This window comes from Rhinolophus hipposideros, assembly GCF_964194185.1.
Source record: "Rhinolophus hipposideros genome assembly, chromosome: 23".
NCBI classification, from domain to species: Eukaryota; Metazoa; Chordata; class Mammalia; order Chiroptera; family Rhinolophidae; genus Rhinolophus; species Rhinolophus hipposideros.
This window is the reverse complement of record NC_138069.1, coordinates 24,721,888-24,793,976: the sequence shown is the minus strand read 5'-3', so window position 1 is coordinate 24,793,976 and position 72,089 is coordinate 24,721,888.

The window sequence follows — 72,089 nt, the reverse complement described above, 5'->3', positions numbered from 1 at the left end:
GGGTGGAAATTGACACTTCAAGCAAATGGTACCCAGAAAAAATCAGGTGTAGCCATAATGATTTCCGATGAAACAGACTTCAGGGTGAAAAAGATAACAAGAGACAAAGATGGACACTTCATAATGGTAAAGGGGACTATACAACAAGAAGACATAACAGTCATCAATATTTATGCCCCCAATCAGGGAGCACCGAAATATACCAAGCAACTACTAACAGAACTAAAGGGAGAAATTGACCAAAACACAATTATACTAGGGGACTTAAATACATCATTGACAGCTATGGATAGATCATCCAAACAGAAGATAAATAACGAAATCGCAGCCCTAAATGACACATTAGATGAATTGGACATAATTGACATATATAGAGCACTTCATCCTAAAACATCAGACTATACATTCTTTTCTAGTGTACATGGAACATTCTCAAGGATAGACCATATATTGGGACACAAAATCAGCCTCAGCAAATTTAAGAAGATTGAAATCATACCAAGCATATTCTCTGATCACAAAGCTTTGAAATTGGATATCAACTGCAAAAAGAAAGCAGGAAAAAACACAAATACATGGAGATTAAACAACATACTTTTAAAGAACGACTGGGTCAAAGAAGAAATTAGAGGAGAGCTCAAAAGATACATAGAAACAAATGACAATGAAAATACATCTTACCAAAATTTTTGGGATGCCGCGAAAGCAGTGTTAAGAGGGAAATTTATATCATTACAGGCCTATCTCAAGAAACAAGAAAAATCCCAAATAAATAACCTCATGTTACACCTTAAAAAACTAGAAAAAGAAGAACAAGCGAAACGCAAGGTCAGCAGAAGAAAGGAAATAACAAAAATCAGAGCAGAACTAAATGAAATAGAGAACAAAAAGACAATAGAAAAAATTAATGTGACAAAAAGCTGGTTCTTTGAAAAGATTAACAAAATCGACAAACCCTTGGCTAGACTCACTAAGATAAAAAGAGAGAAGACACTAATTAACAAAATCAGAAATGAAAAAGGGGAAGTTATCACGGACACCACAGAAATACAAAGGATTATCCAAGAATACTATGAAGGACTATATGCCACCAAATTTAATAACTTAGAAGAAATGGACAAGTTCTTAGAAACATATAGCCTTCCAAAGCTGAATCATGAAGAACTGGAAAATCTTAACAGGCCGATCACCAGTAAGGAAATTGAATCAGTCATCAAAAACCTTCCCAAAATCAAAAGTCCTGGACCAGATGGCTTCACCAGTGAATTCTACCAAACCTTCAAAGAGGATCTAATACCAATCCTGCTCAAACTCTTCCAAAAAATTGAAGAAGAGTCAGTACTCCCTAACTCATTTTATGAGGCCAACATTACCCTGATACCAAAACCTGGTAAGGACAACACAAAAAAAGAAAACTACAGACCTATATCTCTGATGAATACAGATGCTAAAATCCTAAACAAAATTCTAGCAAATCGAATACAACAATGCATTAAAAAGATTATTCATCACGACCAAGTGGGGTTCATCCCCGGGGCACAAGGATGGTTCAACATTCGCAAATCCATCAATGTGATACATCACATAAACAAAATAAAGGACAAAAATCATATGATTCTATCAATTGATGCAGAAAAAGCATTTGATAAGATACAACATCCATTTATGATTAAAACACTTACTAAAATTGGTATAGAAGGAAAATACCTCAACATAATAAAGGCCATATACGACAAGCCCTCAGCTAACCTCATAATTAATGGTGAAAAGCTGAAGCCCTTTGCTCTACGTTCAGGAACACGACAAGGTTGTCCCCTATCACCTCTGCTTTTCAACATAGTGTTGGAAGTCCTCGCCAGAGCTATCAGGCAAGAGAAAGAAATAAAAGGCATCCAAATTGGGAATGAAGAAGTTAAATTGTCACTCTTTGCAGATGACATGATGCTATACATAGAAAACCCTAAAGACTCCACCAAAAAGCTATTAGAAACAATCAATGAATATAGTAAAGTTGCTGGCTACAAAATCAACGTACAAAAGTCCATTGCTTTCCTATATACCAACAATGAAATCTCAGAAAAAGAGATAGAAAAAACAATTCCTTTTGCAATTGCAGCAAAAAGAATAAAATACCTAGGAATAAACTTAACCAAGGATGTGAAGGATTTATATGCTGAAAACTATAAGACATTTTTGAAAGAAATTGAAGAAGACACAAAGAAATGAAAGACATTCCGTGCTCATGGATTGGAAGAATCAACATAGTTAAAATGGCCATATTACCCAAAGCCATATACAGATTTAATGCAATCCCCATTAAAATCCCAATGGCATTTTTTAAAGAAATAGAACAAAAAATCATCAGATTTGTTTGGAACCACAAAAGACCCCGAATAGCCAAAGCAATATTAAAAAAAAAGAACAATACTGGAGGTATCACACTCCCTGATTTTTCCCTGTACTACAGGGCTACAATAATCAAAACAGCTTGGTATTGGCGGAAAAACAGACACATAGGCCAATGGAATAGAATTGAGAACCCAGAAATAAAACCACATAAATATGGACAGATAATTTTTGACAAAGAAGCTAAAAACATACAATGGACGAAAGACAGCCTCTTCAATAAATGGTGCTGGCAGAATTGGATAGCTACGTGCAAAAGAATGAAACTGGACTGCTATCTGTCACCATGTACCAAAATTAATTCAAAATGGATCAAAGACTTAAGCATAAGACCTGACACAATAAACTGCATTGAAGAAAACATAGGTACTAAACTTATGGACCTTGGGTTCAAAGAGCATTTTATGAATTTGACTCCAAAGGCAATGGAAGTAAAAACTAAAATAAACAAATGGGATTATATGAAACTGAAAAGCTTCTGCACAGCAAAAGAAACTATTGACAAAATAATGAGGCAACCAACTGAATGGGAGAAGATTTTCGCAAACAGTTCCTCTGATAAGGGGCTAATATCCAAAATATACAAGGAACTCATGAAACTCAACAACAAAAAAACAAACAACCCAATTGAGAAATGGACAGAGGACCTGAAGAGACATTTCTCCAAAGAGGATATACAAATGGCAAATAGACATATGAAAAAATGCTCAACATCGCTAATCATCAGAGAAATGCAAATGAAAACCACAATGAGATATCACCTCACCCCAGTCAGAATGGCTTTCATCAACAAAACAAATAGTAACAAGTGTTGGAGAGGCTGTGGAGAAAAAGGAACTCTCATACACTGTTGGTGGGAATGCAGACTGGTGCAGCCGCTATGGAAGGCAGTGTGGAGGTTCCTCAAGAAATTACGAATAGAATTACCATATGACCCAGCAATCGCTCTCCTGGGTATCTACCCCAAAAATATAAAAGCATTTCTCTATAGAGACACGTGTACGCCAATGTTCATTGCAGCTTTGTTTACAGTGGCCAAGACATGGAAACAACCAAAATGTCCTTCGATAGATGAATGGATAAAGAAGTTGTGGTACATATACACAATGGAATACTATTCGGCGTTAAGGAAAGATGATATAGGAACATTTGTGACAACATGGATGGAGCTCGAGAGAATAATGCTAAGTGAAACAAGTCAGACAGAAAAAGCAGAGAACCCTATGATTTCACTGATATGTGGTATATAAACCAAAAAGAACAAGACAAACAAATGAGAAACAAAAACTCATAGACACAGACAATAATTTAGTGGTTACCAGAGGGTAAGGGGGTGGGGGGTGGGTGATGAGGGTAAAGGGGATCAAATATATGGTGATGGAAGGAGAACTGACTCTGGATGGTGAACACACAATGGGATTTATAGACGATGTAATACAGAATTGTACACCTGAAATCTATGTAAATTTACTAACAATTGTCACCCCAATAAAATTAATTAAAAAAAAAAAAAAAAAAAAGGCAACAAGCATTTTTAAGACCTCTGCTGAGATGTTTTCTACTTCACACTCTGTTTTAGCTGCCATCTAACTGCTAAGTGCCAAACTGTTGCAAACAGTCATCAAATAATGAGCATCCTTGGGAATCAGAAGTTTAGGGTGGAAGACGCTTCAGAAATAATCTGATCCAAAGACATCATTTTACAGATAGAGAAACCAGGGTTTAAAGGTTTAAGCATTTGTTCCCAATTTTCACAGCTAAATCATACAAAGAGAACTTCAGATTGTTAGCATGTATGAACAAAAGAGGTTTAAGGAAATTAAGAAAAAATATTTTATAGGGAAGAAGAGAAAAAAATCACGCGTGGGCAGAACTGTGCAGGACACTCGACGCACTTTGTGGTTTCCACCTCAGTAAAATGAACAACCACTGACTCCGCGTTTCCTCAGGTCAGCCCCGAGATCTAGCCTCACTGCTTTGGTTTTGTTTTTGTTTTGCCGGAAAGAGAACATGTTGCTAATGTTATCTGATCACAAGTCTTTCCCATGATTTTCTCAGACAGGTAATTTAAGAAATGGCTTCACTTAAAACGGAATTCTATTTCTCTGGCCTGGGGGTGGCCCTTCTCTCAGACAAATGGTTTTATTCCTTCTGGCTGTCTCAGAAAGCTGGTTCTTGCCTCCACCAGAGTCAGATGGCACCCAAGACAGCATTTTCAATAGACAAGTTGCTATTCTACCAAAACTATTTGCTGGAAAATTCCAGCAAAATTTTCTTATACAAATACTAGTGCTTAAATTTTGTTAAAATGACAGAAACCAGCCAGCAGTTTCTCTGAGCCTTCCTCACATTGGTATTATGTTTTATTGCATCAAAACTGCCTTCTGAGCACTCACAAAACTTTCACCGATATGTGGGTAATTTGGAGGGCAGCTTGCAGGAGGTGGGGGAGATGGGACAATTAGAGCAGTCCGACATTTGCCTCACTCCCCCCTTCTCTTTAAGCCTTACCCATAAGGCCTCCACCTCTGCCAGGCTATGAAAGAAAGACGTCTTTATTAGAAACATCATCCAGGAGGCTGCCAAGCTCTGTGTAAACAGGAAAGATTGCTCAGCAAACGAACGGGTCACCCAAGAGTCTGAGATAAATAGACACACGCTGAGATTTCAGTGACCCAGAAAGCCCTGAAAAACTATGGTTTTACATAGCAAAAAGAAAAAGATAATTTTCATCTCAAACAGCTGATGGGTATTTTTTTCCCCTTCCAAATGGACAAAATAATACCTTGAGGAAGAGTAGGAAATGGGACCCCTTTTAACTCCCCTAAGGAGAAATTCTTGGGAGAATTAAGAGCCAGTGAAAAGGATAAGCTGGAATGGGAGCTCTGCGGCAGCGAGATCTGTGCCAAACAAGAACAGTGTGTGACCAAGTCTATTTCCAGTGGCACTCATGCTCCCCCTGATGACGTCTCTGCTGCACCAGGCTGCGTGTTTTGTGAGGGGACACACTGTGCAGAGCTTGCCACAGTAACCCCAGCTCGTTCCAGGGGCCTGACCCATCATGAGTTCTCAGTGAGTTCTTGAAAAATGAGTTCACAAATCCTACCCCGATTTCCTATCCTTATCTCACCCCTACTGTGTTCTTACCTTTAGACTGTGATGCCACATGCTGGGGGCCCTCCATGTGTAATATGAGTTTCCCAATATATTAATCTAACTTTTGTTAAAGGTTGTATGCCAACACAGTGATAAAGGCTGTCTCTATTGTGTCATTCAATCCTCACAATATATTTGTGAGCTAGGTACTAGCATTTTTACCTACCATTTTACAGATGAGAAAACCGAGGCTCAGTGATGCTAAGGAACATGCCCAAGGTCACAACGTAGTTGGGACTCAAAACCAGTCCTGATTCTATAGCCTGTGCCTTAATTCCTACCCCTAAGGTCTCACTAGTCATTTGTACAGCAACCTGGATTTTCTCTAACACAGTGCCTTTTAAGCTGTACCATTCACACAGATCATCCTGTGAAAATGCAAATTCTGATTCAGAAGGTCTGAATTCAGGCCTGAGCCCCTGCATTTCAAAAAGCTTCCACGTGGTCTGCATTTCGGACTGTATTTTGGACATCCAGCCTGTCTAAGGAAATTTTTCTTTCTGATGTCCTCCATTTCTATTAAATAATACGGTTTGGGTGGTTTTTTGTTTTGTTTTGTTTTTACCTAAAAATGGATTGATTTCACTGTGTATTGGGGGCTAGGAGATATTTAGCAAAGGCTTTCTGGTATAATGCAAAGTCTTAGGGACTGTGCCTTGGATCTTCGAGAGAACACTGGTTCAGGGGTAGAGATCTGACATGATTTTAATTGCATTTTAGAAAGTGTTTCTGGCAGTTACACGTATGTAGGGAATTTGGGGGGGAGAGACAATCCTGGAAGTGGCTGTATCAGAGGGAAGGCTGCTGCAGTGGTCCAGACAAAAGATGATGGCAGCCTGGAGAGGCTCACACTGCCTCCTTGCTTCTATCACTAATCCACCACTAATGTGCAATAATTAGAATCAAAGGAGCTCAGAGAGAACTAGAAAACACATTTAACCTAATCATGTAATTTTACAGAGAAAGACTGAGGTTAAGAGAGAAATTCCCAACAATTTATCTATTGTAGTATTTTTTCAAAAGTATTGTAAGTGCTCATCATTGATGTCGACAGATTCTGCGATTTTAAGTGAAACGACGAACAAAACCATCTACCATAGGTTAGTTGATGCAAACAAGAGTTAAGTTCCTATGACATCTCATCACTGTTACAATAAAACGACATCGAATGAAAAGACATTATTCAAGGACTTTCTGTACTTTTTATAGGATGTTAACAGGTATTAGGAACAAAAAGGACAAAGGGATTCAGATGTGTTTAAGAAACACTTGATTAAATAGTTAAGCAGTTTTGTTTACTGCAGGATTGCTCAGAGCCTTAACAAGATAAAGTTCCCTGAGAATCTAGAGTGAGATAAACATGTTTCCAAAATGACTGGGGACTCGTCTTTCATGAAAAATACTTTGGGAAATTGGTGCCCAGTGTTCTTTCCCTGGATCACACTGCCTCTCATTACTTGGGCAAATTACCTGCATCTTCCTGGTACAGACACGCCTCACCTTCCACCTGTGTCAGAAAACCTCCTTAGAGCCAATATAGTCAGCCGGCTAACTCTTTCCCTTTAATTTCTCCTGTTGTTCAGGAAGTAAAAACTGTACCGTCTGAGCTCCTAGTGGGGAAAGTTATTTTCAAATCAAGGAAGGCAGAGTTATAAGATTGAGTGCAAGTCCTAGATTGGTTAAAATCTTTTTACATAGTCCTAAGAAAATAAAACCCAAGTAAGGCTTAATTTTTTTCGCATTTTTCAAATAGTGTGGCATAACGAGATTATCTCTTCTTATAGTTCTATGTCTGCATAGGCAAGGCCCTGGTTAACACCTCTGATCTCTCTTAGCGAGGTTAGAAACTATCTGACAGGTCAGTGACTTAGTGAAATTCAGTCTTGCCTGTTATATGCCCATGTCCTCCCGCGGGGTCTCTGTTCACTGCCTCAAGAGGTATGACACCCCCATACCTGTCAAAACACACCTTCTTATGTTTCCTCACATCCAGACATAGACTTAGGAGCAGTCCTCCTGAGAGCGCCGCTGTCTTTTCACAGATGACACCTTGTCAGAGCCACTGCCCCACGTCACTCCAAGATGAAATGGCCTAGCATAGGTTTCCCGATTTTCCGTCCAGCACTCTCTCCTAGGCACCACAACCTTTTGATGAGGTCACACAACTCCTCATTTCCAGGTGCCTTGGTAATCACCAAAGCTGCCACCCTTCAGAGAGTGACACAAATTTCTATCAGGTCCACACTCTGTCATCATGTGCCTTAGAGCTGACGCCCAAGCTGCCACAGCCAATCCACCCTACTTTGGTCATAGTGAAACAGCCTCAGGAAAAATCGTGGGCTCAGTCAGCCTTGCTCCAGCTGCAAGCGAAACCTGCCAGACCTCATTCTATCCCATCTTCCTGCCCACTTCCTTCTCCTGGCCCATTATGTCTCAGACAGGCTTCCCATGGGAACACTATGTCTCTTGTGGTTGGACGCTGTGTGCATATGGAAATATTATCTGCACAGTTTGTTATTCCAACTGTATTCTTATTCCCTTGACTAAAGGGGGATGGGTCTATACCCATATCAGGACAGGAAGACTTTTCCATATTGAATGTGTTTATGCATAAATGGATGCTGCTTGCCAATCCCTGAACAAGCCATACACTAACACTTCCATGTCATTGCTCAAGCCACTCCCTTTCTTCCCTTCACTTCCTATCGGCACCCCACCCACCTATGGAAGACTTGTATTTTCCAGGCTTTGATAACAAAATTCTGATTTTCCTTTGGGAGCCAACTCTTTCATGTGATTAAGTTCACGTGGGTTTGTGTGGGAATGACCCATCCACTGACTCTGGGATAGATACATAATCCAGCTTTGGCCAGTCAAAGCCTACAGTCACCTGACCACCATGACCGGCTCAGGGACATGCCAGTAACTCAAGGAGGCCAATAACAGTCAGCCCAGAACTTCTGCTAGAAATTATAAGATAGCACTTTGCACTGAGATTCTAGGGTGTCAGGATGTAAGCCTAGACTCACAGCAGTTTTCTCTGCCACAATTTGGGAGTGTCAGTGAAACCAACAGAAAGGAAAATACAATCCAGAGAAGAAGACATATTATTGATAATATTGTTTGTGTTTCTGAATCTAGCCATCTTGAAACTAGCCCTGTTCACTGGCTTTTCAGATCTGTGAGCCAATACATGGTGATGATGATGGTGGTGATGATGATGATGGTGGTGATGATGATGACGGTGATGATGATGACAGTGATGATGACGATGGTGGTGATGATGGTGATAATGATGATGGTGGTGATGATGGTGATGGTGGTGATGATGGTGATGGTGGTGATGATGGTGACGGTGATGATGATAATGGCTGCCTAAGTCGCCGGAAGCTGGTAGAATGGATGCTGTGGTATACCACCCTAATCCCCTCTAGGACTGAGGCACTCATTCCATCAGTGGCCATGAGTGCTGTCAGCTGAGGGTCTGGCAATCACCTTTAGCTGCAGAAACCATCTCATGCAAGGTTTTATTCCCTTTCTAGAAGCAGCTCACATCTGATGGCTGATCAATGCAGGCGTACACAGGCCCAGACGCCTTGTCTTAATTCCAAAAAATTCTGAAAGCCTATTCCATATCCAATTTTCTCAAACTGCCTAATCCTGCTTCCCTCAGTGCCTCCCAGGTGCTATCCCCAAGAACAGTCCCTAAAAACTCCCTGCATGCAAATCTTCATCTCAGAGTCTGTTTCCTGGAGAACTTTATCTAAGACAGTGGGGTTTCTGCCTTTGTAACCAAAGGAGTCCTAATTAATATACAATCCTACGAGGCGCAACCCAAATGCCACCACTTCCAAAAAATCTTCACCAACAGTTGTGCTTCTTCCTTAGCTCCCAGAACTTGTTACCGTGAACCTTCATTGAAAATTATCCATTCCTCCTCACATTACAGCTGATGGTCTGTGTGTCTGTCTGTCTCCTCCTGGAAAATTGTAAGCTCTCGGTCTTTTTTATGTCTGCCGGCACCCTGACCACTTTGCACATAACTTGCACTTATCATAAATTGACAAGAACCATGAAAAGCATCCTCTTGAAATTCCTCCCTGGGATCACTTTAGGCAGGTGGTGAAGACTGTATTAGTTATCCACTGCTGTGTAACAAAATATCCCAAAATTTAGCAGCGTACAACAACAAAACATGTATTATCTCACCAGTTTCTGCGGGTAGGGAATCTGGATCCACCTAGCTGGGCGGATCAGGCTCAGGGTCTCTTAAAGGACTGTAGTCAAGATATCAAACAGAGCTGCGACACATGAAGGTCTAAATGGAGCTGAAGGCCCTGCTTCTAAGATGGCCATGTGCAGGAAGCCTTAATTCCTTACACGAGGACCTCTGCACAGGGCTGCTTGAGTGTCCCCACAACATGGCAGGTGGCTTCCCCAAGAGTGAGGGATCCCAGAGACAAAGCAAGGAGAAAGCCACAACGGCCTAATGTCAGCAGTCTCGCAGTTAAGAGGAGCAGAACGAGGCCCCCTCTTTGGAAGAGAGGTGTCTCAAAAAGAAGTGTCGACATGTTTTCAAACCACCGCAAGGATACAGTTCAGTATATCGCATAGCTTCCTTTCTGAGCCTATAGGAGAATCCTCTCTAATCCCACTAGGAAAAATACTAACTTTTCATAAGCAGCTTGATTGTTTTTGTCTCCTGTGTCCTGTAAATTGGGTAACTGATTTTGTTTTACTCTTTGCTCCTCAGAAATTTAAAATCAGATTTGCATCCTGCCTTCATCTGGGGTAAAGTATTTCATGGCATGTATTTTATACACCAACCTCATTTCTAACTTTTGTTTTTCTATTCCCTGGGACTCCTTGTGCATAATTTTGCTTATTTTAAAATTTACTTTACTTTGCTATATGCTATGCATGCTAACAAGCTGCCTTAAATCCTTTTATTAGGACAAGGCTCGGTATAAATAAAAAAGTCCAAGCATACAAATGTATACACACACACCTAAAATAGGGCTCTGCATTTACTAGGATATGTCCCTAGAGTCAGAGCACCAAATCATTTAAACAAACCCAGGTCATTTAATCTGACAGATCGTGTGGTAAAAAGAATGATAAAAAAAACCACTTACAATAACTGCTAACATTCACTGTGGCACTGTGCTCAAAAATTTCACTCACTCTTTCATTTAAGCTTCACGATTTCTCTTGGATTTAGGTACTATCATGACCCCCACTTTCCCGGTAAGGCTTGGAGAGGTGAAGAAACTTTCTCAAGTTCACATTTCCAGAAAGTGGCAGAGCCAAGATTCAAATTCAAGGTCACTGGGCCCTTGAACCAAAGCTGTATGCTGCTTCTGCTTTTTTTTTAGGGCAAATGGAAAATAGGTTTTAACATGTTGTCAGTGAGAAGACTGAAGCCCACAGAGGTGAATTCAAAGTCATCAAGTAGTTATTCGACAATCCTGGTGCCTAATGTTATGGCTAGAGATTTGGGGTAGGTAAAGGAACAGGAAAACATATGATTGAGGATTTCATAGTCCACGCAGCAAGAGGTAACTCGTAAAGCAATTTTACAATAGATTTTACATGAGTCAAAATGAATACAATACAAAGTACATGTTACAGGTAATCAAGGCAGAAAACTCCATGACTTGAGAAGATTACCGAAGGCTTCTAGGAAGAGGTGAGATTTAGGCTGGACCTTGAAGGATAGACTAAAATTGGATGGAAAAAGAAGATACTGGAGCAGCAGCATGGAAAGTAGCACAACAATGAGATTCTCTAGGCATCATGTAAATAATTCCACAACCTTTGGCCCCTCAGAAACTACCTCTTAGATAAAAGTTAATGTGTCTGGTAACTTGCACAGAGAAAATATGCATACACACACACACACACATACATATGCATATACATTTCAAATGTGGAAAGGAAATGCCAAAAGTAGCAAGAAAATGTAGGCACTGGAATAGAAAATCAGAGATGGTACAATGGTGGCTCTCTCAAAAAATAAGAATCAGGGATATATAGGGCACAAAGGGGTTGTCAACCATTACCCTGTCATTTCTGATTTATGAGCTGAATCAATAAGCATGCTTAAGCCCTGTGGGAAGAGTACTGTTTGTGGGGTCATAAGCCATATGTTATACCTGTTTGCCCAAAAATAAGACCTACCCGGACAATCAGCTCTAATGCACCTTTTGGAGCAAAAATTAATATAAGACCTGGTATTATATTATATTATATTATATTATATTATATTATATTACATTATATTATATTATATTATATTAGAGACCCGGCCTTATATTATAGTAAAATAAGACTGGGTTTTATATTAACTTTTGCTCCAAAAGACGCATTAGAGCTGATTGTCCGGCTAGGTCTTATTTTCAGGGAAACACGGTAGTTTCAGCGTGGCCAGAGATGATTGCACTCCTGGAGTCTGTTTGCTCGTCTGTAAAATGGGAATAGTGCAAATATTTTCTTTGTGAAGATCAAATCATGTAATTTACATGAAAATGCTTTCCAGCCCATAAAACAGCATAACAATCCCTATACCAAATCGTTTGTCAATATAAGGTTAACACAGCTATTGGAGATAACCTAGCACAAACATCTTCCTGATGTTAGAATGCCCACCACAAACTCGGTGACTTCCATCTGAACTTCTTCAGTGTCAGGAAACTTCTTTCCACACAAGACTTGTGTATCCCATTTGGGGGCAACTTAAACTGAACTAAGAGTTGCCTCTTGGCATTTTTCACTGATCCTGGATTGATCAGCTAGTAATGTCTGCCATGTGTGCACAAAGGAGAAGAAAAAGCAGACATGCCACATGTTTGCCATGGGTGGTAGATCAGAGACAAATCTGAACAGCTTTGCAACTGCTCTCCCACTGTCCACATCACTGTCACTCTCTTCTTACCAGTCCCACTCATTTCCTATACTCTATCATTCCTGAGGCTCACGAATGGAATTTTCAGTTTTCTGTGTCACAGTAAAGTAGAAACAATTCATAAAGTGTCCCCCAGCCTAACATTCTGTGTCCCTATCAGGGGCTAGTTCAAAGCACGTCTCCGTGACCTCTTGCTCAGTCCCCCAAACTGCCTACTGCAGGACAAATCTGCCTGGGGAACAAGGTAAAGAAATCATTTATTTCCATGCAAACATCCCCTCGATGGGTAATGAAGCAAACGACAGCAGCTGGATCTGCTCTGTAAGGCTGAAATGTCTCCAAATAGAATATGGCTCCCAGTTTTCCGTTGGGGTACCTGTATTAGCAGTTCTGTAAGTAAGTCACCGAGGGGAGGCATCTTTCTCTCGGGCATCTTTGCCTCTAGCAAATCACAGCTGTGCGAAGAGGAAAAGTAGGGTAAAGAGACGGGGCCAGAGCCTGGGAAGGGGCAGGAAGAAGAGAAGAATCAAAAAAAAAAAGGAATAAAACAGGATACCGGCCTCATCTCTTACCACTCATTCTCAAAATTTTTCTCTAACCCCACTAAACTACACACAGGTTGCATGCTGTGCTTTCTCTCTTCCAGGCCTTTGCACATGCTGTTCCTTCCCCCTGGAATGCTCCATTTTGCTTGACATGACTACTCGTGCTCACGTGTAAGGTATTTGCTGGGATGTTGCTTTCTCCAGAAAGCCTTCTGAAACCTGGATAAGGGTCCGCTAGACTTTTCCTATCACTACACTGATCACACTATATTCTCATTATTTTTTACTTATCAGTCCCTCATTAATAAAAACAATAGCCAATGTCAATTGAGTGCTTAATATGTGTTAATATATATGTCGCTTAATAGCACAACAATGCTACAAGGTAGTATCCCCATTTTACAAATGGAGAAACAGGCTCAGAGAGGTTAAATCCCTGGACCCTGGTAACAGTGGTTATGTATCGAGCAAGCAGCAGAGCTGTACTTAGAACCTATGTGCTCTTAACCGCCACGCGACAGCATATTCCCTTCCACATGGGGCAAGGACTATGTCCTGGTCACATGGGATCCCAGCACTGGTGTGGCCAGCAAGTAGGTGACACTCAATGTATATGAGTTGATTGAATGAGGTGCCATAGACTGAACATGTGTGTCCTCCCAAATTTTACATGTGGAAAACCTAAACCCAAAGGAGATGGGATGAGGAGGGTGGGACCTTTGGGATGGATTTAGGGCCCTTATAAAAGAGGCCCAAGGAAGCTTCCTTGTCCCTCTCTGTCAAGCAAGGTCACAGTGGGAAGACAGCAGTCTGCAACCCAGAAGAGGGTTCTCACCAGAACTCCACCATCCTGGTGCTCTAATCTCAGCCTCCGGAACTGCAAGAAATAATTTCTGTTGTTTTTCAAGCCACCCAGTCTATGCTACACTTTGTTGTAGCAGCCCAAATGGACTATGATGGAATGAATGAATATGGGAGTGGATGAATAGAAGAATCATTACGTATTTGAAATAAGAGATTCCATAGGATCAATTGCTATTTGAAGAAATGAGGCTATGAAGGGAATTACTGTCAGAGGAGCTTGTGCTTCTTAGAACAGCCAGAAAAAAACAAGCAAGCAAACAAACAAAAACCCATAATTTATCCTAATCAACAAGGGAAGCCAGAACTCCAAACCAGAGAGGTAGTGCCAAGGGTCATGTCCAAAAAGGAGGCTGTGAGTAGGACATGAGGCGGGGGGTCAGAAGCTCTGGAAGCTAGAAATAGGAAGGGATGCAAAGGGCAGGAAGACCAAAAGAGACAGGTCAGGAAAGAGAACAAATTAAGGGGGGACTGGAAGTCTGTCGTCACTAATGCTAGCCACACAGTGCAGGGGTGGGTGGGTTGCCTTAGAGTCGTGGACAGATGACTCTGCATGCTGCTGTTCCCCTAAGCAATGTTTGACCCTCACAGCATTTTTCTTCCCTTGTTTATAAAACCATAGATTCTCTGGACTTGCCACTTTAATTTTTCCCACAGTCGTTCTCACGGTAGTTTCAATGCTCTTGTCCAAGACACAGGTAAGATAAGAAACGGGGTTAGGAATAACCTCTGCAAGGTCTAGGGTGGGTGGGGAAGGGCTCATTTATAAGTTGTCATATTTAGTACACTGGGCCCATTAACCTCCATCCCTGCACAATTCATTTATTACTATCTACAGTTGCTTAAAGCTTTTAAAATTCTATAAACGCCTATTTGGTGCCTTTTGTGTACTAGGCACTAACCTGGAAGATAAAGAGATGAGTAACACAAGGTTAATTTCTACAGGCCCAGCAAAAGACTCTATGTTCAATTAAAGAAAGCCAGAAGAGAGTTGAAAATCTGAAGAGCTCAGAAGGTAAGGGGGGAGGAAGGTGGTAGATGAGGGTAAAGGGGATCAAATATATGGTGATGGAAGGAGAACTGACTCTGGGTGGTGAACACACAATGGGATTTATAGATGATGTAATACAGAATTGTACACCTGAAATCTATGTAACTTTACTAACAATTGTCACCCCAATAAACTTGAATTAAAATTAAAAAATAAAGAATAAAATTTTAAAAAAAGAGAAAAATTGAGCATCATAAAAAAAAAAAAACTGAAAACCTGAGCACAAGACAAGGTCCCAGTTCAGGTTTTCTAGGCTACAACAGTGACCAGTCACTCACTCACTCTGTGATCCTGTTCAGTGACCTCCCTGTGTCCTCATTTCCTCATCTGCAGATTATTATCCTTACCTCATAAGGTTGTCCTGGGAATGAAGTGAAAGAGCACATCCGAAAGCATTCTGCAAAAACCGTAAAGCATTCAGCATATTCAGTGGTCATTACTAGAAATTCTTCTAGCTCGCTACAGTGCCACAGTTTTCATAAGCAGGTTTAGCTGGACGCCTGGAATAGAGATTTGAATCCGCGAACGCAGACTTGACAAATAAAACTCATTTGAGTCCAACTGATCTGAATTAATGTCTATTGAGGATCTATGACACACAAAACACAAAAGTGAAATGGAGTCTTACACCAGCTATGTCAGCTAGTATTGTCTCCCTATTTTAAAGAGGCTAAGATAGGTAAAGTAACTTGCGTGAGTTACAAACAAATAAATAAGAGCTAGTATATGTATGGAGATCAGCCAGTCTCCCCTATACCATGCTGCCGTCTTTTTTTTGTAAATGTTTTATTCTGTAAATACTGCCCACCGTCAGCCCCTGAATCAGTAACCCCCAGACAATCCATCACAAAGGATCTCCATACTCCATAACCCAATGATAACTTTTCTCCTCACTTCGCAATCTCATTATTCTGTAAGAAACCCATAAGGGACAAGCATATCAGCAATGAAATGAAAGGCAAATATAAGCCAGTTTCTTTATCAGTGTTTCCCATGCTTGTGATTTCAGGCTGTGAAGGAGGAATGGGAGCCGTAAGTAATACTAATAGCATCGTCCAAGGAGCAGGAGATAACAGCACCCATGGTCCCAGGAAGGAATTGCCTTTGCGCCATATGGATTTTTTGTTACTGTCCTGGCTGTGAGATGAGATTCAGAGAAATCAGATGTGATGGGTTTAGAAACCCCATGAACTCCTGACTGGTCCACAAATTCCCGAAAGAGGCACAGGAGCAAAGAATTGGTTTCCCTATGTACTGCCTGGGCAGACGCTTTGCAATTTCTTTCAAGGCAAGGAAGACAAGCCATTCTGTGGAGAGCCTGGCACTATTCCCCTGGGAGGAGAGAAGTGTCAGGACGCAGACCTTACCCCTGCTGATGGGATTCCTCAGGGCTTGGAGGGCTGAGCAGGTGGAACCTGAACTTTTGGGGAGAAGCTATAGGGAGACAGACTGGATCTCAGTCTGAGGAGGAAATTAACATTCCATAAGGAAATGGGTGCACTCAAGAGGAAGCGGGCACTCTGCCCCCTGAACACTCAAGAAAAACTAGGAAACCTCAGAAGGGATGGCACAGAGCACATCTATGCCTCTGATGTGGTGAGATGATCAGAGGACACCAAATTCTGTTCCAAAACTGGGATCCTGCCTGCGGGTGGCATCATAGAGCAGAGAAGGTCATAGAATCAGAACTCCAGCTTCTCAGTTTATTACCTATGCAACCTTATACAACTTACTTAACTTCTCTGGGCTTCAATTTCTTCTGTGAAGTAGGGATTATAACAGTAGTGATCTTACAGAGTTGTGAGAACTAAACGAGTTCATGCACATGTAGTTCTTTAAAAGAGTGTCTGACACGTGGTCAGTACTCAGCAGACATGCACTAAGTACTTATCAGGTGCCAGATACTCTTCTGAGCCGCAATCATATACGAACAGCACAGATAGGACTTACTCTCAGGAATAAACAAATGTATATAATTCCTGATGCTGATGCTGGTAAGAGCTACGAAGAAAATAAAAGAAAGTGATAAAATAGAGTATCTTTGAGGAAGGGGTGAGGGGGAATTAACAAGGGCACATGGAGAGGACCGGTCTGGGCTGAGCTGTACCAAATCAAGAGAAGAAGCCAGCCATGCTGAGTTGGGGCATCCAGGCAGAGGGATAACAACCACAGAGGCCCTGAGACAGATCAAAGCTTCATGTGTTAAGAAACAAGGGGAAAAAGGAGGGAGAAACAATGGGAGATGACGTCAAAGGTGTGGGCAGGGTCCAGGCACGGAGGGCTCTGTAGGCCCCAGTGAGTTTGCAAGTTATTCTATGGCACGTGGGAAGACACCTGAGGTTTTAGGCAGGGTGAGACACTGTACAATTTATACTCGAAAGAGATCATGCCCTTGACTTTTAAAAAACTCCCATGCAGGATCCTTCCCGTTCTTTCCTCATTTGCAGAAGTCCCCAAGGCCCTAAAAGAGCTCAGAGTTACAAGACAGAAGGTGTCTGGGTCTCTAAATAATCTCGTAGGCGTTCTCGTGCTAACCAGGAACACTGATGTTGGGTTGTCGTGGAGTAAAAATAAACTTTAAGTATTAAGCTAGTGAGGGACGGCAGGAAGGAGGGAGGAAGAGAAGAGAGAGGAGGAGGAGAGAGGGAGAGGAAAAGAATATTTCTGCTGCTCTGTGAAGAATGCAAACGCAGGGTTAGTAACGAGCTATCGTGGAAGCAGGAGACCCTCCATCTATCTCGCTCACAGCGAACAGAGTGGGCAATTGTTTTTAAGTAAATGAGTGCACTCCATGTCTAAGCCATGGCATGAATCAGTAACCAAGCACCTTCCTTGTGAAAGTTGGCTATAAAGTAAAATAGCAGAAAATAAAAGTAGCAGACCAGGTGAGCCCGAGACAACATCCTCCAGGTATCCTACTTCCCTTTTCAGGAGGCAGGTTTGAAATAAATAATTTCTTTTTTCTTTATCAGACCAGACTACCTTCTTGAGTCCTCTCCAGTTAGGCAACATTTGTTTCTAGGGGTATAGAGTACAAAAATTACAAACCTACCAGTAGTTGGCTTTTAGGCAATAACCAGGCACTTGCTAACTCTCTGTATCCTGACAGATGCCGCCCTCCCCAAGAACAACAGGAACATTAGGTGCACACCTTTGTGCACAGTCACACATCCAACAAGCATTTGCTGAGCACCTACTTCACACAAGGCACTGATCTAAGTCCTGGGAATACAGTAGTGGACCAAACAGGTAACGTATTTTTCTTGTTAAAATAGTCAATCATCTACAAGACAGACAAGTTTCCTATTCTCACAGGTAAACAAATACAATTTCGGATGCTAAGTGCTGTGAAGAAAATAATAAAGTATGACGTAATAGAGTACATTTGAGGACGGGGCAGGGGGACAAAAACTAGGGCTGACATGGAAACTGACATCCTGGGAAGAAGGAAAGGGACAACAAGCAAACGAGTGAAAATATATGTCAGGTGGTAAGAAGCACCATAGTGAAAATAAAGCGGGAAACAGTGGAGCAATGGTGGGAAGGAGGTTAAGAAGTGGATTAAGGTAAGGGTTACCTAGGAAGCCATATATTCAAACCTTCTGCTGCTTTAGTTATGGGGACAGGGGAAAGGAAGGAGATAAGGATATCCCCTTTATCTCTGGCTTGTGCAATGGATGGAGATGTCATTTACCAAGCTAGAGGACAGAGGAGGAAAAGCAAATTTGCGTAGAGAAAATCCTGAGTTTGGTTCTGAACATCCCTCTGCGATGTTCAAATATGAGTAATGATATCAAGTAGATGACGTACAACAACAACATACAGATGGTAACTGAAGCTTTGGGCATTTTTATGAACTGAATGTTTCTGTCCCCTCGAAATTCATATGTTGAAATACCTCCACCTCCTTAGGAGGTGGAGGCTTTGGGAGGTGATTAGATCATGAGGGTGCAGCCCTCATGAATGGGGTTAGTGCCCTCATAACAGAAAGCCCATAGAGCTCTCTCACTGCTTTCCACCGTGTGAGGGCACAGCAAGAAGATGGCCATTTATGAACCAAGAAGTAGGCTCTCACCAGCCACTGCCTCCACCAGCACTTTGACCGTGGACTTCCCAGCCTCCAGAATTGTGAGAAATAAACATTTATTGTCTAACCCACCTAGTCTATGGTATTTTTGTTATAGAAGCCCAAATAGATTAAGACAAAAAATGAATGAGACTTCTTAAGAATCTGAAGGTCTGTAGTGCAGGGTAGTAATGAAAGCTCTACGAATTTGTCCATGACCTGGATTCCTTCCATCTTTTTGCTCCACCATGTATAGTATTCAGCCCTTGTCACATGGCCCAAGATAGCTGCAGGAGCTCCAGCCAGTAAGTCTGGCCAGACAGGAAGCACACAGGTGCTTCTCTTCTGATACTAATTTGCTCTGAAACCTTGGGAAACGTATCTCCCCTCCCTGGACCTGTTTTTCCCATCTGATCTATCAAGTTCCTTGTTGCTCTAACATGTCCTAACTCTGTCAGAATAGGGGCTTAGTAGCTTCCATCCAAAAGCAAAAATTCTGAGACACCACTATACAGAGTATTGATAGATGTGACTGAGAAATCTGACCTTGAAATATTCCATTTTCATATTTGGTGCTTTGGATAGGAACTCTCCAGGGAACTCTAAGGGTAATTGCTTTTGCCTCTGCTTTAGAAGGGACTGACTTTGATGCGATGCTGTTCTCATCTGCAGGTTTAATTTAGCTCTTTTGTCTGTATTAAACTCACTGGGAAGTATCCTTTGTGTGGTGCCAAACACATCACATGCCCTACCATTTCTAGCTGAATTTAGACTTGCCCTTTCAGCTAAGGATCCTGGGGTGCTCTGATGGCCGAGGTTGGACAAACTGCCTTCCAACTCCCCCGGGATCTTCTCTCTGGGAGCTGTGAGTAATCTGGACCAGCCACTGGGTGTCAGCATTGCTTTGTCCAATTAGAAGGGGGAAAAAAGGATTTGTGTGGTTTGGGAGTTGTTTATGTAGGAAGTTTGGGGCTCTAAAGTGGACACAACCACAATTTACAGTTTTACAGCTCTTAGCATTAACAAAGAAGTTCATGTCTCTGTCTTTCCATCCTGGCTCCCTCTTCTCATTTCAGGCCCTGTGTGTCCCTTGCCTAGATTACTGAAAAACTACCCATTGCCAGTTTTCTGTCCGTCAAGTCTATCTTTTTTCATCTGGCTATAATCAGGACTATAACAGACTCAATTACAGAATAATGAGCCCCCTGTCAGTAGAGGTTTGTAAACAGAAGCTACAAAACCACCCCGCAGATGTGTGTATGTGTATCTTATAAATATAAATACATGTATAAATGCACATACGCCTGTGTCTTTTTTCTGGCTTGAGAACCTTTGCTAACTCCCTATTGTCCATAACAGAGAAAATCCTGCACTGTGTAGCTTTGCAAGCAGAGCTGTCCATTATCTGGCTGCCTGCAACCAACCTCTCAGTCTCAAACAGTGTGCTTCAGTAAGAATGGACAAAGATTTATTGATGATAGCCATTTTGACTGGGGTGAGGTGGTATCTCATTGTGTTTTTTATTTGCATTTCTCTGATGGTTAGTGAGGTTGAGCATTTCTTCATATGTCTTCTTGCCTTCTGTACGTCCTTTTTAGAAAAATGTCTCCTCAAGTCCTCTGCCCATTTTTTAATTGGGTTGTTTGTTTTTTTGGAGTTGAGTTGAGTAAGTTTTTTATAGATTTGTGATATTAATCCCTTATCAGATATACCATTGGCAAATATCTTTTCCCATTCAGTAGGATCCCTTTTTGTTTTATTGATGGTTTCCTTTGCTGTGAAAAAACTTTTTAGTTTGATGTAATCCCACATGTTTATTTTTTCTCTTACTTCCCTCGCGCGAGGGGATATATCAGTGAAAATCTTACTCCGGGTGATGTCCATGAAGTTTCTTCAAAAATCTGTATGCACTCCTATGTTTATTGCAGCACTTTACACAATAGCCAAGATATGGAAACAACCGAAATGCCCATCGGTCGATGACTGGATTAAGAAGCTGTGGTACATTTATACAATGGAGTATTACGCAGCCATAAAGAAAAAAGAAATCTTATCATTTGCAACAACATGGATGGATCTAGAGAACATTATGTTAAGTGAAATAAGTCAGAAAGAGAAAGACAAGTACTATATGATCTCACTTATATGCGGAATCTAAAGAAAAGAATGTGTGTATGAACTAATCAGAAACAGTTTTGGGGACACAAAAAACCGAGAGTTGTTAGATGGGCGGGGGGGAGGGGGTTGGGGATGGGTGGAAGGGTGAAGGGATTGGGGGGCGGCTGGTGACCACAGGATGGCCTCAGGGTTTTTTGAGAATTACTTTGGGGAACTTATTCAATAGTGTTTGGGGATTTTGTTGGGTGTCCGATGGACATGTGTCCTGTTTGGGAGACCACCTCAGGGATGCTGTGGATGCCTGGTCATGGCATTGTACACCAGAGGCTGGACATTAATGAATGCCAACTATAATTTTATGTGTATAATGTGATGGCTCGGTGTGAGGTCGGGGTGGTGGTGGATGGGGGGAGGGGGGTTCACGCTGTGAGGGATGTAAAAATAAAATAAAATAAAATAAAATAAATAAATAAAATAAAATAAAATAAAATAAAATAAAATAAAATTAAAATTAAAATAAAATAAAATAAAATAAAATAAAATAAAATAAAATAAAATAAAATAAAAAATAAAATAAAATAAAAAAGAATGGACAAAGAAACTTTCACATGCTCCGTGTCTGCCCACCCTGCTTACCAGGGAAACCTTTCATTCTGCTTCTGGAGCCTCCCCCAGGAAGCTTATGGGAGCCCTGCCCCAGTGCCCACTCCCCAGCCTAAGCTCAGTGCCCTTTCTGTGGGCACCCAGGGCACATGGACTAACTGGACAATTTAGCCTAGCGTGTCGAAGCCTTCTGTGACGTGTCTCTCACCCACTAGATTAGGAACTGCTTTGGGACAGGGCTTCAAGGTATTCATCTTTGTGTCTCTGACTTCTGTCACTGTGTCAGCTGGTTGTTGACAGTTAATATATTTATTTAACCAAATGCAACAGAACCTATGGAGTTATTAAGCTTATTTTGCTGGATCTGCATCGTCTCTTACATGGCACCCCCTGTTCACCGTCCCAATTGCAATCATCCTGGTTCAGAGTTTTCCAAACTTGTCATGTCCTTTGGCAGGTGATTTCTGTCATACCTGGGTATCACATAGGCTAGTTTTTTAAAAACAAACAAACAAACAAACAAAAAACTTTTTCTTTACACCCACTTATATTTGTCTCAAATAAATTTGTTTTAAAAGAAAACTTTATATTACTACCATAATCAAAAACTTATATCACTTGCCACAAAAAGTTAGTTTAAGAAAATAGAATGAAAAACATGCTATTGAATTCTAGCTAGACAATCTTGCCACTCTAGTAGACATACTGAGACCATTCATGAGTCTGTATCCAGGCCTTTTTGACACATGATTTGATTTCCTCTCGCTAAATAGACAGAACCCATTTCTCCATCCCTTGATTCTGAAGTTCTCGCCAATGTTGTGGTAGTGGATTTGACACGTGCACAGGCATGACGAGCTCTTACCTGGAATCGCTCCTCTCCAGTGAGAATGTGCCCAGCCTAGCCCAATGGAAGGATGTACGAAATACATGAAGCGGAGCCCAGCCAAGAGTCAGCTGAGAATCTAACTGCTAAACTTGAGAGCAAATCCAGTCCAAGACCAAAAGAATCACTGGCCTTAATGGCTGCCCTCAGACTCCCAAGCTAAATAACGGTTTATTGTTGAAAGGCACCGAGGTTTTGTTGAATGTTTGCTACATACATTAATATAGCAATGGATAACGAATATACTTGTCAAGGCTCTGAGCCTGAAGTGTGTTTTCTCTTTGTTAAAAGGTAGATTAGAAAGTGTTAGCGAGATGTTAAAATACTAGCTCCCAATTGAGGATGTTTCTTTGAAATAATCAGATGGATTGAAATAGAACGGAAAAGGGAATAATTGCCTCACTTCATAATTTCATGTAATTCACCATAGTTTATACCTAAAATTATCTCTGTACCTTTCCCACACTTTGAAATAGGCTATCCTAGGTCTTGCCTTTTCTACCTTTCTCGCCCTTTCTGGCCCAAAATGGTCTTGGGCATATTGCTAAAAACTAAAGCCCAACATGATTTAAATTCCAAGTGCCCCAAGATCTGGTCCCAGCCCTGCCCTTCCAGGCTTGCTCCTGCTGCTTCCCCCCTTTATACAACCAGTACAACAACCCAACTCATTCAGCACTTACTGAGTACTTACTTACTGCAGCTCTTCAGCCAGAGCTGAGAACCTAACTGGGGAGAAGGGGGGAAAAGGGGTGTGATGGCTAAGATGCAACCTTCACTTTCATCAAGTTCTCAGCCCATAAGTAAAGCATGCAAGCAATCACGTAACTCTAATCTAATATGTGGAGAGTAAGCTATAGAAACCCATAGGATTGACATCTAATGCAAATGGTCAGGAGCAGGAGAAGTTTGAATCACAGAAGGACCCCAAGGGCATTGATGTCCTTGGATACAATGAAACCTCTCTTGATTCTTCCACCATAACTTGGAAGAAGTGTCCATCTTTCTGAACCCCAGCTCTTCAGAGCTCATTATATATGATTTGTACTTATATAATCCATTCTCTCAAATGATCAACTCTTTACGGGCATTGATCATTTATCTTTACACCAACCACGGCAGTAGCAGGTCAAGAGGCAAACGCTGAGAACTAGCACATTTGGTTGACGGATGGATGGACAGATGGATGAATGGGTATATAAATGGGAGGTCATAAGAGAAACAAATCATATTATAAGAAAATCTTTTGGCTCTGTTTAAGTCATTCATTTAGGTGGTGGCCCAATCCCATGGTTCCCAAATCTGGCAGCCCATAAAGTGTACCTAGGGAGCTTTAAAACATGCATATTCCTGGGACCTACTGCCGTAGGGTATTCTGATTCAACAGATACAGGACGCAACCCAGTACCACATATTTTAACAGGCTCCCCAGAGGATTCTGAAATATCTGGTCCAAGGGATGATGCATGGGGATTGTATGTCTAACACACCTGAGTTTCACATGGCTTCACACTCGCAGGTGTTCTGTTTGTGAAACACTCAGCCTTTTTTTTCATGAACGGTTCAGCCTATCCAGATAATCTGCAAGAGGAAAATACTCCTATGACTTGGAAAAATCCACAAGGAGCTGTAACGATAGTAATATAATGTACTGACATGTACTGAATACATACTTAATACATTTCAGGCATTTTACTAAGTGCTTTCATTTAGCATTACTGATTTAATCTTATCAGCAGCCCTAATTAGAGTTTTTAAACCATTTTATTGAGATACGATTGACATACAAAAAGCTGTATACATTTAATATATGCAAGTTGATGAGTTTGGAGATATGTATGCAGCTGTGAAACCATCACCACAATCTATGCCGTAAGCATATCCATCACCTCCAAAAGTTTCCTCTTAATAATAAATTATTTTATGTGATAAAAATATTTAACATATGACCTACCATCTTAGCAAAATTTTAAGTACACAATACAGTATTGTGAATTATAGAAACTGGTTTGGTCTGAATGTTTGCAACCCCCAAAATTCATACGTTGAAATCCTATCCCCAGCAGTGATGATATCCGGTAGGTGGACCCTATGGTGGTGATCAGATCATAAAGGTGGAAAGTTTGTGACCCCCTTCCTTACAAGCTACTGTAACAAAAACACCATAGACTGAGTCATTTAAACAATAAACATTTATTTTTCACAGTTCTGGAAGCTGGGACGTCTAAAATTAAGGCACGAGCAGATGCGGTGTGTGGTGAAAGTCAGTATCCTGGTTCATAGACAGTCATCTTCTCTCTGTAAGAAGCGGAAGGGGCAAGGGGGCACTCTGAGGTCTCTTTCATGAGGCACTAATACCACTCATGAGGGCTCCACCCTCGTGACTTAATCACCTCCCAAAGGTCCCACCTCCAAATACGATCACATAGGCGGTTTCGAGTGTAACTGGTGAACTCTGGGGAGGGGGGCACAAAATTCAGTTCATTGTAACATGTTATATCCAACGACCTTCAAAAGCTCACTGCCCATCACTAAACATTTGATAGGCCCAAGTCTCCCTTAAAAGAAGAAAATAATTTAGAATATACAAGTCAAAAGAAGGAAAACTGTCTTAGACATAGCTCTACAATTGCTCTGAAAGACATAGTCTGTAACAAGTCCCATCAAGCAAACAAGAATTCTGAAAGAGCCAAAGTAGTTGCTTTAAATTGTGGTTCTGTCACCTATAAGGTGTGTGACAACTTATAGGTGTCTAAGCCTTGATTTCCTCCTCAGTAATATGGGATAATCATAGTACCTGTTTCACTAGGTTGTCGAAGATTAAGCAAGATAGTACAAGTGAGTAGAGGAGGAAAGTATATTTATAATAACAGTAATATAACAAAACTATTATGTGCTTATTGTGTAGTATCAGGTATTATTCTAAGCAATTTATAACCTCCCAGCCAATAAGAACAAATCTATAACATCCTAAACAGGTGATCTCCCATCCTCTCCTCTTCTTGGACTTCCAGTGATTGGTACCCATTAACTTCCAGGCTCTCTGTCTAGAATGTAATCCTTGCAGAGGGAGAAGTCATCCCTTCTCATTTACTATGGTAGTCCCAGACCTAGATATCTTTTCTCAAATAGTTTTTTAAGAATCACATCAGCGAGACACAAAGGATTAACTATTCTATAGACTTGTCGTTGATATTAATAAAAAAACAGTTCACATTGAGCATATATAATATTAATCATTAATGATAACACTAAATTTATTGAGTATATGGAGCATATTACTCTACAGGGATGATCACATCTAAGCCTCGTGGTAACCCAATGAGATATGCACGAGTCTATGATCACTCCTGTTTTATAAAAATATATTCTGTGGCACAAAAAAAGCTAAGGAAGCTTCCCAAATCCCCAAACTTCATTACATAGTAGAGAAGGAATTTCAACCAGGCAGTCTGACTCTGGCATTCATGCTCTCACAATACATGTTGTCTCTATGGGGTGCGACACTGGAAGGACCTCAGCAGTCAGCATCCTTCCCTTTGCAGTAATCTGCTTTTCATCAAAATCTTTTTACTTTATCCAGAGTGAAGTGCACACAGCTAGATCTTTAAGGACCTGAACGTCCTGGGGCCCGTCATATATTGTCACTGAGCTTCCTGGATTCCAGGTTAAATAAAGAATGAGGCCCTGCTGCTCAGGTTCTGCACAGACGTGCAGATGATGGGTTGCTGGTTAGCATGTCAGCTGAAGGACAATATATTTTAATGCAAATGCAATGAGCTGGAACGACAGCGTTTTCTCCGAGAGCCTTAACTAGGTTAGCATGACCTCCGAGGGGGACCAGAATTCTAACAGCCAAATTAGAATAGAAAGTCTTATGGAGATGTCTATGCTAATCAGCCATGTTTTACTGGAACGATTATGTGCAGCACAATGGCCATTTGCCAGTTTCAGCCAGGGCATCATTTGGTCAGGTGACCGACAGAAAATGATGACTCAGAAAGTGCAGGGGAGGCCAGAAAAGTAGTGGCAGAGGTGGGATGAAAGTACGAGGACCCAAAGAAAGAAGATTTTCCTTACAGGAATTCTAGCACACACCATGCCTGCTTTGCGGTTTGTTTGTGCTGCAGTAAAAACCCTCTGTTTGAGAGTTAATAGGAGCCATGTACATCTGGACCCTGAAAACAGGGACAAAAAGGAGAGAAAAACAAGAAAATGGTTCTGTCCAGACTGAGGATTTCCCCTTGCACCTAATCTTTGCTCTTCTCATGCAGACCTTGTGTTCTGCAGAAGTAAAGGGGAGATGCCATCTTCTTTGACCTGCCCCCCCCCCCAGAAAAATCTCATCATCCCTTATATTTGTTTTGTTTTGGACTTTAGGGAATTGACAGAAGCTAAGCTGGTGAGACACAGAACTTTGCACTGACAAAAGCTAAAAAAAAAAAAAAAATCAAACCTGATTTTCTCTACCATGCATGTGTCAGACTCAACGACGATGAGCGAAGGAAAGTTATAACTGAAGATGGACCATAGTGCCCTTTGGTACAATGCCATTTGAACCGATTTTTAATGGTTTTCAAAAGATGCCTTGGCATCTCCTCAGACATACTGAATCATAACCACAAGGGGAAACAGAGGAGAAATCATCTATATGTTTAAATAAGCTGTCCGGATGATTCCACTGTAGGACCGCGTTTGTTTGGGAATTGCTGCTCTGGACCACACTTCCTCACATCATCACCACACAGAGGAAAAGCACTGATGCTCTTTGGGTCCATGCGGCCCAGCATCCAGGCTCCACATGCAGAACCAAGAGCTGTGATCCAAATAACATAGCTGTTCTGCATGTCGACATTGACCCCAAACAACATTAAAGTAATTAATATTCACCTAGCACTTGATGTGTGCCAGGAACCTTCACATATATTATCTTGTTTCAGTCAAAGGTTAATGTCACTTAAATATTTAAAAATGCAATGTTTATATATGTTACTCTCAGTCAGAAATGTTTAACAACAATGACATCATATGTAATTGGATCATACGATTTTGTTCACGCTTCAACCTGGATGAAGATGGAAAATAAATTTATTTTGCTTGCAACTGAACTTTCATTTGTCTATAACTTCCATCTGACAGAAAAGTGAACTCGATGATCAATCTAGTTTAAATTCTGTCTCTTCTTATTATCTAAATTACCACTTTAGGTAGTGTCAGTCTCCCTAGAGTAAGAAGTTTTTTAATCTCTCAAATAGCCTCTCCCTGTTTCTCCACCAAGATGAATTCTGGGTAAAAGATGAATTCTAGGTAAAAATGGAGAGAGAGGGATTTGTGATTTAGTGCATTCACACTGACAGGTGGGGTAGCGGGATAGCGTCCTGCCCATCCTGGTCCAGGGGTCACATCCCTTGTCCGCCTGCTTTCTGCTTGCTCTTCTGGCCTGCACAGCAGAAATGGAAGCTGGAATGTCATTACTCTCATTTGCTCTCTTGCCTCAACCAGAGGCGACCCCGGCAATCTGGACCTCACCTAACCAACTGCTAGCAGCATCGATTTCTCTAAGGTTTGGCTGGAACTCCACTCTCCCCACCTGGAAGGTCTGACCTGCTGTCTTTACTGCAGGGCCATCTTGTCCAAATCACCGTGCTCACTCTGGCAAGATCCCAAACACACTCTCAGGTATCTGGGATCAGCCTATACCACGCAGGACCAGCAGGTCAGTCTTATGCCGTAGGCGGGTGAAGAAGCAAATCTCCTCTCAGTCTTGCCCTCATTTATCTAGTGAGCCTCCTGCTCCCTGTGCCAAAGTCAGCACAGGGACGAGAAAATCAGGGCCATGGCTTTGCTCTGCTCTCCCACTCCCTTCTGTCTCCTTCCACTTCCCACTCCCTGAAGCCAGAGAGGGGCAGGCTCTTCCACTCCGCCTTCCTGAAGAGACCTTCCTTAAACAATGTAGCAACCCCATCTCAAAACTATAGCCTAGGGATCAAATATATGGTGATGGAAGGAGAACTGACTCTGGGTGGTGAACACAATGGGATTTATAGAAGATGTAATACAGAATTATACACCTGAAATCTATGTAACTTTACTAACAATTGTCACCCCGATAAACTTTAATTGAAAAAGAAAATGTAAAAAACTATAGCCTGATTTCTTGTGGATGGTCCTCTTGGTCGGTATCCTTCCTCTGGTATTTCTAATCTCCCCCTTTCTTTCTCTAAGCAAAAGAAACCTCCAGCCAGCTAGGGCAAAGCCCATGTAATTGGGAAAACGAAAGATAAACGGATGAATATTTTTTAAAATATCACCCCATTGTACATGTGTGTGATTTCACAATGAGTTTTGTAAGGAAGGCAAAATAGGCATTACCATCTCCAGTTTACAAAGGAAGATACTGAGAGACCAATCATCATATGATGAGTAAATGTTCTGGAATATGGTCCTTTACTGAGCGCTGTCTTCTTTGTATGGTACACATTACTTTTCTTCGTTTGGTGGTATTTTTCAGCCAATGCTTTCTTGAGTAATGAGTCCCCTTACGCAGGGCCAAGTCCCACATGGATGGTCCCATCATTTTACCTACCTATTCAAACCCTAATGCCTAAAAGACTCAGGTCAGACCACCTCTCCCGTATCAATCCCATGACTTTGCTCTACTTGGAATCCTTTTGAAGTGCGGGCCATACAACATCATTCAAGACAGAATTCAATACCACAATCGCTTACGTTGCTTTCTAAGTTGTCTATCATCCGTGGAACTCCTGCCTCACAACTAGTCTGTAAGCTGTTCTGCGAGCTGTTTGAAGGCGGGGACTATGCTTCTAAAGCCCCATTCTAGTGGTAAGACAATAGATTCTCAAGTTAGAATGCTTAGGGTCACATCCTGGTTCTGCTGCTTATGAGCTGTGAGACCTGGGCATGTCATTTAGCCTCTCTGAGCCTCTGAACTGCCCCGGCCCCCCGAACCCCCACCTATAAAATGGAGATAATAATATGCCTACTCACAGATTCGTCATGGACATTAAATTAATTAATACATTTAAAGCATTTCAAAGAGTATTAGACACATCGTAAGCACGATATGCATTTCAATTTTACGCCCCTTAGCATGTAAGGCTGAGTACAAAGCTGATACTTGTTTATGCTTCTCAGTTGAATTATTTGAATTAGCTGAAGAGTTTTATTTCAGTGTTTTATTTGCAGTGATATTTCTGAGACGCAAAGCTAAACTTACCAACATTTAAATTCTTTAGATAAATGAATATAAGAAATCATTTTATCACAAAAATAATCCCTGCTCTCAACACCACATCTCACAAAAAATAACAGTCCTCGTCATCTTCCTGCGTACCTATATCACACAAAGAAAGTATTTTCTTAACCTTATCCCCTTTAAGCAACACAATACCTCTGAGAGGTACAGAAGTGAAGGAACAGTGCTCTCAATTTACATGGCAAAACTAAGGTGCTGGAAGTCAACTGGTCAGACCACGTCATTGAGAAAGCTATCATGGGAGGCAGGGATGGAACTCGGCTTCTCCTGCCCCCAGATGCACATCTGTGCTCTGGGATGGTCAGTTACAAAGCACCGTCATGCCCCTGATCTCACTGGACCGTCATGGGCACTTCTGGAACTTCTCAGAACAGGCATCACAATCTCTATTTTGCAGGTGAGAACACCACAACTGTGAGGGCTCAGAAGTGGCAGAACCGGGCCAGAATCCAAGTCTCCTGATCAAGAACCCAAGGTGCCTCAGTCTCCTGAGTGTACCCAAGCCCAGCGCGCAGTCCTGAGACGAGGTTCTGCAGCGTGGTGCTTACAAAGTAGGTCTGGCCTCATACAACCCTCAGGCTGGATCCCATCTCACCACACACTGGCTGCGTCACCTCTGGAAAGTCCCTGACCTTTCTGGGCCTCAGTTTCCTTATCTGTAAAATGAAGATAATACTAGTATTTTCCTCATAAGATTTACAAGAGAATTCCACTGTGTAGTCTATAGGTATCTGACCACAGTATGTAGCAAATATTAAGAACTCAATCAATATGGGTGGGGGAAACACTCCTGACTCATCATGTTTTCATGTGCAGGGACTTCAGTTAGTCTAATGCGTGGCCTCTCCTCCCACTCTTACTCATACTCTGCAAGAAAGAGGTAAGATTTGTTAGTGTGCACCTTTGGAAGTGTACTTTAGGGTCTTCTCTCACCTATGCATTAGGCTCAACAAACGAGATCCCCACTCTGTAAGAGGAGGCCTGTGATGGTGCAACTCACCTGGTCTGAGAAGCTTCCTTCCTGGGGTGTGGTAGTAAGACATTCATTGTTTTCTCATTCCTCAGCCAAATCCTCCAGACTGCCTTTCCTCAGCGATACATCTCACATTGTGATAATCATTTTTCTGATTCTTACATCTACCTCTCAATTGGTTTAGACTTACGGAAGAAGGTGAGTACAATCTACTGGTCCCCTAAGATCCTAACAAATATGAGCATATTCCATGGTTATCAACATTACATAAAAATTGTTTCCAAGCAGAGGTCTCCATCTTCTGTGCATTCCAGCAGATGGGGTTTGGCTGCTACATTCAGCAACAACCAACTGCCTGCCACACCAGGAAGCCAGAGGGGATACAGACCGCAATCTCCAACAAGTCCCAACACGTCTCAGGGACGTGTTGAGGGCAAAGCTGATTCATGACGTTCTCATTTCTTTTGTGAGTGGCCCACTGTGATTCGGAACCAAAGCCCAGCTAATTCTCTGTCATGTTCTCAATGTTCTGCTGGGCGAGTTTCACCTTGGGTGTCCCTAGAACTTTGCCAGAGTAGATGGGGAATTCTAGGAGGGTGACTAGACATCCAGTCTATTTTGGTTCTCCAGTTCTCCAGCAGCCTGGTGTCTGAGCTAAGAGAAATGTGACTGTGTCAGAGTACAAGAGAGCGCCAGTGGCAAAGGCCTGCACATGTCTATTTCTGGCTGTCCCCTGATGCTGTGTCATTGTAGGAGCTCTGACATCACAGCCTCTGCTTTTTTACAAGGGCCTGACATTCCAAGTGACTCACAGAGAATGTCTACTCTGGCTGCCAGTACACACAGACTTAGGGAGTCACACAGAATGACTTATGCTGGGGTTGGGCAGGGGCATGAAGACAATCACAGACAATTGGGACTAGAAGTTACCTTAACTGTCCTCTAGTAAAAGCCCCGTCTAAAGCCTGAGCCTCTGAGAAGTGGGCCTCCAGGTTGTGCTTGCATATCTCCAAGGACATGAAGCTCATTCTCTTACAAGGAAGCTGTATCAGGATAGCTTGAGGCACAGATAACAGCATATTTAATAACACAAACTTTTCATCTCACTCAACAAGAAGACTGAAGGAAAGTGGCAGCAGGGTTTATTAGTGGCTCAAGAGAGTCACCGAGGGCCAAGGCTCTTTCCATCTTGTAGGAAATCAGTGATGGCTTTCCTCATTGGCTCAATGATCTTTTTCTCATCTGATACTGTCAAAGCCAGAAGAAAATGGTGCACATCAGAGGCTTTCTCCTCATGGGTCTCTCCCTTTTAATCAAGGTAAAATACTTTCCACAGGCCCTAGAAGATGTCCCTAGCATCTCATTGGTCAGAAGAAAACCACATGCCCATCCCTAAACCAGAGGTATAGAATTGTCACAATTAGCCCTGACCAATTGTGAATCATGCCTTGGAGTTGGACCCACTGCCCTCTAAAGAAAGAATGGTTTTATAAGCAAGAAGGAAAAAAAGGAGGGAAATGGCTATTAGGTATAGGGAGTCAACTTTATCTGCTACTGTAGCCCAAGCCCTTGTCAAATTATTTCGAAGTTCTTTATAATACTGAGTTGGAAATGGGTTAACAGTATATCTCCCCACCCATTGATTCTAGATTTACTCTGAAGCCTCATGGAATAAACACAATATGTTCCCACAGGATAACTTAAAGCATATCTGAATACTGATTTTTTTAGAAAAGTTTCCAGTTCTGAACTCTTTGTTGGGAGAGAGCCTAGTGCAGAACTCTGTAGTCAGGCTGCCTGGGTTCAATTCCCAGCTCTGGTACTTACCCGCTGGGTGATCCTTGGAAAGTTACTTTAACCTGTTTGTACCAACTTCCTCACCTGTACAATGAATATAATAACAGTGCTTACCTTATAGGGATGCTGTAAAGATTAAGTAGTTAATATACATAAAGCACTTAGAACAGTGCCTGGCACTGAGCTGGCACATTTAAGTGTCTATTGTTGTGTGATCGGTTAAATTTTTGGCTGCTTTCTGTTGTCGATATCCTATCTATTTGCATCTTTGTCAAAAAGTAGAAGCTGAGACTTAAATCTACATTTAGGTGAAAGCTTTACATTTAATTCTATCTCATTTCATGGAAACAGAGCAGGACTGAAAGTATGCCTATCACTCCAGGAAAGGGGAAAAAGAGTATAAAAACTTTAAGTTCACCAGGTAGACTGTTTTCCATTCCTAGGACCACCTTCCTTATCCTCTCCACTCTACCACTTGGATTTCATGCTGAGCCTGGTCTCTCAGCCCCGCTACCAACTCTGTGAGCCCAGGGCAATGCTATGGGCTGAACTGTGCCCCCTTAAAATGCATATGTTAAAGTTCTAACCCCAAGTACCTCTTGGTCTCTTACTTTTCTAACTGGAAGCAGGTTTAGGTCAGAAACAGGAGGTCATTTCAGTCTGATATTAACCAATTTTCAAATCGCAGTGCTTAAATTCAGACAGTGCCCTGGGAGGAAAGGATTAGTGCTGCCACATAGTTCAGAAAGGCACGAATTGACACCACACAGAGGATTTTATCGGCCCATGACCTAGGCAAGAAGATTAAAAGGCAAAATTTAGCCGATGGCCAGACAGTTCGTCACAAGCTATCTGAAACATCTCTAAGTCCTCCTACTCCAGGAAGCCCGCCTAGACTAAGTAATGGAGCCACGTGATCATCCTGTTCCCAATCTGGTGACCTAGGAGTGACCAAAACAGGAGAATCGTGTCACCAGGCTATGTGGCTGCCTTTGATCACAAAGATCTGGGGATAAGGGCAGAAGGAAGGGAAGAGACTTAACTGTACATCCCAACAAGGATTCAACTGACTCAAGCCACTGGACAAACATTAGCTCTAACGCCCAGGCAATCTCCAGTGGACAAGAAGGTAGCCAGGCTCTGGGAATCAGGCTCCCCTGCCCTTTATGCGGAAAATTGGCCAAAGGTCTTTCTAGCTGAGTAGGGAAGAGTAGGGTGAAGAGGGCAGTGAGGGATGGAAGGTAGAAGACAGAATGGGGGTGGGATGGAGAACTTAAAAGAGTACAGATAAAAGAATCCTTGGGCACAGCGCCTCCCTGCATCAGTCAGTTACGCTATCAGATCCTGTCACCAGCTTTGAACCAACCCTTTGTCTTGTCCCAGTCCTGAATATACTATATAATTTAAATCACTTTGTATTTGTCATCCTAAAAGCAAGGAGACCTTTTGCCTTTGCACACAAAATGAATGAAAAATGCATTCATGCCATCATTAAATATAAAATATGTTACCCGATATAAAATATGGAGGGACAGCTTGCTCCGACGAAGGACTACTATTCTGGAATTTTAAAACTCAGGCTCTATTCCCAGCTTGTTTATTAATGTATCTTTAATATATTCATCTATTTATTCATTCAGTCAACAAATGTTAGGAACTCTCTATGTGCTAGGCATTATGCTAAACACTGAGGATAGCACAGTATTAAGACAAACCCAATTTCTCCCTACAAGGAGGCCCCGTCCAGTGGAGGAGAAAGACAATAAACAAAACATAAATAAACAGTTATGTACTTTCCGTTTTTATCAGTGCTATGGAGGAGACGTACAAGTTGCTCTGAAAATGTTTGGTGGTTGTACCTTTCCTGTGCAGTCAGACAAGGCTTCCCTAAGTCTGAGCTGGTTCTGTGACTGTCATACGTATGACAGTTCTACTGGGTAAGTTCCTTCAGACTTATTAGGTCTCAGTTTGCCTATCTGCAAAATGGTAAGACTGTACTATGATTCTTGCATCGGTGAGTATATATAAATAATGTGTATTTATATATAGCCCATTATAAAATGAATTTGGGAAACCTGGCACAGAAAACAAGGTTACCTTTCTTGGTACAGAGACCACAGAGGAGATAGCCCTCCCCAGGGAACAGTTTCTCCCCCTTGAACCTGGTCAAATGTATCACTCCAGCCCCCCTCAGGGCCATCTCTGGGTTGGCGGCTTGCAAATTGTCTTCCCCCAGCCAAAAGCATATTTCACCAGCATGCAGGCAGGAGTGACAGAATGGGGTTAGGAAATGGAGAAGAGTGACATGGTTTTTTTTCATCCCAGGCACTGCAGAGGAAGAGGTGGGCAAGGAGCCAATGATGGAGCTCACTGGGACGAGGCAAACAGGAATGCCTACACGAGTGGGGTACTGGGGTTCATCAGGAGAACAGGAGTTCAAGTCTGGAGAGGGGGGCTGACTCAGGAAACTCACATGGAGATCTAGCCTTGCAGTGAAGTTTCTATTTAATTTTAGTCAAGTCATGGATTGTCTCTGGGCCTTGGGTCCCTCCCAGATAATTAAACCACTTCCTCTAACTAGCTTGATATTAAATGAGGATACGAGTTATGTGATAAATGTGTTAAAGAGATAATAAATTATGTAAGACAGCCATCTCAGCTTCTCATTAGCAAGGATATAGATAAAATTTGGACTAAGTGGGCCACCTTCAGTAAAGAGCCAAGAGGACTGTTATGAAAATGCGTACCAAAGTGCTTCGTAAACTATAAAGGACCGTGTACATGTAAGGTATAATTACAATAATTATTTAAAATGGCATTGTGATTAGTATGATTATAATAATTATGACAAGTTAAATATTCATAACTGGGTAGTTGGATACATAGACGACTAGTTGGAGAAAAAGATGACCAGGCATTTCAAAAGTCACATATAAGCACATTCCCCACCATCTAACAGAGATTGCAAAAACAATCTTTATGACTCTTGTTACGGAAAAATCTAAAAGAAACTGGCTCTCTATAAACCCACACTACATGTGAGATAGACTATGATAATGGAATGTAAAACGCCAATAATTTAAGTGAATGGTGCAGAGTACTTTAATAAATATTAAGTCATTTGGTGCTCACAAGATAAAGAATTAGTTGGGAATGGTGTTATTATTCCTGTTGGCAATTATGGAAACTGAGTTGACAAAAGTTAAGGGCTTGACTACTACGCACAAGATTTTAGAGAATAAACAAAGAAAAGAATCTTGCTTCAAAACCATGGCTCCCTCAAAGACAACCTATGGAATGGGAGAAAACATTTACAAACCATATATCTAACAAGGGGTTAATATCCAAAGTATATGAGGAACTGCTACAAATCAATAGTGCAAAAACAAATAACCCAATTAAAATGAATAGACATTTCTCCAAATAAAATATACAAATGGCCAACAGGTACATAAAAAAATGCTCAAAATCACTAATCATTAAAAATGCAAGTTTACAGTGAGGTATTATCTCATACCTGTTAATATGGCTTTTAGAAAGAGAGAGAGAGAGAGAGAGAGAGAGAGAGAGAGAGAGAAGAAAAAAACAGAAACACAAACAAAACCAGAAAATAACCAGTACTGGTGAGGATGTGGAGACATTGGAATCCTTGTGCACTCATGAGTACAGTAGGAATGTAAACTGGTGCAGACATTATGGAAAACAGCATGGAGGTTCCTCAGAAAATTAAAAATAAAACTACCAGATGATCCAGCAATCTTACTTTGGGAGTATTTATCCAAAAGAATAGAAAACAGGGTCTTGAAGAGATATTTGGACTCCCAGGTTTATTGCAGCATTATTCACAACAGCCAAGAGGTGGCAACAACCCAAATGTCCGTCAACGGATGAACAGAGAAAATGTGGTATAAACATAGAATGGAAAACTATTCAGCCATAAAAAGAAAGGAAAGTGTGTCACATGCCACAACATGGATGGACCTTAGGGACATTGTGCTAAGTGAGACAAGCCAGTCACAGAAGGACAAAACTGCATGACTTCATTTACATGAGGTATGTAAAGTACCCAAACTCATGGGAGGAGAAGGTAGAATGGTGGGTGCCAGGGGCTGGGAGGAGTGAGAAATGGGGAGTTGCTGTTCAAAGGGTATAGTTTCGGTCCTGCAAGACGGAAAGTTCTAGGAATATGCTGGACAACATTATACTGTACTTAACAATACGGCACTATTCATTCTAAAATTTGTGAAGAGGGTAGATTTCATTATGTGTTTTTACCACAACATTGTCTTTTTTAAAGGGGGAGGGGCTCTCTGGACTTCTGTTCTAATTGTTGTGATCAATTGCTCACAGTTTATGTCCTGTGTTATAACAATATACCTATCTTGGCAAAGAGCAACAACCACAAACTGTACTTCTACTAAGCAGTCTAGAGCCACGTATTGCAATTGCTATGCTTTCAGAAATAAAATCATAAAACAACAGTACCAGAAAAACTTAGAGAGAGGCTAACTAACCTCCTATTTTACAAGTGGGAACTAGAGCTGGCAGAAGACTTGAATGAGACCCTGTAACAGACAAATAAGTTAAATAATAACTCAGCTTTCATTCCTAAACTAATATTTGCTTAGAAAAGTTGTCCGGGACCCGATTATATAGCAAAACCACTTGGGAACATAAAATAGAAACTCCTTGGTCCCAATAGAACTACCGAATACAGAATCTCTGGGGATGAAGCCAAGAATCTATATTTTTAAAAGTCCTTGGTGATTACGATGTAGGTAGCCTCCCAAATGGTGCTCACCATTTTGGTTAACCCAAAGCCTTGGTTTATATCTAGTCTATTCTATCACATGGAGAACAAAGGCACACTATTCCAGCGGGTGTTCAGTCTAAATCAGTCTTGATGTGACCTACCTAAAAGGATAGAGAAGAATTATCTCATGTGAATATCATTCCTTTTGGGAAAATAACTGGATACTGAGAGTTCATCAATGGCTGAATATTCATTCTCTGTGAAATAACGATGAATGTGTTTGCTCTGAGGAGTTTCTCTAACTATACAGCCTGAAAATAATGTTTCTCAAGTCAAGCTCTAAATGGCATCCTTTTGGGGATGCAAAATGCATCATTTTGACTCCCGTGTTTGCCTCGCTGAATGAGCGTCATGAGTGATTGGCTGGCAACAAAACAAAGAGCCCTCCCAAGGGCCTGCCTGGCCCACCATTGTGAAAAGGTGAGGCCCAGAGGCTGTGGCACAGAGGTTGTTTTTCACACCATGAGAGTACAAGGAAATCGGGAATACCAAAGCCTGTTAGGCTGAACTCTATCATCCAAAAATTCATTAAGAAGAAAAATTTGCATTTGTTTACTTTTTGCTCTGTACCACATTTTATATCCAACTTTTCCTTCAGTCCCCCGAGTGCTGTTTTCACTGTGCTTTGTATTTAGGGACGTGGGCCACAGCCATCTGTCGGCCCATACGTCATGGAGCTAGGATTCGAACACAGGTCCCTGGGACCACAAAGCTTGGCTTCTCTTAACCACTATGCCATGGTGGGCCCCAGAGGGAAATGTCTTTGTCTCAGGAACGGGCTCTGTCCCCACAGAGCTAAGAGTTCAGCTGAGAAACAACATGAACACAGAAAAAGCATCCTGTTTGAAAGGTTGCTGAAATATGAAAATCATGTATTTTACCACTTAAAGAGTATTGGTCAAGTCACTGCGCCTCCCTGACTCTTGGTTTTCTTACATTTTGCATGCAAGTGTAAGAAAAGTTAGCATAGCTGTTATAAATCCAGGCTCTGGTATCTAATAATTGCCTGATTTGAAAGGTGGCCCTTTTACCAAAAACTACAGATCTATATTCTTTTTGCAAAAGCCTTTAGGGACAACTGTGTCTCCAAACACAGGATTTGGGGGCAGGGGGTAGGGCTAAGAGAGTAACATACAAATACTACACAACACACCCTATGCCTAACAAGGCCTGAAGCATTATTCAAATATATCTCTGCAGTGAAACAGATGAATGCTAACACTGAGATAAATAGCTATAAATAGTCTAATGTCAGGTCAGATCAGGCTGTGCCACGAAATCAGTTCAAGTCAGATCAGGTTTTGCTGACAAATAAGCCTAAAAAAAAAATAACTTTCCATTTCAAAGCCTTTTAGGTGTAACTGACTGAACCTGTAGCTGTTAACCATGGAAAAATTAACTAACTTCTTTGCATTTTCTTTCCTCACTTGTAAAATGGGAATAATACACGACCATACTTGACAAGGTTTTAGCTGGATGAAATTAACTCATGCAAGTTAATCACTTAGAGAGATACTTGATAGTAAATACTCGTATAGCTAACAATGCCAGTCATTTTTAATATCTCTTATGTCCCTTCCCACTTCTGGTATTCCAGGATTCTAAATAATCAAACAATATTTATGTAAAGTTTACTGTAGAAGACATTTCATGATGCTTGATCTTAGGGAGTAACTGCCATAAGAATTTTATAGAACTGAATTGCTGTAATGTCTCGTAATAGAAAGTTGAACACCCCAGGATAGGGTAGTCAGAAAAAGGTTTCATAGGAGAATTGGGACTTAAGATAACCTTAAAAGCCAGTGAGGTTTTGACAGCGGAAAAGGAAGGGAATTGCCATCAGTGAAGAAATGTTAAGAGAATAGGTTACAGAATCAGACTTGGTTTCAAATATGATGCCAACACTTACAAGCTATCTGAGCTCATTCAGGCCATTTAAACTCCCCGAATCTTCTTTGTTCCTGTTTAAAGAGATGGCAATAATAATATCTATTTTTGAAAATTACTGGAAGGCTTGCAAATTACGTATGCAGAGCACACAGAACAATGGCTACTTAGTCCTCCATAATACCAGCCATCGGAAGAACACAAAGAGATTTCAAGTCAACATCGGGATGACCTTGCTTACAGCCAGAGCTTCAACGCTGGGATGGCTTATCTTGTGAGGTACTGAGCTGTCTATAACCAAGGTTGTTTGAGAATCAACTATCTCCCTTATTTGAGAAGGGATTACTGTTTGGGCAGGTAACAAGAATGGTACCAGGACTCTCCTTCCTTCCAATGCTGAGATTTTATAATCAGAGATTATGAAGAGTTATTTTGGAGCGCATTTTAATTCACGATTTCCTTGTAAGATGGCGAATTCTAGGTTGTGAGAGTTGATGGTCTGACTCAGGCAAGACTGAGGACAAAAGAGAGAAAGTTACATAGATTGGGTGGACCGAGCTATGGCTATCCTTGAATGCCAGAATGAGGGTGTGGCTCCCAAAGAAAATAAGGGTGACATATTTTTGAGGTACATTGTATTCTGAGTAACATTACTCAAAGATGCTTCTTGCCCCTCTACAGCAATGACATTAGTACTCTTTCATTATGTCGTTTCCTTGCTCTTCTCAGTGTTCTCCTTCCTTTCTCTTCTTTTGTTCTTCATCTCCATTCCCACTATCATTTTCTCCAATGTACATCTCACCATTATGATCATCCCAAAGTGGTTTGTAAGAGGCCAAGTACTATAAGTTAGAAGGAGCAATATGGCAGCTTTTCCTTCCCTGTGTATCTGAATGTCCTCTCAGCTCCTTGGAGGAAAGGTACCAAATAAACCCAAGCTATTATTATCACCAAGTGCCACACAGTACAGAGCATATTATTGGTGCCAAATAAATAATTCCCCTTGGCAAATCAACAGAGCGAGAGTGTGACTGGCCTGCAGCCTGTCTGGGACACAGGTTACATTGAGATACAGCTTTGGAAGGAACCATATATCAAAATAACGGTCTAAGATGTCAATGCAGGATGCATGTCCTTTCAAGTGGGTGGTTTTAAATAATTCAAAATTCAGGGCTACTTTGCTGGAAATACGTATCCAGTCTCTCCCTTACAAAGACAGATGTGGGCCTGCTAAGGTCAACAAGGTTCACGATTATCAATATTTACAGTGAAGATATCCTTCGCTTACTAAGTCTTTCTCATCTTCCACTAATATATAATTTGTGATAGTATGAAAATGGGAAGCCAATATTTGAAATGACTAATAGTGTTATTAATAAACACAATAATAATGCTAGTACTCACCAGCACCTCACACCTATGTGAGAAGCATAGCACTGAACTCTTAACGTGAATTGCCTAATTGAAATCTTACAATCATCCTACAAAGTTGGAATTATTGTGCCCATTTTACTATTGAGAAAACTGAGGCTCTACAATATTGGCAAAATTTCGCACAGCTACGTAGCCGGTAATGGTTGGAACAGGATTATTCTGACTTCAAATTAACTTAAGCCATAAGCTAAAATGCTTCCTGTATAAAAGCAAAGTTTATTAAACAAATTAGTAGTTTTAATACATTCAGAGGAAATGTTGAAGAAACCTTAGAGAAAATTATTTTTCATACATTCTCCCACAAATTAGAAGCGCGCACTTATAGTTTTAATTATCTGTTAATTCCATATCATTCCTATCTGTTATTTCAATGAAATTAACTAAGGATACCCACCAGGCAACACTTACTTTGCTTTTAGGAGGTAATGGAAAAGTAAAAGTGTCTGCATTTCCCAATTTGGGCTAAGTTTCTCATTTAGGATGAAATTACTCTGAAAAGCTGTAGAGAAAGGAGAGTCCCTGAAATTAGGTTTATGATGCCGACTGCCTTGGCAAACTCTTCAAAGGTCCATGGAATGCATCTCAGTTTGCATTAGCCAGCTCCAGATTCTGGAGTCTCAACTGCTTTGTACTCTGATGTGCCTGAGCCCATGAGATGTAAACAAAGGTGGTTTATTTCCAGTTCTCTAAGCTCCCCTGCAGCCAATGACTGGGAACTAGAAAATGGCCTTGTTTTTATCAATATAGTGCTGGCACCTCCTTGTTCTGTGATTAGGAAGATGGTTACATCATGATGAAACTGTGACTTTAAACAAAGGGGCATTTTTTGCTTAGCGGTGAGAGTTGGGAGAGGGGGACAGAATTCAGATCGTTTCTATCTGGTCTCAAATCTGCCACCAAATGGCTAACTTCCGGCAAGTCTCTTTTCTTCCTGTAGGCTTGAACACTCGAGTATCAGCAGTTGAGATGTTTGCTAGATGCTTTGTGAATGAATACTGAAATGAATGGACACATAAAGAATAAATTTAGCTGACCTCCGACATGCTACCAACTCCAACAGCTCAGGAAAACCAGCTTTCTTCCTCTAGCTGGACCAATTGTTTCTGGCCCAAGGAGGCGGAAGAACCGTGGTGGTGGAAGAACCATGGCTGGGACTGGAAGAACTTGGAATGACTATGTTAGCTTCTGCCTGGTTTTCATTTGGAGAAGCGTCTGGAGTTCCATGGACTTCTACGCAGAGATGAAAATTGCAATACCCTAGAGTATCAGCTTTCACCATGACAGAAGATCCTCTAATCCAACTTTGTCATAGCATTAGCCTCTCCCAGGGAATCTCTGATGCTTTGCATCAAGGAAGAAACGGGCATTTCAAGCTTCCTGGCAGGGCCGCAGGTAGTCACTGGGGGCTTTGTAGTCCCAATGATATGATACAACCTGCAATGCTCTTTATTTCTATGTGAAAGGCCAGACTGTCTTTCCTCTCCAGGAGCAAATGTCTAAGAAAGTTGCTTCAGCTTTGCTTTTGATCTGGCCTAGTTTAGTAGATGAATCAGCAGCTTTCCAAAGGCTATAGATAAGCAACTCCAATTTAAATCTTCCTCCATCCACCCCAGTCCCTGTTCAATGGGCCCAGCTCCCCAGGCTGAGGAGTCCTTGCAGAAAGTCTGACTTGATGCAACTTACAGCTTGGATGTCCGGTCTGGATTACTTAGCTCTCATTTCTCAATGAGCAAACTCAATGTCAGTAGTTACAACGGGCCTGTGCCCAGAAGCTAGGCTACTGGAAGGAACAGATTTGAACAAGGTAACAGGTAAGTGGACGGTGAAGCTCATAGAATCTATCTGGGTAAAGCTGTCACTGTTTGAAGCTTTTCAATCACTACTGAGCAGTCGTGGGATAGTTGGCTTAATATAATTATTATCTTGCTGCTCTGGTATTATTAAAACTCGGTTGCATGGAGGAAAAAATAAGCAACAAATAGATATCAAGTACAAATGAGGACTTTTTAAAATTTAAGTAGGAAATGGATAACTTCCTTCAAGAGAATTTGTTCCACTTGCATTTCTGTACCCATGCAAGCATGTGTTTATTCATTCATTTAACATATACCCATTATTAGTGCAAGGGATTTTTAAAGAACCAGGTTCTGACCTCGAGAAGCTTAAGTCTATAAATAGAGGTAGTTGAGTAAACATATTAAAATATGATGACAGCAATTCCTCCTTATTCCCTTACCACCAGCTTCCAATTTTCCACTAAATGTGACATACACCTTGAATTCTTCCTCTTCTCCCCATCTTCACTACTAATACCCTAACCCAAGCCTCCATCATCTCTTACTTGGACGACTGAAATACCTCCTAGCATGTCTCCCTGAGTTTGCTATCATTTCAATACTATAATCTATTGTCCACAAATAAGCAGAAGAAACTACTAACCTTTTTAAAACATATATTAAACACATCACTTTACTGCTTAAAAGATGCACTTAGAATCAACAGCCACTGAGACAATTACAACCTCATCAGTCTCTTCTCCTATCCTTCCACCTCCCTATAAGGCTCCAGCTACACTGACCTTCTTTTGGTTTGTCATTGTCCTAAATCTATGCAGGTCTTTTTCCTTCATGTCATTCGAGCTTCCGGTTAAACATCACAACTTCAGAGGTGACCTTTCTTGACCATACCATCTAGAGTCACCCTCTAGGCACTCTCTACTTCATCACCCTACTTGATTCTCGTTACAGAACTTAACTAACATGCTTTTGATGATTTGTGCGCTGTCTCCATGAGAACAGGGACCTTGTCTATCTTGTGTACTATGCTGTCACAGTGCTTAGATAGAACAGCACCTGGCAAATAGTCAGAAGGACAAATGTAAGCTTCCTGAGGACAGAGAGCATGTCCATCTTGCTGTAGCTGATCCTCAATCTCAATATTGTAGGTGCTCCAGAATTATTAGCTGAATGAGGTTCCTAAGAAAGAGTCCTCATCATCTAAGATGATGTGGGACAAGCAGGAAAGGCTTCCTGTGTGGCACGGGCTCCTCATTCAAGATGCTGGATCAGTAAGTACGGGCAAAACATCTTGCTCATAATGGGTTCAAAGAGAATACTAATGACAGAGCAGAATCAAATATGTCTATCCTTCTATTAAATAATAACACGCATTAATAATAATCTCTAGCAAAAAAATGACTCATTGATAATCATGGTAATTTGCAAGAAAAGATAATTAATTTCATCCTCAAATTGCTCCCATTGTCATGTATAAATTTGCATTGTGTTTGCACGTTTACATACATATGTGAATAAGTCTGTATTTGTATTCAACCAAAAGAAGGAATGTCTACGCATATGGGCAAAAATCAGTTTTCGATAAAAATCCCTGAAAAATGCCCATCATCCCAGTCAAATATATGTTGCCCTGAACTGTTCTGGTACCTTTTATGCACATACTAGTCATGACTCCAAGTTATCACATTGAAATCCCTCTTCTAAGATGAAAAAAATATGATATAGGAGAATCCATAGATTCTTCTCTATTCACAGAACCTTGTGTACAATGCACTGACAAATTTATCACCTCCTTTAGTCCTCACAGAGAGCATTATTCCCATTTTACAGATGAGGAAAGTCAGGTCTAGAGCGACTAACTGGCTTGTGCAGAGTATAACAGCTGATTTATGACTAATCCAAGAACAAAACCTGGGTCTTTTGGCTCAAAGGAGAGATGAGAGTGTAAGACCCTACAATGGCGAGTTTGATCATGAAATAGTAACACAACTCTGGAAGCTGAGGTGCTGTATGGGAAGGTGTAGCAGTCTGAGAGGAGGTTCTATATAGCCACGCAGTGATTTAGGTGGCGGATAAAATTTTCCCAGATCTGGGGAAAGTGCTTCCAGTGGTCATTTCCTTTTCAAGGCATTTGGTCTCCCATTATTCCTTCTCCACTGAGATTAATCCATCACAAGACTCAGAGCCATTTTCCAAGTTATTAATCATTTCGGAGCACGGCTGCCTCAGCAAGAATCTAGCAAGGTGACTGCTACAAACCAGGAGAGGACAGAAGAAATCTGGAGGTGAGCAGGGGAACAGACAGCGGAGAAACTCAAGATAGACACAGCAACAGAGTCAGAGAGACACCCCAATAGAGGTGCCAGCGACCAACACTTAACTAGGACAGAGAGCGAGCACATGGCACCACTGAACAATTTAAAACCATGACTCACACACTCCTTTGCTACCCAACCGTCACTGTGAGAGAATCCCTAAGCTAGAACCTGAAATTAAGCCCTTCATTTCCAAACTGTAAAGTGAAGCCTGCAATAGATGATGAGGTCAGAAATCCCCTTACCTAAAATTCAGCTGAAAACTATCTTTGAAGTGCATGCTGTAGGTGCTATAGATGCTGTAGAGTCCATCAACCTACTACTCTGGGTTGAAATCAGGCAGTGTGTTCTGGGAAATGTGTCCTGTGTTGAACCTTCCATTCCTAGTAGATAGAGAATACTGGGGTTCAGCACTCAATGACAATGAGCCTGCCATGAAGAATTAGATCCCATTTGGATCAATTTGCCCCCTTTGTTCCTTGATTAGGCACTGACTCCCAGCCCTACCTTCCCACTCAGCCCTGAGCATGACTACAAACTGTGCCTGACCCCCAAATGATAAAACCTGACCTCAGCTACAAACAACTACATGTACTCCTGAAACTAGCCACAGACTGCAATCTAACCTGGGCACAAAATGAGCCTCAAACCCGGCAGATACTGGGCCCTAATCCTGACCACACAGTGAGGTCATTTATTCATTCTTATGCAACAGCTATTAAAATGCCTACTATGTGCCAGTCTCTCTGCTGGGCAATAGGAACGTGGTTAACTGACAAACTATCCATGCAAGACAGACCAAAAGTCAATTAATTACAGGTTGTTTTTTTTTATGTATTTACTGTGATGACTGAACTTTAAACATAAATGGACTCCAGACCTCCATCACAGACTGACTCATAACCCCCAGGCACAGACTGAGCCATCACTGACACGGAGTATCTATGCCAACAAAAAATTTGGAGGAAGTATAGGAAGAGCATCTTAAAACCACTTCAGGCAATGCTGAGACTGGGTGCCCAATAAACACCTGACAAGCTGCAAAAGCAATCATTCAGTGTGTACTGTTGTGGAGAAATGAACAAAGTTTCCTGGATGATATTGAAACAGACAGAGAGAAACACATGTGGAAACAGACTCCAGTTTAGTAGCACCAGCCAGGAGTGAGGGATAAAGTCTGCTGTGTGCACATTAGTTATTAATGGAGCACAGAGAACAAATGGAGGCAGAGGGTAGAGAGAACTATAGGATCCTAGACTCGCAGGGGTGGCAAAACTGCGGCCTGCGGGCCAACTGCGGTCCGCAATCCATTGTTCATTGGCCCGCAGCAAATTCCAAAAATATACTTAGTTTACTTAAATAAACCTGGTGAGGCAATACGTACTTCACCTCGAGTGAGTGGCCCGGCTGTTTGTGTATTTTACCGCCTATGGCCCTTGGTGAAAAACGTTGAAAAAAGTTTGGACACCCCTGCTCTAGAGCAATGCTTGAAAAACTATCAAGGAAGGCAATCGAATTGGAACGAACAAGACACGGGGAGAGAGGTAAGGGATTCCATAGAGAGAGATCAGCACCTCAAACTTGGCGTGTGGAATGCTCACACTGTGTTTAAGGGATGAGATGGACATCTCTGGATTAGCAGACATTTGTGGGGACAGGTGTGGAACACAAGAGTGCGTGAGGCCATTTTACGGCCTCAGACAACAGGAGAATGTGCCTATACATTCAGCTCCGTTTGGAAGGCATGTGGTAAGGATCAGCTATGAGCTTTTCATTCATTTTCATATACCCAGAACTTAGTTTTAATCTTTTAACAATAATTAACATGGAATGAACAAGAATAAAAGGGAAGAAAGGATGATAAAAAGGCAAGAGAAGATGAGAAGGTTTTGCTGACAATTCTCAATGCATAAAGCCATGACAGTATCATCAAGAACCTGGAAAACTCTAGAAAGAGATCTCACTGATTAAACCGCCTTGAACTAGTCTCCTAAAAAGCAATTTGGTGGCCTCCACCCTGTATGAACTTGTCTGTATGAAGCTGTCTTTTTGGCCCCCAGTCCTCCCCCAAATGGTCAGGGGTGCTAAAGCATTAGTTGAGCCTATGACATTGGGGGACAGAGAAACTCTGGTGATAAAAGGTTGAAAGGCAATTTTTCCTCACCGCTCAGTTGAAACCCCAAGAGTGTAAAACACAGGAAAAGTCACTTAATAAATCCTTCCCAGGTTCCTTGAACTGAAGAAACTGAACCTGTGTATTATACCCACTGTCCCACCTGCCTCTGCCCAACAGTCAACTTATAGGGAAAGGAAGGAAAAAGGATGAAAAAGAGGAACAAATTCACTGCAATTGGGATTAATCCCACTCAAATCCTCAGTCCATGTTTGCAGATAATCCAGTTAGTACTGCTTTCATGGGGAGCTTTGTTACATCCCTGAGCCTCTTGCTAGAACTCCAGGCCCCTGAACAGCTCAGCATTCATGAGGAGAGTCATCAATAAGCCAGCACATCTGGCACTTGTCAGGCTTATCAACACGTCAGCCCAAACCTGCACAGCACCCAAGGTCACAGCCATCCCAGACATCACCAGCCCTTGCTGTCGCTCACCTACCATAGTATTTCATACTTTTAAATCACTCAACACAGCTCTTAAATTTTTAACCTTTCATTTCTCAAAAATTGTTTTATGTATGATTAAACTGTTGTTTCCAAGTAGATTGCAAAACCCTTAAGATTAGGAATTACATTTTAGATTTCTACAGAAAATCCAGGAGAGAACTTGACACAGAGAGTCGGAACTGAAAAAAAATATTTGCTTTCTCGGTGTATTGATAATACCATCCTCTTAGATACCAAGACTCACTGCATATCCCAACGACATGGAGTTTGAGTACCAGTCTCCTCTTTCTCTGCCAGGTTACCCTGATAACCTGGGGTGCCTTTTGGGGTCTCATAATTTCATCTTGCACATGGGAATCCAAATTTTTGACTAATTCTATACCACTCCACAGCAAAATTGTGCAGATAAAATTCAACTCTAATATTTCTAATCTATGTTTGAAAACATATTCTATTGTGACCAATGTGCATAACATAAAATTCACCCTTTGAACTATTTTAAAGTACACATTTCAGTGCCATTAAATACATTCGCAATGTTATGCAACCATCATCACCACTACCCATTTCTAGAACTTTTTCATGATCTCAAACAAAAACTCTCTACCCATTAAACAATTACTCCTCATTCACCCCTCCTCCCAGGACCTGGGAACGTCTAATCTGTTTTCTACCTTTATGAATTTGTCTATTCTAGGTACCTCATTCATATAAGTGGAATCTTACAATATTTGTTCTTTGTATCTGGCCCATTTCACTTAGCATAATGTTTTCAAGGCTCATGAGTTTGGAGGCTAGAAACCCCATGTTGTAGAATGTAACAGAATGTCATTCCTTTTTATGGCTGAATAATATTCCATTGTGTGCATGTACCACATTTTGTTTATCCATTTAATCTGTTGATGGAGATTTGGGTTGTTTCTACCTTTTGGATATTGTGACCATGTTGCTATGAACATTGGTTCAAGTTCCTGCTTTTAATCCTTTTGGTTATCTACCTGGAAGTGAAATTTCTATCATATGATAATTCTATGTATAACTTTTTGAGGAACCACTAAACTGCTTTCCATAACAGCTGAACCATTTTACATTTTCACCAGCAATGTACAAGGATCTCAGTTTCTCCACGTCTTCACCAACACTTGTTAGTGTCTCATTTTTGTTTTGTTTTATAACAGCCAGATTCTAATTTCCCCAATGATACTGAGCGTCTTTTCCTGTGTTGATTCGCCATTTGTATATCTTCTTCAGAAAAATGTCTGTTAAAGTCTTTTGCTCATTTTTTAATTGGATTATTTTTTTGTTATTGAGTTGTAGGAGCTCTTTATATATCGTGGATATTAACCATTTATCAGATGTGTATGATTTGCAAATATTTTTCTACCATTCTGTGTGTTGTCTTGCAATCTATTTTTTAATGCCCCATCTGCTCCTTCCTTCTATTATATGTGGCCTTCTTTCCCCCTAAAGGCTATCAGGTTCTCAATGTATTCAGACTGGTCCCTGAATACCCAAGAGGCCTGAAATAGTCTTCCTAATAGCATTAGTGCCATAGTTCAGGTATTATTCTCTTTCACCATCATCATTAATTATTAGTTTGCTATCTCTTACTGAGAATTTCTGTGTCTGATACTCTAGAATGAATTTGAAATACTTCCTCTCAATTTCTCTTTATAACAACTGAGAAGTGTATGCTGTCATTATCCCAATTTGACAGATTAGGAAACTGAGATTCAAGTTAATGATATAATAAAGACAATACACAAGGTGAAAGTTTTCCCCATTGGTCTTTATCCACAGAAACTCTCATATCAGAAAGGATTATATAAACTAATTCACACTAAAATATTAAATGACTAACCTCTAAACAGGCTAGCTATGTTATTAAAAACCATACATTTATTGAGTGACGTTTCTTTTATGGTGGAAGTTTTAAGCAACAGAGTCAGAGATATATTAAGGTTAGTTGGGACAAGCTAAATTATTCTGGGTAATTATTTGCTTGTTCTGCTCATAAACAAGGACAATTCTTACACAAGTCTCCTGACTACTTAACAGATAAAGAAAAAAAAAGAGACACATTCAGCCAAAGGACTATGCTGCAGTGGGAAAGAAGTAGGCAAGGTATGAGGCCCGAGATGCTCTCTCAGATCTGCCTGCAACTGTGTGATCTCAGTCATTTCAGATATTACATAGAGACAAGTATTAAGTGCTATACACTGAACTGTGTCTTCCCCAAAATTCGCACATTAAAGCCCAAATCCTCAATGTAGTGGTTTCTGGAGATGGGACCTTTAGAAGTAAATTAGGGTTAAATGGAGTCAGGAGGGTGGGACCCCAGTCCAAGAGGACTGGTATCCTTATAAAAGAGGGACACCAGACACCAGAACTTGCTCTCTCTCTACGCATATACACCAGAGAAATGCCATAGGAGGACATAGCAAGAAAGCAAATCATCTGAAAACGAGGAACAAAGACCTCCCCAGAAATGAAATTGGCCAGAATCTTGATCTCGGACTTCTAGTCTCTAGAACTATGAGAAAATAAATTTCTGTTATATAAGCCAACTAGTCTATAGAATTTTGTTATGGCAGCCCATGCTGACTAATACATTAGCTATATAGTCTTCCAGGTCTCTTTCTTTATTCCAGGACTTATTTTACTTTCAGATGGTTATACAATGCCATTCTACCTATGGGTCACGCACTGCTGCCTCATCTGCCTAGTAAGCAGTCCTACCTCTGATGGAAGGACAAAGAACATAAAACAGCCCAGTAAGTGAGGTCAGAAAGACACCAGGTCTGCAAGCTATGCATGTGTTTTATCAACACTGACATGAGTAAAACAGCTGAGTCATTGCAATCACTTTCCTCTTTGGCTATTGTATAGGCTAAAATAAACACAGGGTGTGTCTACCACCAACACGCTGAGTTTTCCCCTGAGGTGACACCATTTTTTAAAAATTCTCTACCCTGAATGACTATAATGCCCAGTACTGTAGAGTTGTAGCTAAAATTACATAAATTAAAGTCAGACTCTGTACCACTTGCAAGCTGAATAATTCTGAGGAAGTAAATTAATCTCTTAGTCTTATTTTGCTCATCAGGAAAACAGTGGTAATAATAATTGCTAATTATTCTATTATGAGAAAAATTATAATAGTAAATCATAGAGTAGAGAGAATTTCTAATTCTAGTAATAATAAGGTAGCTTGTATTGGACTAATCCAGTTACAGATGCTAATAATAAACTGTGGATGAAATATTTTTTAAAAACATAACTCTTTTAAGACATTGAGAGTGATTTTAAAAAGGAAGAAACTGGAGTGAATTCTACCCATAAAAGAAGGAAACTACAGGGGGTAGGATCTCTGGTTATTTAGCTCTTTTCCTGGAGGGTGGTCCAGAAAATCTGGTCCACATGGCACATGGCACAGATTGGATAGTAGTCAAATAAAAACTGCAGTCTTATTGGCGAAAGGTGTCAGAGGACTTCAGTGCCCCAGAGTGGCTGGAAATTGATGGAGGAAATACAGGAAAGAGGAATCTATGCTTGGGGAAGTACCAAAACCTTAGTGTATAAACACCTGTCAAAATTTTGGCCAACTTCAGTAAAGAACATGTGAGGAGAAACTCAAAGAACCCAGCAAAAATCAACAGCAGAAGGCAACAGACCTCAAATGAGATTTCAGCTACTGCCCACTTCGGAGACATTGCTTGGGGGTTAACCATGCTGTGTTAGAAATACTTGATAAATGCTGTGGGCATTTTATTAATGCTCCAGAAAGGTCATTACATCAGGATTAAGGATTTCTCTCAAGGACTAAGGGCAAAAAGGAAACATACATATCCTAAAAATGTATAAAACCAACCCTCCTCAAATTCAACATGATCGCTCAGTAACATAACTGCCTGCTAGAACAAATCCTGATGAAGGAAAAAAATTGAAATATAGAATACCTACAATTTATCACCCAAAATATCCAATAGTACTATATGTGAGAAGAAAGAAAAAAAATGTGACCTACAGTCAATGGAAAAGGCAAGTACTAGAAATAGATCCCCAGAATATTCCAGATGTAATTATCGGACAAGGGCTTTAATGTAAATATTAGAAATGTTTTCAAAACTTAAAGGAAAAAAATAGTCACAATGAATGAAGAAACGGATTATCAAAAGGGATATTTAAATTATAAATGACAGAAAAGAACCAAATGATAATTCTAGCCTTGACAGATGCAATACTAACTATGAGACATTCATTGAATGGTATTAACAGCAGGATGGAAACTACATGCACGGGGGTTAGCAAACTTGAAAGATCAATGGAAATTATCCAATTTTAAGAACATAGAGAAAAGTATTGGGAAAAATATGAACAGAGCTTCCATGACCAGTGGGAAAACACCAAGCAGTCTAACATCTATGATTGATGAAAGACTCATAAGTAGACAAAAGAGATAAATGAAGAAAACATAATTGAAGAAATAATGGCTGAAAACTTCCCAAATACTGTGAAAAAGATAAAATCAGAGATTAAAAAAATAAAATTACAGCAAACCCCAAGCAGGATCAATACAAAGAAAACCACGTATCAAAGTCAAACTGCTAAAAGTGGAAGATAAAGGAAAACAGCTTAAAAGCAATGAGAGACAAAAGGCATATTACATACAGGGAATAAAAAATATTACAATGGCTGATTTCTCATCAGAGAGTATAGAAGTACCAGAAGCCAATGGAATGACATGTTTAAACTTCTGAAAAAAACCAAAATTGTCATTCTATAAATCTATATCCACTGAAAAGATCCTTAAAAACTAAAGGTAAAATTGAAAAAGAATATATTCAAATAAATAAAAGTTGGGGGAGTAAATTGCCAGCAGGTCTGCACATAAAATCAGCAAAGGCTTTTTTTAACTTTTCAGGCTAAAGTTAAATGACACTGAATAAAACCTTAGATTTATGGAAGAAATATAGAATGCCAGAAATGGTAAGTATGTAAGTCAAAAATGAACGCTAGACGTTCATCTTCTAATTTCTTTAAAGATAATGAATGAATCATAGATTTAAACTTTAAACTATAATATGGGGTGGGGAGAGAATCTTTGCAACTTGCACTAGGCAAAAACTTCTTAGATACAACATGAAAAGCATGATTTATAAAAGAAAAGCATTGGTAAACTAAACTTCAACAAAATTCAAAAGCTGTGCTCTGCAAAAGACACTGTTAAGAGAATAAAGAAACAAGCCACAGACAGGGGGAAGTATTTGCAAAATACATATCTGACAGAGGATTTTTATCCAGAATATATAAAGAACCTTCAAACCTCAATAAAAGTAACAAGCCAATTTTTTAAAAAAAAATTGGGCAAAAGATTCAAATAGACATTTCTACAAAGACATGTGTATGGTAAACTAAGCACATGAAAAGAGGCTCATCATCATGAGCCATTAGGAAAATGCAAATTAAAACTACAAGGAGATCCTACTACACATTTATTAGAATGAAATCCCTCCCCGCACCCTCTGCCCCAGAAAAGAGGAAATAAGAAAGAAAAAAAAAGCCAGATGCTGGAGACTATGTGGAGTCTATTAGTTTCCTAGGACTGCCAGAACAGATCACCACAAACTTGGTATTGCAAAACACAGAAATCTGTTCTCTCAAAGTCTGAAGACCAGAAGTCCAAAATCAAGGTGTGAGCAGAAGAAGCAGGCTCCCTCTGAAAGCTCTCGGAAAGCTTCCTTCTTTGCCTCCAAATTTCTCGACATTGCTGGCAACTCTTGGTGTTCCTTGGCTTACAGCTGCATCACTCCAGTTTCCACCTACTTCGCACATGGCTGTCTTCCCTCTATTTGTCTCTCTTCAAATCTCTTTCACCTTATAAGGATCCCGGTCATTGTATTTAGGGCCACTCTATTCCAGTATGACTTCATTTTAACTTGATCATAACTGCAAAGGCCCTATTTCCAAATAGGGCCACATTCACGGGTACCGGGGGTTAGGACGTCAACATATCTTTTGGGGGGACACAAGTCAACCCACAACAGAACAACTTCAACTCTCTTAGAGGTAAGAATGCAAAATGGTACAAGTTTTGCAACAGAATTTGGCAGTTTCTTATAAAGCTAAACATACACATACACTTACCATGTAACTCCAACAATCCTACTCTTAGGTACCGAAAAGAAATTAAAATTTATGTCGACAAAACCTCTACAAAAATGTTTATAACATCTTCATTCTTAATAAGAAAACCTCTTGACAGATGCAATAACACGGATGGATCTCAAAGGTATTAAGTCAAGTGAGAGAACCTGGTCTCAAAAGTTAACTACATGGTTGCATTTATACGACACTCAGGAAAAGACAAAACTATAAGGAGAGAGAACCCATCAGTGGTTGCCAGAGTTGGTGTGAGAGAAGGATTTGGCTATAAGAGGGGAGAACGAGGAAGATTTTTCAAGTGATGAAACTGTGCTGAATCCTGATTGTGGGGTAGGGGGTAGTTACGCAAATCTGCAGAGTTAAAACTCAGAGAGGTACACACAGGGGAAAAAGTGAACTTCACAATAAATAAATTTAAAACATAATTTTTACAAATAAAGAACATATTTATATACCACGACACACCTACTAGAATGCTTAAATTAAAAATACCAATAACGCCAAATATTGGCAAGGATGTGGACTAACTGGAACTCTTGTGTATTGCTGGTGAGAGAATAAGGCGGTCCAACTACTTTGAAAAACAACTTGGCAGTTTCTTAAGATCTACTTCATGACCCAGCCAAAAACCCATATCAACCAAAAGGCTTAAACAAAAAATGTTCAAAGCAACTTTATTTGTAACACCCTTAAAACTGGAATCAACTATCTATCAACAAGTGAATGGTTAAAATAAAAAATTGTGGTATATTCATACAATGAAATACTGCAACAAGAAGCAAACTAATAAAACTTACAATAATACAGGTGAATTGCGTCAAGGAAGCCTGATTCCAATTCTAATACACTGTATGATTTCACGTGTATTTAGTCTTGGAACAGACCAAACTAATATATGGTGTTAGAGAGCAAAGCAGAGGTTGCCTCTGAGGGAATAAGAACTATCTGGAACAGGGCACATGGAAACTTACTGGGGTGATGGAAACGTTCTCTATATCTTGATTGGGATCATGGTTACATGGGAATATACGTGTATTAAAACATATTCTACACAGAAGATTTGGGGGTTGCCCTATATATATTTTATTTCAATAACAAATAAAAAATGTGAACTCCTGAGGATAGCCACATGGCCTCTTTACATTTGTATTCATATTCAGTGTCCAGCTTAGCGCTGACACTCAAAATGATATTTGTTGAATGAATGACAGACTAACCCAGTGGAAAATGCAATGCCAGAATTATAAGTAAAGGTCCTCAATTTTTACCTCCCACTCAATGCATAAATCCCTCCCCACTGCCACCCACTTAGCCTCCTGGAATGAAGTCACCTAATCTGGACTGTCTTCTCACAATGGCAGGGCAATCATTACCTCATAGGCAAACTCTTTTGTTGTTGTCCAGCGTATGTTGAACAAAAAAATCCCTTTCTAATGTTTACCTTTAGGCCTACCAGGGGACCTGACGGTACAATGACAATCTCTGTTCTTTATGGCAGAGGTGCCATTTGTCACTGTGGAACTGGGAACGGGGCTAGGATAAGATTGAGGCAGGTGAGGCACTTGTCTCAGGTGGCAAATTCAAAGAGGAGCTAAAAAAACTCAGTGATCAAGATAAATAATATTTTAACACAATATTGTAAGAAATCATATCAACAAACTACAGCCCACAGAGTAAACTACACCCACCAGGGAAAACCTCGAAAAGCTTAATGAAGATTTTCTCTTAGGGCTGAACCACAGGATTACATTTCAAGCTTCACCAAACCACGGTCTATTTTTTTAAAGGATATTTTTGTTTGTTCTTTAACAACCCAGAAGCTAAGGCTTCCTACACAGGAATAACAAGTAAATCCACCTCCCAGCGTGCCCTAAAGGCTGCTTTTCCATCAAGCGAACTTGCAATCAGTCTTCTAGTGATCAAGTAGCCTCACAGATCATAGCATGCCTTTCCAGAAAGCGACAAACAGACCTCTGGGAGCAAAGATGTACTTAACCAGCTATGATCGTACCTGGCCAGTTCAGGAGAAACAAAAGAGGAGGTGGGAGAGTAAAAACAAGGCTGCTGGCTTTTGCTGCTTGATTGCTCTCCCCATCCTTCCATTTTCTCTGCTTTCATTCATAATTATAAGAGCTCAGCTTTCCTCAGAGCTACCATGTCCTTAGCACGTAAGAGCTGGGCACTGTGCTTTGAACTTTTCATACATATTTCTAAATCCTTACAATAAACTTGCAAAGGAAGTATTATTATTTACTGGTGACTCTCTGAGACTCAGAGATATGAAGCATCTAGCCCAAGGTCACACAACTAACTTTAGTGGCGGGAGTAGGAGTCAAACCTGTGTTCCCCTGAGGACAAAATGGTGATCACTTCAACATGACCCAGACAATGGCTCAGGACCTGGCTCCTGTGCAAGAATTCTCCAACTTCATTTGCTCGTTGGAGTCTTGATTTTTGTCCTATTTGTGTACTATCACCATCATCTGCACTATTCTGTGCATAAGATTCTTCTATAAATCAGTTCATTGTTATTTAAATAAATTTTGGATAGAACTTCAGTAAAGTTTTGAAGAATCCTTATATCATTTAATGAATTGAAAATGAATATCATTTGTCATATGTGCAAAACGTATACAATGAAAACAAAACAATGTCATTAAATTCTGGCGAGACACACTTGCCTACCAAATTTTCTGAGCCTGAGGCCTATACACTCTTCTCAAAAGGGAAATTAGCAAGTGTCAGAGAGCTGTTCAAGTCAGATTAGAATCCAAGAGAGGCTGTATCTCTATGCAATCAGAAGACGTGAAAGAAAATTAGAGAATTATTTTCTCAGAGCCAGAATGAATATTGCCTTAGTCTATGTCGGGGTGACACCAAAATGTACCTTGCGTACCACCAATGGTTGGTGTTCTCAGAAGTCCTGCAGAATCTTTTAGAAGGTCACCTAGTGTGTTACCCCACAGAACATTGACTCTCCAACCTCTTCAGGGCAACAGGAAGTTGGGAGACCCATAGTCTTGTCTGGTCTATATGATGGACTGGCTATAGGATCTGAGGTAAATGGTGCAAACTTCTGAATCTCAGTTTCCTTACCTATTCAGAAGAGAATTGCTCTTTTATTCCGTAATCCCTTCCAGATCTAAAATTCTCTAAATTTAATCTTATCTTGCCCATGTATATTATTTCCCCCAAATTCTGTTTGTTTTCATTGGAATTAACCTCTAATCGTTTGCAAAAGGTGAAAAAATTCAGACTCAGACTGAAATGAGGAGAGCACTGAAGTAAGTTTATTCAAGAAGATTCCGGCATAGAAGTTGCTGAGGCCGCCTAACTTAAGGTTCGCTTTTTCTTATATAGGAAAGGGTAGGTAAATTTCCTTACAGCAGGAGATGTGATGTATAGACTGAGGTCATTTGATTGACATATGTTAGTTACATAACTAGTTTCTTTCTGTGCATGCTCTTACCCAGAATGCATACAGAAAAAACCTCAGGGGCGGGGAATCAAGCCTTAATGTTCATTTTATTTTAATTGTATTATAATGAGGCTAGAGTTCAAATAACAGACAGGTTTTAACAGTGTGCACATGTGTGAGGAACCAGTTACCACCAGTTGGGTTTCTGGTTCCTTTTTAGGAGTGTTTGGACATTTTGATTTATTTCTAGGGGATGAGCCTGAGTGGTTCCTGGGAGGGGATGCAGGCCTGGGCAGTCCCCCTTCAGGCTTACTTTTATTAACCCTTTTCTGCCTCATCATGTTATTTAAATTTTGTTCCTGTGAATTAAAGCTCAATTGACCCTGTATTTGTCTTTGGTCTTGAACAAATATGTGACTTACAATGGTAAGATTTGAAAGCCTTCGCAGTGATCAGTCTATTAAATTTCTTTGGATTATTACTCAAGTAGAAGTTCCTTGAATATAAAGTCACTATTTGATTCAAGTGTGACACAGAGGAAGTACCCAGAGCCAGACAGATGAATTCTAGAACTGGCTTGCAGCTTACACGCGGTGGGAGTGACCCGGAGCAAGTACGCATCTTACCTTTTCTGATCCTGTGCTTGTATCTATAAACCTGGGTGAATAATTCTTATCCTCCCTTATTGTACAGAGTTGTTGTGGGGATAAAATGATCTCATTGATGAGAAAGCACTTGCAAAAAAAATCCACCCAAGTGCCAGGTGTCATAGGATTGTTCTGACTGTCAAATGAGATAAGAGATACGGAACTTTGATAGCTTATATATCTTACATAAATTGTCAGTTCACCTGATACAAGTCAGTCTCTCCTGGCCTGTTTTCTCATTTAAATGATAAGCCCACTTATGCCCCTTTTATCTCTAAAATTGTACGGTTCAGGAATTGATTTACTGTCATATCTGATTCCTGTTATTCCACAACATATCAGTCAGGATCACAGAAAAGTAAGATGGCAAAGGACTAGTGCCTAACGTGGAAGGAGCACTAGGATTAGAGGTGACGGTTCTGGGTTTGGGCTTCAGCTTTGCCACTCCCTGGGTCTGTAGCCTTCAGAGTCTCCACATCCTCGTGAGTAAAAGTGAAAAGCTGGGAGAAATCAATGGACTGCAGACCTCTGCGGTTTACGCCTCTCTAGTGTCAATACCTCCTTTTACTGTCATGACTCCCCTCCCCGGCGCTCCTTCGGGGGAACCTGCCCTTCCCTTGTCCTCAACCTTGAGGTTCATGTGCCACTGACCCCATTCCCTGGAGCTCCATGCACGGAGCTCCAACACACGATCAAGGCCTGACCAATGCTGGTTCCATTTTCCTGGCCATAATGATTAACTCAGGGATGGGCACTCACCCAAAATGGGTCAATGAACCCATATCCCAGATTCTGCTGGAACTACCATGTTTCCCTGAAAATAAGTCCTAGCCGGACCATCAGCTCTAATGCATCTTTTGGAGCAAAAATTAATATAAGACCTGGTCTTAATATAATACAATATAATAATATAATAATATAATATGATATAATATAATATAATATAATATAATATAATATAATATAATATAGGGTCTTATATTAATTTTTGCTCCAAAAGACACATTAGAGCTGATTGTCTGGCTAGGTCTTATTTTTGGGGAAACACGGTATTTTGTTAGAAAGGACAAACCTTTCCCTAACAAGACTGTGAGCTGTGGAGAACCTGGAGTCCTGCTGGTGACCATCTGTCTCCCACGTGGGAAGAGGCTTCCTCGAGAAGGGAATGAATGCAGAGGAAAGCAAAGAGCAATGGCGGCCCCCGATAACATCATCCGGGCTCCTGCTCCAGCCCTGTGTGAGGACATACAACCAAAGTTACCTAAACCCATAAATTATCTTTTCAGCTTAAGCTAGCTCAAGTTGGGTTTCTGTACAATGGAACTGAAGGAGTTTCTGACTGATACACAAACATCTTCAAACTTGATATGTGGAGTCCTGGGGTTCCCCAGAGGTGCCTCCTGGGCCACTGAAGCAAGGCTGGGGCCACTCACTGGCAGGGATGGTGGGTCTGTGTGTCCCATTTAAGCACAGCACAATATTACATTTTATAGGTTTTGTATACTGGGCTACATTAGAGACTTGCTTTGAGGGCAGCTGCCAAGGGTACTTGACCTCATGATTTCCTAAAGATCTCTCTTTCTGAAACCCAAAAGAAGTATCTTTAAGAGGCAAGGGTTCTTGATCTTAGCCCCTTCTAGGGTGGGGGACAAAATTCAAAAGCCTGAAAGGGGGTAGAAGGAGAAAGGGCTGTAGACAACCAGGTAGCTCTTTCTGAGTTAAAAAGGAGAGCACATCTCAACCCAGCTGATGGCTGCCACGCGAGCCCAAGGGTGCCAGACGTTTGGATTTCTTAAGAGAAGCCAGCTATTTGGATTTTTATGTGAAAACTCTTCTGAGTTTAGTTCTTTACAACTAATTTAATAAAAATTTTAAAGCGCTTTTAAGCCAAGTAAGATACATCTGCAAACTAAATTCAAAATGTGAACCATGATGGTCTCTCTTCCTTACTGAGTCCAGACATGCTCTGCAGTGGGTCTCCGGGTTCTGTGACATCATATGACAAACTGAATATACATGTGCACAGATGTGCTTTCCTGGGGAGAGGTCCAGAGTTTTCAATTAGATTTTTCTAAGGGTCTTCATAGTTCAGAAAAGGTTAGAAATATCTGCTCTACCAAGAGAAGGTTATCCCGGAAGTGTTACCAACTGAGTGTATGTATATGTGCATTCGTCTGTGTGAGTATGCACAGATTTTGAGGGGATACTGTCTCTCCAAAATTCTTTTCTGTCAAAGCTGAAAGGTCAACTCCTCCTCTCTTGTTTCCCTCAATCTCCTCTCAGTGAAAAAGAACATTATATTACCATCGATATTTACTGTGCTCAGCCAGCAGAGAAATAAAACGTTCATGGGCCGTTAATCCAGCTTTAACCCTCGGCAGAATTTACCCTGGGACAAGGCAGCTTGCAGAGATGCACACTTGTTCTTGGTTCGGGGGCAGGGCTGCTGCAGGCCTGGGGCATACCAGCGGGTTTTAGGGAGCCTGCCATTTCTGCTCTTCTTCACCACAAGAAACTGACACCAAAGGAGACTTATTTGTTGGCTCACTCCTTTGCTCATTCATTCATTCATTCATTCATTCACCAAATAAGCATACTGAGGAGACCTTCTCTAGACAGAACTGTGCGGGGGCCCAGAAATACAAAGATTCTGTTCCTATCTTTGAATTAATAGCTAAGAAAGAAATAATTCTTTCTTTTTATAACATGCTTTTCAGTTTACTCTGCAGACTCACTCCTGTTTCACTTGATCTTCACAATTGCCCCTGCAACCAGCAGGGAAGAGGAAATTATTCTCATTGTACAGATGATGAAACTGAGGCTAGATAGAGTTAAATTAGAGCGAAAACGATGGGTCAGGCAGGTCTAATGTTGCAGTTAGCCTAAATCAAAAAGCTGTAAACTCCATAATAAGAAGAGATGTGTTTTCTATCCAATTAGTCAGTATTATTAAGGTATCAGATGTCACTTATCAGCTTTGGAAGGGAAATTTAAAAAAGAAATATGCCCCAATTGAGTACAAGAGCACTGGCCGTTCATGGGAGGTAATAAAATAGAGAGCAAGGGCCTGGTAAATTTCATCCCACATTACAAGGAGAGAAATTATTACTGGTTGCTACTAATAACTGCAATGTATTAAATACTCGCTTGGTCTAGGATGACCCACCTTTGTCCAGACTGCCCAGTACTAAGGAGTTTCTAAGATGTGGGTCTTTAATGCTGAAGCCAAGATGGTCATAGGCTAACTGGGGTACCTGGTCACCCCACCTGTATCAAACACAGTGCTAGAGCATTACAAGTTTCCTCTTACTCCTTCTTCCCAAACCCAAAGCAAAGGTCAAATTAGCCTCATTGAATAGATAAAGAAACTGATTTTCTAGAAAGTGTAGTGCATGATTTAAGCGGCAGGGCCAGGTTTAAACCGGGTCCGTTTTAGCCAAAACCCTGCCCCTACCAACACCTTATGATGATAAAACACTAGCCCTCTTTGAGGTAAAAACCGATTTCCCTCTGTTTAGAAAAACAAAAGAAAGAAAAGAAACTCCAAATCATCTTAAAACATTTAAAGTAAAACAAAAAAATTTGGTATGAAATCCTAGCTACAAGGCTAACACTGCACCCACTGATGACGGAATTTCCTGTACTACAGAGAGACATAGTCTCCGCAGCACAGCGGGGTGGGCAGTGCAGGGAAGAAGGAATATTCTGTTTTGTTCCCCATTCTGCTCCCACCGTGAGTGTAGTACCCAGCATAGAGTCGTTACTCACCAAAAAAAAAAAAAAAAAAAAACCTCACTAAAATCCTGAATGAATACTAAGATTCTTTGGTCCATGCAGAGATGTTTCAGCCACCTTCAATTCCATGTACATGAGTTACCCACTCCCAAGCTTAGCTTTAAAAAAAAAAAATAATATATATATATATATATATATATATATATATATATATGCATTTATATATTTTCCATGCTAGTATCTGAATTGCTCTGTGAATTGACTGGCCTTCCACTCCTACCCACCCCCAAAATCAACCTCCAGAACATGGGTTCCATTCATCTGAAACAGTGTTCCTCCTTCTCCCCATCCCACAGACACCACTTCCCACTTTTTTTTCATCATAGCAATGATCACTGCCTGTCTTTTTTCTGTTCATGTATTTGTTTACATGTTTATTTCATTCTCTCCATCCAGAATGTGCTGTCTCCATTCTGGATTTTACATCTCAAGAGTGACGCGGGCAGACTCAGTGTCCATAAAACAGGAGACGAAGAGAAAGGAAACAGTAGGTTATTTAAAATGGGAAGAAAAGAAATCACGCCATCAGCCTGGAAATTAAATAATTCACGGTAAGAACTGATTACAAATATATGGAGAGCTGCCCTAGAAAAGAGGATTTCCACTTTGAGTAGGTACAGAATATTATCATCACCAAAGTCGTAAGACTCAAGAACTCAAGAACGCAGACAAGACTCTGCAGAGCAGCAAGAATTTTCTAACCGTTTGAGATCTCCACACTTGGAAAGGGCTTCTTTGGAAGGCCGGAAGTCCCCATTAGAAGAGATCAGCAGTGTGAGGCGATTTCTGATTACCCGTTAGGAACAAATGAAGCGCATTTGCAATGAGAGGGGAGTTGGAGCGTCTCAGGTCACTGCCATATCAGTGACTCTGTGACTAAGTGAGTTCAGGGAGCCAGCAACCCCTCTTCCTTCTACACTAACATCTCATCTGCCCCCTTCTTGTTGCCTTCCCTTCCTTTTCACTTGAGGAGAAGCAGTTGGAGCAGAAAAAGCCGTCAACGTCACCAACTTTCTGCAACATGTGCGTGGGGGAAAGTGCACGCAAAAATCAACTTTGAGGTGTTGGGGACTCACAGGGTAGGTAGTGGAATCTCACTTTTCTTTGAGCCATGAAGAGATTAGATCACTCCTTGCCTGAAACCAGTGTAAAGTCATCCCAAGTCCCATGTCTTACTCTTCTTTGCTGGGTCCTCTTGGGAGACTCACTTAATCTCTCTGCGCCTCAGTTGCCTCATCTGTAATGGGAAATGATGGCCAGGACGCCCATACCTCACAGGACTATAACATGGATTAAATGGGGTGGTGAATCTGAAGCACAGCGCCTTACACATGGAAAGCACTAAATGACTACACTGTCGCATTAGTGTTATCGTCGTCACTGTCGCCATAAAACCATAAGAAAGGTCTGAAGATGTTGTGGTCATGGGCAAAACCAGATCAGGAGACATGAGCTTTAGCACCAGATCTGCAGTTTGTTCACTGAATGACCTTGAGGTAAATCACTTAAATGCTTGGGGTCTTTGTTTTGTCAGATAGATAGATAACAGCCAGCTAGCTAGATGACAGATGTAGAATGATTTTTTATTTATTTATTACCTAATTGCTCTGCTGCTTTACAGGGGAGACTTGTCAGATTCAAATGAAATCATGAATCATGGCTGAGATGTTTTTCACTTAAATAATAATAATAATAAGTTTTATATGCGTGAAGAGATGCCTAATATGAGACACTAACTAACTACAAAACAAAGCATCCTGCTCTTCATGACGCATTTTTCCCCTCCATACGCACAGGTAACCCAGTGGCAAAGAAAAGACCAATACTTTACAGATGAAGGAATCTCCATTCATCTGATGAACGAAACTCCATTTCAAGCCCCGCCCTTTGATAAAAGGCTAAGACAGGAGTAGTATTTTTGCCCAGTCCCCTGAAGACCATTTTTATTAAATACATAACATGGTTCTTAAGGGGCTTTGGGGTGCTACTGTCATCTGGATGGGACCCTTCTTTTTGTCCCAGTTGCACAGAGCAGAATTGTACAGTGTATCATAGGAAAAATGGCATCCCTCACCTCCTGTACACTAAATGGCAGCAGGGCTCCCGCTTCTTTGTGAACAACCCAATGTCTCTGCCAATTCCAAATGCTCCCTGGGGGACGGGCATTATTACCTGGTAAAGAACCCTGACAGGAAATGTGTCATAAGAATGGCCCCTGCCCACTGGAACAGCATTACTCCATTTCCCACCCTACCGTTATTCACTCTGCAAATGCTCAAGGAATAGTCACCGTTTGCCAGGCACGATTCTAAGTCCTAAAGACACATCAGTGAACAAGAAAGATGAGTTTCCTGCCTTTGTGAATATTATAATCAAGTCAGGAAAGGCAGGCAGAAATAAAGTGAACCAATACATATGTAATTTTAGGTAATGCTAGGTGTTAGAAGGAAAAGTAAGGGAAGTAAAAGAGTGAGGAACCAGGCGAGGGAGGGGAGGCAATTGTCATTGACAGGATAGTCAGGGGAGGTCTCTCTGAGAAGGTGGCGTGTGAGTTGGGGAAGCAGCCATGCAAAGCACTGGGGAAGAGAGTCTTAGGAGAGGGAAGGGTAAACATAAAGACCGAAAGGAAGAAGAGCCTGGCATGTCTGGGGATCAGCAAGAAGGACAGTGTGGCTAGAACAGAGTAAACAGGCAGATGTGACGGAGAGTTGGTCAGAAGTGTTGGCAGGAGCCAAACCATGGAGGGCCTTGTGGTTTTTTGGGCCATTGCACTCCTCCATGCCTCTGCCCTAGCTGTTCCATCTGCCTGAAATGCCCTTCCCATTTCTACCACCTAGAAAACCTGGTTAGGAATTTCCTCTGTAAAACTCCCCCTGATTCCCTAGGTTACAACGAACTACCCCCTTTTTTCTTGCTTCTACTATACATATTGTGCTGAATGACTAAGAGAACTGACTCTAGAGCCTAATCACCCAGAATCACTAGCTCTGTATCCTTGAGCAAATGACCGAACATCGCTGGGCTTTGGTTCTCTCGTCTTCAAAACTGGGGAAAATACTAGTACCCTTGGGTACTATCGGGTGAGAATGAAGATTAAATTAGTTAATATAAGCGCTTAGAACAGTACATTACACATAGTAGGTGTTCAGTCAATGTTATTATAAAACATTGTATTACGTTCATGTATTTCCATGTCTATCTCTCCAAATAAATCCTAATATCCCCTGAAGGCATGACATATGTCAACTGTCTTACACACATGTCCTCCATAACTAATATTGTGCCTAAAACAGAGCAGATGCCCAGTAAAGACAGCATGAAGGAAGGAGAGGAGGAAAAAAGGCAATGAATTAGAAAGCAAGAAAAGTTTTAACATTTTTCAAAGTATTTTGACATCACTCTGCTTATTTCATCTTCATAGCAAATCAGTGAGGCTTCAGAGAAAGATTTGCGCATCCCATTTCACAGATAGGAAAGTTGAGTACCAGAAACGTGAATGACTTGCTCTTCACAGTGAATGACTGAGCCCAGAGGACTCTCACCAAACACTGACTACATCTAAAGCACGGGATACCCTCACTGGCAACAGAAACAATCACTGGAAACCTTCTGTTTGTGGAAAGATTTGTGTTTATGAGATACTTTATTTTTTTTTTTTTAGATTTTTTTTAATGGTGAAGGGGAATAGGATTTTATTGGGGAACAGTATATACTTCCAGGACTTTTCTCCAAATCAAGTTGTTCTCCTTTCAATCTTAGTTGTGGAGGGTGCTGTTCAGCTTCAAGTTGTTGTCCTTTCAGTCTTAGTTGTGGAGGGCGCAGCTCAGCTCCAGGTCCAGTTGCCATTGCTAGTTGCAGGGGGCGCAGCCCATCTTCCCTTGCGGGAGTCGAACTGGCAACCTTGTGGTTGAGAGGACGCACTGCAACCAACTGAGCCATCCGGAAGCTCAGCGGCAGCTCAGCTCAAGGTGCCTTGTTCAATCTTAGTTGCAGGGGGCACAGCCCAGCATCCCTTGTGGGTCTCGAGGAATTGAACCAGCAACCTTGTGGTTGAGAGCCCGCTGGCCCACGTGGGAATCTAACCGGCAGCCTTCAGAGTTAGGAGCACGGAGCTCCAATTGCCTGAGCGACTGGGCCGGTGCCTATGAGATACTTTATCTTATTGGAACTTTACAACATACCATAGAGGTGGTCAAGTTGACCCTCTACTTTATAGAAAAGGATATTGGGGCCCAGAAAGCTTACACCTGCCATGTAGTTGGCATTAGTTCTGGAACTAAAACTCAGGGTTCCTGGCTTCCAGTCCAATGCTCCCTCTTTTCCAGCATGCTTCCTCCAGGCCAAGGGACCAGAGACCTGGGTGTGAGCTCAAATTGTTTGAATTCTTATCCTCTAACTATTTGTGCCTGTTTCCTCAGTACCTATAGTCCATACCCACTTCAACAAAAAAAAAAAAGAAAAAAAAAAGGGAAAAATATCTATTGTCTAAAAAATATCTGGGTGATGTTCAAAAACGGTCAGCACTGTGTTCCTATACCAATTTCTATTTTAGGCACAGCCAGTGACTCACTGGCAACCTTGGACGAAAAAGAGGTAACCTTTATTCCTCTGACAAGTTTCTATTTCTCAGAACCCAGAGTCACAAGCAACACAGTTTCTGACAAGATTTCTCCATCGTCCAAAGCCCGTATGAGTCCCCCAGAGATCAGCAATCCAGCCTCTTCAGCATGTCACAGATTTTGACAAACCTGTTGTAGGCTAAAGCCACCAACTGGAAATACAATCGGGACTGAGCAGTCTACTGAGTAAAAATTTAAATGGCTTTTCCAAGATGTCTTAGCCTATGGGCAGTGGGGGTGTGACCAGGAGGCACCTCGTGATCCCAGTGCAATGCTGATGGCCGACTCCTATGGCAGGTTCTCTGCTCAATATATATGCCCAGAAGCAAGTACAGAGAATCTTCTAGGGCTTCTAATAACCAAGGGATCACATGCCGCAGAGCCCAGTATTGGCCCAGGGGAGAGTCTATGTCCGGGTAAAAAAGGATTTGATGAACTTGACTTTGTCCCTTTCTTAGTATGTGACATAACTACCCCAAAATGAAATCCTGTAGGAATGGAGAACATTCCTGCAGCCATTCAACCAATATTTATCAAGTGTCTATTGAATCAAGTATGATATCAGGTACCAGACAAATAGCTTTGAAAAGTGAGTATCTGCCCTCTTAGACCTTACAGTCTAGTAGAAGAGGCAGACATCAAACAGGCAAACACACAAATAATTACTGAATATGATTGGGCTAGATGCTGTAAAGTACAGAAGCTAAGGGAGTTTACAACAGGAGGCCAAGTCTGGAGGAAGTCTCCAGGACGGCTTCCCTGAGGAAGTGACATTTAAGCTGAGCCCAGAAAGAGGAGCTGGAAGGAAGAAGGAGCTTTCTAAGCAGAGGGAACATGTACAAAGACCCTGAGACGTGAAGAAGCATGGAACACTTGAGAAATTAAGCACAGAGCTTTATAGATGGAGAAGGGGGTTGAGGTGTGGAGAGGTGAACGCTAGGCAGAGCACGGAGTTTGCAAGACTAAGTGACAGTAAGGAATCTGAGCTTTAACCTTGTCTGTGTCTTCACAAGGAATATGAGGCCGCCTACCCCATATGGAAATACCTGGAGGAGCCGAGCCCTGAGCCCACATCAGGCACACTCCCTGGGGATTGAGCAGAAGGCACCGGAGATCACACGCCCAAGGACCCAGGAGAGAAGAAATAATTTCTCAGGAGCTTTGTTAAAGCCAGAGACAAATAACACATCTGATGCAGGGGCTTAATCTAGTCAGAGGCTTCAAACACACCCAAGTCAGTGAGGCAAAGCCCACACGCTCCACAATTCAGAGAACCAGAAACCGAGCGGATCTTTATTCGTACTTTTGCTTTCATTTCCCAATTCCTAAAGACACAGAAACATGTTACCTCTACTTGACTTTTAAGGACAATTACAGAAGATCAGAATAGGAAATAACCTTGGATGATTGATAATGATGATTTCCTACATGAGCATTTTATACATATACATACACATATGTGTACACAAATGTATACATACATATATATACACACATACATATATACATAAACATTCATACATACACACACACTCATATATATGTGGGGTTTTTCTCTTAATGAGGGGGCTGGTCTAGTATTCCCTGCTGTTTGCTAATTAAGGATATTTTACAAACGAAAACAAAAAAATTTCCATCTATATGTCGCCATCATTTAAAGGTGGGGGGGGGAGATTTTGACCAAAAATTTCAGGGAAAAAGGATATACACTTGAATTTCTCAGAAAGGAGGAAGGCTGGCCACCATTGTCACCACAGACAGGCGCCCAGCACTGGAAACCCTTGGCCTACTGCTCTGCCACCTGCCGTGTGAGGCTACTGAGCCCTCAAAATGGGGAGAGCTGAAACGTGGGCAATTGGAATCAGGATATGCCATAAAATGGACATGAGCTCTTAAAGATTCAATAAGAAAACATGTCAACTATCTCATAAATTTTTCAGTGATTGAGTATTTAAACAATATTTTGGATATACTGAGTTAAACAAATTATTCAAATTAATTTCACCTGTTTATTTTTACTTTTTTAACATAGCAACTAGAACACTTAGAAACGCTTATGAGGGTCACACTGCATTTCTATTAGACACCGCTGGCCTAGAGCACGCCTCCCACTGCACAGCTGGAGAAATTCAGAGAGAACCTTTGCACAAAGTAAACAACACCACAACAACAATAATGCGGGCAGTGAGGTATGGATGTGGTTCAAAGACCATCAAGTGGAAATTAGGAAACAAGGGCTCTGACCTTGACTCCGCCTCACACCTCCTAGGTGAGCTGAGGTGAGTGGCTCTCCCTCACAGGGCTTCTGTTTCCTCCTTTCTAAGGTGAGGGGACTGGGTGTGGGTGAGGTGGAATCCGAGGCCTCTGACAGCTCTGATGCCATTCTCTCACCCTCCGTCTCGGAGCAGGCCATCGCTCAGACTGCCCAGCATCGGAGGCTAATGTTCCATCTGCCCAGAACCCCCAGAAAAGGAGCCTTGGAGATCGCTGTGGCTGACACATGTCGGAGTGTCACAATGTTGATGATGTTCCCTGAGATCACAGAAGCCGCCTGCCTCTAGTGCAGCCTGTGTAATTGTGTAACGCGAGCGACGGCGGAGCCAAAGCTGTCAGTCTTGTCTCTCAGCGCCAAGCTCTCCTTTGACAGAAGAGGTTCCTTGGTGAGAAGAAGGGACACGTTTATTGAACATTCACTCTGTACCCAAGACTAGGCAAAGTCCTTTTTCATGGGTTGAATTGTGTCCAGACATTTCAAAACGGGGAAGAAGAAGTGTGGATGGAGCTGTGGGAAACTAAAAGGATAGGAGGATCTAGACATAGTGAGGGGTGATTGAATTCAGTGTCGTGGTGGGGCCGTTACGAGGGACAGTGGTGGTATGGCTAGGAGTATAGGCTGGAGGAGAGGGCATGAAAGTCATTGAAGTCAAGGAGCTAGACTCAGTAAGAGGCCAGGGGACGGGATCACAGTCCATGCTTTCCTTTTCTCACCACATTATCTCAACCAAGGCAGTCAGTCACCAAATATGTCTTGTTTGTCTACTGTGTGCCAGCACTGCAGACACAGCAGTGAGCCAGAGAGTCAGTTTTCCCACATAACCGAGCACCATCATGTTATTATGTTAATCTCACCATGACTTCTAATAGTGGTATTATCCATGGAGATAGGAAATTTAGTAAAACGAGCAGTTCTGGCGATGGGTGATGATGGGAGTGGGAGTTGAATTTAATTTTGAGATGCCAGCGGGCATCTAGTAGATAGATGAATAAATAGGAGCTCAAGGAGAAGTCTAGGCTAGAAATAGAGATTTGGCCATGAGTATAATACAGATGGTGACGGATATCATGTAAGAAGGTGCAGTTTCATGGGGACAATATATATAATGAGAAGCAAATGCTGTAGGAACATAATCCTGAAGAACAGCCACCTAACCTTTCTGAGACTCCTTTTTCTTGTCTGTGAAACGAGAATTGAAAATAGTCCCCCTCTCATAAAGTGGTTGTGAGGACTGAATGAGCTAATACATGTAGGCATCCAGGAGTGTCTGGCTTATCTAATGTGCTAAATAAATGTCGATGGTTAATTTTACTATTATTCTACTAAGACAGAGAGACAGAGAGCTAGGAGTAGAAGCTGAGAGAAGTGCGGTAGCTAGACAAGTCACCATACGATGGCCTCTATTTGCCCTGCAAAGAGGATGGCAAAGCTACCTTTCAACAGTGAACGCAAGGGTGGTGAAACTGAAGGCTTGGAGATGGTGATGTAAGATGTTTTCTGAGCAATGAGGGACTAGGGACAGGTGAGAGGATCTCCAGACACTGTGAGGTAGGCACGTTCGGTATGAATATGACCTCTGGTGTCAGGTTCCTGTTCAAACCCCAGCTCCATCCCTCACAATCTGTGGGGCGTTGGCGACGTTATTTAAGATCGCTAAGCTTCTGTTTCCTCATCTATAGAATGGGAATTCTACTCACTTAACAGAGAAGAGTTAAGTTTTTAGATAAAATAATCCATACAAAATCCGCACAGCACCTGGCCATAGCAAAGACTTCAATAAATGTTAGTTATAACAGATACAATGATTTTAAACCAGCGTGTAACATGTTTGCTTGGGGTGTTGGACCAGGTCAGTTCTGACCCAGAACGGAACGTAGTAATACAAAGTTAACGGTGGAGATGAAAGAAGATATAAAAAACCATGAGGGCCACTTCAAGCTGGAGGCAGGGCTCCCCAGTGAGCACTGCCTGAGGAAAGGCTGTTTGCCAGGGCCTGTGAGCCCAGACAGCTTCTCCAACATAATTGAGAAATATGTTTTTCATGCATTCCTAATTGGAGGATAGCAGATGGCAGAGGCATTTGTTTAATGAAATATGTCCATTCGATTAAGCTGGGCCACTGGGGATTTGGGACTTCAATACAATCTCATTGCTATCCTGACTCTGTGGAGGCCAGGGAAGTTTCAGGGATTTTGACAAACTTGGATTAAAGGTTGGCAAGGAAACAATGCTAGTGACGGCGTCTAGAAACCCAAAGCTAAGCTTCTGAGTTTTTGTCTACATTTTCATCTGTGGCAAAGAACCATTGTACCGAGTGTCTCTTGTGTGAGCTCTGAGCGTGGGTGGAGCACAGAACCAATCAACCAACCTATCTGTGAGCCTTACACACTGAACTGATGGGGGTCTTCCCCACATAGGCTGCAAGTCTCTTCCTCTGTGCCCTGCTCATGTTAGTCCTTCTGCCTCAGATAACCTTCCTGCTTATTTCCATATGCTCAAGACTCTGCTTCTGTGCAAGTCTGTCTGTCTGTCTGTCTGTCTGTCTGTCTGTCTGTCTGTCTCTCTCTCTCTCTCTCTCTCTCTCTCTCTCTCTCTCTCTCTCTTTCTGTGTGTGTACACATACATGAGCATAACCTCCTACATGAAGACGTCCCCAATTTCCCTGTCAGAAAGACAATACCAAAACCCTCATATACTTCATCTGAAGTTCTTAACGACACATTACTTTCTACTTTGAATTACTTCTGTTCCTGTCTATACAAGACTTCCCCTGTGATATGTCGATCTCTTTCCTCAAAGGTGAGGGCCACAGAGGCAGCTTACTCTTACAGCCTTAGCTATTAAGCTCACCAGGTTCACGGAAAATGAAAAGAGGAAGGGCATGATGGGGGGGGTGAGCCCCAATGCCTTTTCCTGGTTTTCTGCTCAACCTGCACCTCTACTCCCAACCACATGGGAGAAGCAGTTCATCTGATTTGTAGACTTGAACCATTTTCTTCCCTTGGCTTCTGGAATAACACATGCTCCTCGTTTTCTCCCAGACTCACTTGCTACTCTTTCTAAGTCTCCTTTCATGAATATTCTCTCGTTTCTAAATTTCTAAATATTGCAGTGCTCCAAGATTCAGTCCTCAGACCTCGTTTTATTTCCCCTTATTCTCACTCCCTACGTGATCTCATCTTGTACCACCCCGTTAAACATTATCTGATGTTCCAAGGCACCCAAATCTATAAATCTACTTCTAACTACTCCCTTGCGATCCAGGCTGAAATACAAGAAGTCATAGATATCACAAAATGAACATGGCTGAAAGACAGCTATAGGTTTTGGCCCCATATCACTATCCATCCTTTTCTCAGGTCGGTGACCTAGGAGTCAGTCGTCTTTCATTCCTCTCTTATCTTTTGTCCCCCTAAACCCATCCATTAGCAAGTTTCATTGATTATAGCTCTAGAACATATCCCGAATCCCGCCATTTCTTACCACCTTCCCTGTTAGCAACCTGGCCCAAATTATCATCATCTTGCCTCAGAAATTGCACCCGCCTCCTTGGCGATTTCTATTTCTCCACGCTTGCCCCCCTCTAGTTTACCCTTCATACAGCAGCAGAAATCAGTTCACATATCCCCCACTAAAACATCACACTTCAAACAAAATTTAAGATCC